The sequence below is a fragment of the Zingiber officinale genome, chromosome 7B (genome assembly GCF_018446385.1).
Source record: "Zingiber officinale cultivar Zhangliang chromosome 7B, Zo_v1.1, whole genome shotgun sequence".
Taxonomy (NCBI): Eukaryota; Viridiplantae; Streptophyta; class Magnoliopsida; order Zingiberales; family Zingiberaceae; genus Zingiber; species Zingiber officinale.
Window position 1 is genome coordinate 46,649,606 of NC_055999.1, and position 70,572 is coordinate 46,720,177.

The window sequence follows — 70,572 nt, forward strand, 5'->3', positions numbered from 1 at the left end:
TATTTAGTGCTTTCGAATTTATTTTCTTTTCTTTAAAATTTTTTTAAAGTTTGGGACGAATCTCTGGATTCGTCCCAAATTTTGGGACGAATCCAGAGATTCGTCCCAAAAATTTAATTATTAAAAAAAAATAAAACAAAATTGGACGCCTTAAATACGGACCTAGAGACATCAGAATTTGATGAAACAAGTTTCTATGCGCTCGTATCATTGTCCTGATCGTAAATCTATCAATAAAAATATTTTTTACCAAATATATATATTTTTGGAATTTTTTTAATCCCAATTTGACCTAATTTGGTGTTAAAAATTCAAATCACTGAAAATAATAATTAAAAATTATGGATGATGACGTATTTACGATCAGCTCAACGATACGGATGCATAGAAACTTGTTTCATCAAATTCTGATGTCTCTAGGTCCATATTTAAGCTTTCGGACAATAATTTACAACTGTTCACTACACAACACCTTTTTAGTTAGTATCAACCTATATATGTTTTAAAAAATATCTACCTAGAGATATTGGAATTTGATGAAACAAGTTTCTATGCGTTCGTATTATTGTCCTGATTGTAAATCTATCAATAAAAATATTTTTTACCAAATATATATATTTTTGGATTATTTTAATCCCAATTTGACCTAATTTGGTGTTAAAAATTTAAATCACTGAAAATATTAATTAAAAATTATGGATGATGACGTATTTATGATTAGCTCAATGATACGGACGCATAGAAACTTGTTTCATCAAATTCTGATGTCTCTAGGTCCATATTTAAGCCTTAGGTGTTTGATATTATTTATTTAAAAATATTTTCAGTTTTGGGATGAATCCTGGATTCGTCCCAAATTTTGGGACGAATCCAGATATTCGTCCCAAAAATTTAATTATTTAAAAAAAAATAAACCAAAATTGGATGCCTTAAATACGGACCTAAAGACATCGGAATTTGATCAAACAAGTTTCTATGTGCTCGTATCATTGTCCTAATCGTAAATCTATCAATAAAAATATTTTTTACCAAATATATATATATTTGGAATTTTTTAATCCCAATTTGACCTAATTTGGTGTTAAAAATTTAAATCACTGAAAATATTAATTAAAAATTATGGATGATGACGTATTTACGATCAGCTCAACGATACGGACGCATAGAAACTTGTTTCATCAAATTCCGATGTCTCTAGGTCCATATTTAAGCCTTAGGTGTTTGATTTTATTTATTTAAAAATATTTTCAGTTTTGGGACGAATCCTAGATTCGTCCCAAAATTTAATAATTTAAAAAAAAACAAAACAAAATTGGACGCCTTAAATACGGACTTAGAGACATTAGAATTTGATGAAACAAGTTTCTATGTGCTCGTATCGTTGTCCTGATCATAAATCTATCAATAAAAATATTTTTTTACCAAATATATGTTAGGACCAAAAGTAGCTAGAGGGGGGGGGGGGGGGGGTGAATAGCTCGTCGCGTGCTCGTCACTCGGCGTGGCTTGTTTCTTCAAGGATATGCAGCGGAAAATAACAGAAACAAACACACAACGCTAACAATGTTGGTTTACTTGGTATCCACCTCACAAGAGGTGACTAATCCAAGAATCCACACCACGCACGCACCCTCTACTATGAAAACACTCCTTTTCGGTAACTACCGAGGGCGGAGAAGCCCTACAAGACTCTCAGTACAAGAAGAAAGGAAAGGGAAACAAAATACAAGCGCAAAGCTTACAATGAGTACAGAAAACCCTAACCCTAGCTTCTCTTCTTGCCTTTGATCCGCCTCTTGACTTGGAAAGCTTCCAAGATCCTTCAAGAACTGGCGATCTGATCTTTGAGAGCGCTGTGGAGAAGTTGGCGAAAGATCTGGAGTGAATCGGAGAAGAGATGCCGAAGGAATCGTGCGCCTGCGGCCTTTATCGACGCCAACGGTCGGATCCCGATCGATTCGAATGTTCCCAATCGATCGGGAGGCTTTGGATCGATCCATGGATCGATCCAGCGCCTATTGCTCGAACCACGGATCGATCCACGGATCGATCCGGCGCTTATCGCGCGAAGAGGGCCCCAATCGATCCACCGATCGATTGGGACATCTGTCGCAGGATCATCCAATCGATCCGCCGATTGATTTGGCATGAGGCATCGATCCATCGATCGATCCAGATCTTGATTTTGCCCAAAACCAAGTCCCAAGCCTACTAAACCAACACCCGGTCAACCTTGACCCGTTGGTACATCATGCCCAGCATCCGGTCACCCTTGACCTGCTAGGACTCCACCAAGTGTCCGGTCAATCACTTTGACCCACTTGGACTTTTCTAGTCGTGCCAAGTATCCGGTCAACCCCTTTGACCTACTTGGACTTCCACCAGATGTCTGGTCAACCTTGACCCATCTGGATTTCCTCATGCCAAGTATCCAGTCAATCCTTTGACCTACTTGGACTTCCCAACACCAGATGTCCGATCATCCTTGATCCATCTGAATTTTCCCTTGCCTGGCTTCACTCACCAGGACTTTCACCTAGCTTCACTCACTAGGACTTTCCATCTGCCTAGCTTCACTCACTAGGACTTTCCATCTGCCTAGCTTCACTCACTAGGACTTTCCATCTGCCTAGCTTCACTCACTAGGACTTTCCATCTGCCTAGCTTCACTCACTAGGACTTTCCATCTGCCTAGCTTCACTCACTAGGACTTTCCATCTGCCTAGCTTCACTCACTAGGACTTCCCAGTCAAGTATCCGGTCACTCCCTTGACCTGCTTGATTCTTCTTCAATCAATATCTTATTGTCAAACATCTAAACTCAAACCAAGACTCAGCTTGGTCAACCAGGTCAACCTTGACCTGAGGGATGTTGCACCAACAATCTCCCCCTTTTTGATGTTTGACAATACCACAATAACACTTACAATACCACATGTAAGTTAAGCTAATCCCATAGCCTCATTCTTCATGCCACTAGGTAATGAACACATAAGTTAGACTCTTCATTCTCCCCCTAAGAGGGCAAACTCCCTCTAGGTAATGAAAGCCTAACTTACTCCTATTCACAAGTCCTTTCATTCTCCCCCTATTGGCACACATCAAACCCCCTATTGATAAAACACATCAACCCATCTTTGGGCACACATCAACCCATGCCCCAATTTTGGGTATACATCAACAAATCCATTTGTTGACAACTCTCCCCCTGAAGAGTTGCTCATCGTTGTTCACAACATCACTCGTTGTGATCAACACGACAATGAAGGTCCCATACCCTTCATTTTTCCTTAATTTCTCCCTCAATGTACACAAATACCCAACCTTGAGCATTTCTAACCACTTGAGTTTCCACTTGAAATAATGAGGATATCCACTCCCCATTTCAAGTTCAAAAGCTCGTCCATGAGCATTTTCTTTAAAGAAGGTTAACCACCTTCCAAGGTTCATGAAAAATAATTTTCATGCCTTTAAAGAGTCCCTCCCCCTAAAGACATGGTGGTAACTTCTGTCATTGCACCAACAATGACTTGGAATCCCTAAACCTTTAGGAAACCCAGATTTAGAAGTTTTGAGGTTCAAATGTTCAAAATTTGAAACAAACCTCAACCTAAACTTCAATAAAGTCTTCCTTAACCATTCCATCCTTGTTTTCAACACGAAAACACCCTTTTTATGTATACAAATGTATTTTAAGGGTTTGGAATGGTCACATAGACTCAACATGGTTCAAAGATACTGAAATCAGGCCTTCCCAGCCAAAATCAGCAACTTGGATCGATTGGAGTTGGGTTCCAATCGATTGAACCTGTCTGAATCGATCCACTGATCGATTCAGGCCTTGTGGATCGATCGGCTGATCGATCCAGCGAGCTACTGCTCACGAGAGTTGCCTTCTGAATCGATCCACGGATCGATTCAGGCACTCCAATCGATCCATGGATCGATCAGAGCTCTGATAGTTGCTGAAATTCCATTTCAGTCAACTTCAGAAACCCCTAGAAAATTCTACAAAAATCCAAAAATCATGAAATTTTGTGTAGACATTGTTTAGGGTATATACAATCAAGGAAAAATAATTTTCTATGAAAATACATCATATTTTTAAAGATTTACACAAACTTGAAAACTTACAAAAACTTTAGCGTTTTCTTCAAGTTTATGTCTAACTATTCAATGGTGATTACTATCAAAAGATAGCCTTCACCAAAGTTTTCCAAAAACATTTTAAAAATATTTTCAAAACCAATATCCCATCATGTTCCTTGGGCATAATGCACATGACTTGTACATTAGCTTTCCCAATGATGGGAAAACACATAACTATGTGTTTTGATGAACTTAAAAACTCAAATGAATGCACTAAATCAACATCTTGAGCTTTGTTCATCATCCTAATATCTCACTTGTATCTAATGTGCACTAAAGCACATACAAGTCACCTTATAGTCTTTGTGAGATGTAGATTTTGGTTTTGCCCTAATCTAGGGATCATGCATATCTATCTAGGCATTTCAAAGATATTAGACATCCACCTAGGATGTCACTTGTTAATAAGTGTTGTTAAATGCCATTTATCCTTAATTACAAGGAATTAAACTAATGCATGATAATGTTATGGCATACATCAAAATAAAATAACTTTCAAAAGAAAGATTCCTATAACTACATGATGTATGAATGTCATGACATGGTATTTTTTGGATTTTGCATAATAAAACATGAATGCAAAAATAGACATGATGTCATGGCATATGATAGGCAAACAATCATGGCAAGATTTAGCCTAACTAAAATATACCTAAATTAACTATCTAAGTATCCTTAAAATCTTAGTTAAACTTACAACTAAAACCTAGATTGCCCTAAAGTGCTTCATGAAAATGCCAAAGCCTAAATTGGCATTTCTACTTCCCTTGATTAATTTATGCCAATTGAAATTAAGCATATTCCTCAAATGTTGGCATATTTCATTTTTCCACAAGAGTAGCACAGTTAAATTTAGGGCCGGATTGCCTTAAATTTCCTAAGAGCATACCAAAATCCCAACTTGGTAGTTCTTATGAATTTCCCAATATGTGTCATTTAAGATTAAAATCAATTCTTCCACCATTAGGCACATTTTACTCTTTCAAGGAGTAAATAATAATTTCATTTCATTTTCAAGGGTTAACAAAAACCTTGAAAATGCTCCTTGAGTGTCAATTTCCTCAAAGTTGGGTTAACTACCCTTCTAATCGGAGTTGACACTCTATAACCCATCTATGGGGTAGAGAAGATGCTCCTAGGAACCCAACACCTATTGGTGCTCCTTGGATGCTCTAGGTATTTACTAGGGATAACTTCCCTAGATACCTTCCTAGTGACCTTGTTTGGCTTCTTGGAGGCCTTGGTCACACTTTCTAGGTCAACTCTAGGGATAGTCTCCCTTGTGACCTTGTTTGTGACTTTCTTAGACTTCTTAGAAGCCTTAGTCACATTTATTGCAAAAATACTCTTAGGGATGACTTCCCTAGTATTTTTGGCTTGACCACTAGACCTAGGGTTTGTTCCATAAGTATATGGAACTCTATGGTAAGAGGGCACATCCTTCTTAGCCTTCGGTTTGTATCCCAACCCTCTATGGCCATTGGATGGCTTTTGTACCCCTAAACCTAGGTTATGCTCTTTTTGCCCTAATAGGATATTTTCCATCCTTTTTAGGGTCTTTTCCATTTTATCAAGTCTTGACCTCAAGACTTGATTTTCCATCACTAAGTCCTTAGTTTTTGTTTTTCCATTAAGTTCATGAGCATTTTTGTTTCTAGGCTTGTAGCTACAATCCTTAGAGTTCTTGCCTAGACTTTTACCTACATTCCTAGCCTTAGGTGTAGTAGTTTTGGCATGTAGGGCCACATGTTTTTCCTTAAAGCCCTCATGCTTCCTATTCTTATGGTAAATTGCATTAAAATGATAAAAATTAGAACTATCATGCTTTTTACCATAATGTAAAGGAGTAGGCTCAATAAATGTTACATTCTTCTTTACCTTGGAGGCTCCCCCTTGACTAATGCCTCCTTGAGCCTTGACCATCTTCTTCCCCTTGAGGCATTGACTCCGGTAATTCCCCTTTTGATTGCAAGAGAAGCATATGATATGCTCCTTGCTCTTCCCGGAACATCCTTGCTCTTCTTTGTTCCGGGAATGGTCTCCTCGGGCTTCTCCTTGCCCTTTTGCGTCACTTGACCCTTCTTCTTGGCCAAGTTGGGACACTTGCTCTTGTAGTGCCCACTTTCCCTACACTCAAAACATATTATATGATTTTTATTTTTAATTGAAACATTTATACCTTCTTGTGTAGGGATGGCACTTGCTCCTCCATTTGCTATTTCTTGAATTTCAGAGGTGGCACCATCTTCTTCTTCTTCACTTGACCCGGATGTAGAAGCTTCTCCTTCTTCTTGATCCGGCGTCACCAAGGATTGCTCCCCCTCAATCCTAGAGGTGGAGGCTTCATCATCTTGAACATGAAACAAGGAGTATGCTCCCTCCTTGTTCCCTTCGTTGCATTCCCTTGAGGATGAAGCTTCTTGGATTTCTTCTGAGCATCTCTCAACCTCGGAGTCCTCCTCTTGGTCTTGCTCCAAAGAGTCACCCTCTCTGGATTCTTCATGATCTTGTACAGTGGAGGGGATCTCTTCATGAAGCTTGTCCAATTTGCTCCATAATTCCTTTGCATCTTCAAATTCTCCAATTTTGCAAAGGATGGTGCTTGGCAATAAATTGACCAAAAGCTTGGTCACTTTGTCATTAGCCTCGCACCTTTGGACTTGCTCTTGGCTCCACTTGCTCCTCTTGAGAACTTTACCCTTTGAATTTCTTGGAGCCTTGAAGCCTTCCATTAGAGCAAACCATTGCTCTATCTCCATCATAAGAAAATTTTCGATTCTTGATTTCCAAGAATCGAAACTCGTAGAAGTGTATGGTGGAGCCACCCTTGTGTCAAATCCAAGCCCATCTTGGAATTGCATCTTGAAGTTGAGCTTGATAAAGTCTTGAACTTGAATAATTTGCTCCAACTTCTTCACCCTCTAGCTTTTCTTGTTATGCTTGACCCTTCCAGCGATGATTCCGGTGAAGAGCGGCCTTGCTCTGATACCACTTGTTAGGACCAAAAGTAGCTAGAGGGGGGGTGAATAGCTCGTCGCGTGCTCGTCGCTCGGCGTGGCTTGTTTCTTCAAGGATATGCAGCGGAAAATAACAGAAACAAACACACAACGCTAACAATGTTGGTTTACTTGGTATCCACCTCACAAGAGGTGACTAATCCAAGAATCCACACCACGCACGCACCCTCCACTATGAAAACACTCCTTTTCGGTAACTACCGAGGGCGGAGAAGCCCTACAAGACTCTTAGTACAAGAAGAAAGGAAAGGGAAACAAAATACAAGCGCAAAGCTTACAATGAGTACAGAAAACCCTAACCCTAGCTTCTCTTCTTGCCTTTGATCCGCCTCTTGACTTGGAAAGCTTCCAAGATCCTTCAAGAACTGGCGATCTGATCTTTGAGAGCGCTGTGGAGAAGTTGGCGAAAGATCTGGAGTGAATCGGTGAAGCGATGCCGAAGGAATCGTGCGCCTGCGGCCTTTATCGACGCCAACGGTCGGATCCCGATCGATTCGAATGTTCCCAATCGATCGGGGAGGCTTTGGATCGATTCACGGATCCATCCAGAGCGCCTCTGTGCTATACGCCTGGATCGATCCACGGATCGATCCAGCGCTTATCGCGAGAAGCGGCAGCGTCCCAATCGATCCACCGATCGATTGAGATCCGGATCGATCCACGGATCGATCCGAGACTCTGTTCGCTAGGAAAGGCTTGGATCGATCCATCGATCGATCCACCTGGATCGATCCATCGATCGATCCGACTTGGTTTTGCCCAAAACCAAGTCCCAAGCCTACCAAACCAACACCGGTCAACCTTGACCCGTTGGTACATCATGCCTAGCATCCGGTCACCCTTGACCGCTAGGACTTCCCACCAAGTGTCCGGTCAATCCTTTGACCCACTTGGACTTTTCTAGTCGTGCCAAGTATCCGGTCACCCTTTGACCTACTTGGACTTCCACCGATGTCTGGTCAACCTTGACCCATCTGATTTCCTCATGCCAAGTATCCAGTCAATCCTTTGACCTACTTGGACTTCCCAACACCAGATGTCCGATCATCCTTGATCCATCTGAATTTTCCCTTGCCTGGCTTCACTCACCAGGACTTTCACCTAGCTTCACTCACTAGGACTTTCCATCTGCCTAGCTTCACTCACTAGGACTTTCCATCTGCCTAGCTTCACTCACTAGGACTTTCCATCTGCCTAGCTTCACTCACTAGGACTTCCCAGTCAAGTATCCGGTCACTCCCTTGACCTGCTTGACTCTTCTTCAATCAATATCTTATTGTCAAACATCTAAACTCAAACCAAGACTCAGCTTGGTCAACCAGGTCAACCTTGACCTGAGGGATGTTGCACCACAATATATATATTTTTGGAAATTTTTAATCCTAATTTGGTGTTAAAAATTTAAATCACTGAAAATATTAATTGAAAATTATGGATGATGACGTATTTACGATCAGCTCAATGATACGGCCGCATAGAAACTTGTTTCATCAAATTCCGATGTCTCTAGGTCGATATTTAAGCCTAGGTGTTTGATTTTATTTATTTAAAAATATTTTCAATTTTGGGACGAATCCTGGAATCGTCCCAAAATTTGGGCCGAATCCAGAGATTCGTCCCAAAAATATAATTATTTAAAAAAAAACAAAACAAAATTGGACGCCTTAAATACGGACCTAGAGACATTAGAATTTGATGAAACAAGTTTCTATGTGCTCATATCGTTGTCCTGATCGTAAATCTATCAATAAAAATATTTTTTACCAAATATATATATTTTTGGAATTTTATAATCCCAATTTGACGTAATTTGGTGTTAAAAATTTAAATCACTGAAAATATTAATTAAAAATTATGGATGATTACGTATTTACGATCAGCTCAATGATACGGATGCATAGAAACTTGTTTCATCAAATTCTGATGTCTCTAATTCCATATTTAAGCCTTAGGTGTTTGATTTTATTTATTTAAAAATATTTTCAGTTTTGGGACGAATCCTGGATTCGTCCCAAATTTTGGGTCGAATCCAGGAATTCATCCCAAAATTTGGGACGAATCCTTATTTTTGGAATTTTTTAATCCCAATTTGACCTAATTTGGTGTTAAAAATTTAAATCACTGAAAATATTAATTAAAAATTATGGATGATGACGTATTTATGATCAGCTCAACGATACGGACGCATAGAAACTTGTTACATCAAATTCTGATGTCTCTAGGTCCATATTTAAGCCTTAGGTGTTTGATTTTATTTATTTAAAAATAATTTCATTTTTGGGATGAATTCTGGATTCGTCCCAAATTTTGGGACGAATCCAGAGATTCGTCCCAAAAATTTAACTATTTAAAAAAAACACAACAAAATTGGTTGCCTTAAATACGGACGTAGAGACATCGGAATTTGATGAAACAAGTTTCTATACGCTCGAATCATTGTCCTGATAATAAATCTATCAATAAAAATATTTTTTTTACCAAATATATATATTTTTGGAATATTTTAATCCCAATTTGACCTAATTTGGTGTTAAAAATTCAAATCACTGAAAATAATAATTAAAAATTATGGATGATGATGTATTTATGATCAGCTCAACGATACGGATGCATAGAAACTTGTTTCATCAAATTCCGATGTCTCTAAGTCCATATTTAAGCTTTCGGACACTAATTTTCAACCATTCACTACACAACACATTTTTAGTTAGTATCAACCTATATATGTTTTAAAAAATATCTACCTAGAGACATCGGAATTTGATGAAACATGTTTCTATGCGTTCGTATCGTTGTCCTGATCGTAAATCTTTCAATAAAAATATTTTTTACCAAATATATATTTTTTGGAATATTTTAATCCCAATTTGACCTAATTTGGTGATAAAAATTTAAATCACTAAAAATATTAATTAAAAATTATGGATGATGATGTATTTACGATCAGCTCAACGATACAGACGCATAGAAACTTGTTTCATCGAATTTCGATGTCTCTAGGTCCATATTTAAGCCTTAGGTGTTTGATATTATTTATTTTAAAATATTTTCAGTTTTGGGACGAATCCTGGATTCGTTCCAAATTTTGGGACGAATCCAGAGATTCGTCCCAAAAATTTAATTATTTAAATAAAACAAAACAAAATTGGACGCCTTAAATACAGACCTAGAGACATCGAAATTTGATGAAACAAATTTTTATGTGCTCATATCGTTGTCCTGATCATAAATTTTACAATAAAAATAATTTTTACCAAATATATATATTTTTGGAATTTTTTAATCCTAATTTGACCTAATTTGGTGTTAAAAATTTAAATTACTGAAAATATTAATTAGAAATTATGAATGATGACGTATTTACGATCATCTCAACGATACGGACGCATAAAACTTGTTTCATCAAATTCCGATGTCTCTAGGTCCATATTTATGACTTAGGTGTTTGATTTTATTTATTTAAAAATATTTTCAGTTTTGGGACGAATCCTGGATTCGTCCCAAAATTTGGGACGAATCCAGGAATTCATCCCAAAGTTTGGGATGAATCCAGAGATTCGTCCCAAAAATTTAATTATTTAAAAAAAAATAAAACAAAATTGGACGCCTTAAATACGGACCTAGAGACATCGGAATTTGATGAAACAAGTTTCTATGTGCTCGTATCATTGTCTTGATCGTAAATTTATCAATAAAAATATTTTTTACCCAATATATATATTTTTGGAATTTTTTAATCCTAATTTGACCTAATTTGGTGTTAAAAATTTAAATAACTAAAAATATTAATTAAAAATTATGGATGATGATGTATTTACGATCAGCTCAACGATACGGATGCATAGAAACTTGTTTCATCAAATTCTGATGTCTCTAGGTCCATATTTAAGCCTTAGGTGTTTGATTTTATTTATTTAAAAATATTTTCAGTTTTTGGACGAATTCTGGATTCGTCCCAAATTTTGGGACGAATCCAGAGATTCGTCCCAAAAATTTAATTATTTAAAAAAAAAACAAAACAAAATTGGACGCCTTAAATACGGACCTAGAGACATCGAAATTTGATGAAACAAGTTTTTATGCGCTCGTTGTTAGGATCCTTCGTACGCGGCTAGAGAGGGGGGTGTGAATAGCCGACCCCAAATTACTCGTTTCTTCCTACGATTAGGTTAGTGCAGCGGAAATACAAATAGAAACGAAAACAGGAGAAGAAATCAAACCTCAACGCAAGGATGTAACGAGGTTCGGAGATTAGGGCTCCTACTCCTCGGCGTGTCCGTAAGGTGGACGAGTCCAGTCAATCCGTCGGTGGATGAGTCCCCGGAGAACCGGCTAATACAATATACTCCTTGTGGGTGGAGAAACCTCGCCACAAACGTTTGCAACAGCAAACAAAAAGTACAAGTACAAAGAATAAGCAAGAAATACAATAAGAATACTCAAGCACTCTACCAATCTTGCTTTCTCGTCGACTGGAGTCCGGATGAAGCAGCAGCTTCAAAAACTCTAACAGCAGCAGCTGTTCCAGTCGGGGAAGCTCACGCGAAGCTTTGGACGAGCTCAACAAAGCTCAAGCACAGCAGCACTTAGCAACAGGAAGGAGGAAGAAGAAGAAGAAGTGAGGCTCGCAGCAGCAGCCCTCCTTTTATAACCTGCGAAGAAAGCGAAGAAAACACAGAAGAAATCTAGCCGTTGCGTCGCAACGTCTATGGACCGATCAGGCTCCATGTGGATCGGTCCACGCACCGATCCATTCCCTAACTTTGCTTCTGTTCCCTGATCGGGCCTTCGACCGATCGGACCAAGCTCTCTGGATCTCATGGATCGGTCTGCAGACCGATCCAGACTTCACTGGATCGGTCCGTAGACCGATCAGCTTTCCACTGGATCGTCACTGATCGGTCACCAGACCGATCAGCTTCCGAACTGAAATTTCAGACAACCAGTCGAAATTCAGCAAATTCAGCAGCTTGATCGGTCACCGGACCGATCAGAACCCCTCTGGATCGGTCCGGTGACCGATCCAGAGCTTGGTTTTGCCCAAACCAAGTCCCAAGACTTCAAACCAATATCCGTCAACCTTGACCTATTGGTACTTCATCCCTAGCATCCGGTCACTCCCTTGACCGCTAGAACTCCCGCCAAGTGTCCGGTCAATCCTTTGACCTACTTGGACTTTCCAACACAAGTCCGATCATCCCCGATCCATCTGGATTTTCCTTGCCGGCTTCACTCACGGGACTTTCACCGGCTTCACTCACCAGGATTTCCACACCGCCTAACATCCCAGTTAGGACTTTCTCACCGGCTTCACTCACCGGACTTTCCCACTGCTTCACTCACCGGACTTTCCACCGCCTAACATCCCAGTTAGGACTTTCTCATTCACCTAGCTTCACTCACTAGGATTTTCACCGGCTTCACTCACCAGGATTTTCCCGAATGCCCGGCTTCACTCACCGGGACTTTCACCTTCACCTAGCTTCACTCACTAGGATTTTTCCCCCCGTGCCAAACTCCCTGTTTGGACTTTCCCCGTGCCAAGTCTCCATACTTGGACTTTTCACGTGCCAAGCTCCTGCTTGGACTTTTCCGTGCCAAGTCTCCATACTTGGACTTTTCCAGCCAAAGCTCCTGCTTGGACTTTTCCGTGCAAGTCTTTATACTTGGACTTTTCCCGAATCAGTCAACCAGGTCAACCTTGACCTACTTGCACCAATAATCTCCCAAACATCTATTCTTGTCCCACATCAAGAATAGAACTCTCTCACGAGTGTCAAACATCAACATGCAACACAACTAGGTCAACCTTGACCTAAGGTTGCACCGACAATCTTCCCAAGTCAAACATCAAAATACAACTCGAGTCACGTCAACTCGAGTCGGGTCAACCAGGTCAACCTTGACCTAAGGTTGCACCAACAATCTCCCCCTTTTTGATGTTTGACAAAACCATAATCAAGTTAGGTTAACCCGATAACCTAACTTAGGTTTTCAATCATCTTCCAATGTCCAATGTTCTTTCCTTGAACATTCTCTGGACATTCTCCCCTTAGGTTAACCCGATAACCTAACTTGGGTTCTCCAATAATTCTCCCCCTTTTTGACACACATCAAAAAGAATTCCAATGTTCTTCCTTGAACATTCCTTGACATTCTTTCCCTAGCTTAGGTTAACCCGATAACCTAACTTGGGTTCTCCAATAATTCTCCAATGAACACTCTCCCCTTTTTGACACACATCAAAAAGAAAAAGGAGGGTATCAAGGTCAAGAGTTTCTTCCTAACGAAAGTCCCATACCTTTCATTGAAACTCTTAATTTCCCCCTTGATACTAAACTCAACAATCAACTTAGTGATAATCCCATATCACTAATCCTTAAAAATCTTTTGGAGTAAAACTCCCCCTAAAAGTCAACTCCCCCTTGACCATTGCACCAATAATGTCTTGGAGAGTTTCAAACCTTTAGAAATCCACAAAACCCAACTTCCAGCTGAAATTTCAGACCAACAGTCGAAATTCAGCTTTTGGCACGCCCTGATCGGTCACCAGACCGATCAGGATCCCATTGGATCGGTCCCCAGACCGATCCACATTCACTGGGATCGGACTGGATCGTCACTGATCGGTCACCAGACCGATCAGAACTTCCCTGGATCGGTCCGGTGACCGATCCATACTCTGAAATCAGAGATTTCTGATTTCCCTTCCCGGAAATTCAGAAACTCCTAATAAATTCCAGAAAATTCCAAAAATCGTAAAATTTTGAGGATACACTCCTCATACCATATACTATCACGGAAAAATAATTTTCTATGAAAATAGTTTCCATTTTTCAATCTTGATACAAAGTTCAAAAACTTTGAAATAGTTCAAGTTTAACTCAACTTTGTATCACAATGTTCAATGATGAATGCTATCACTAGGAAAGCTTCATCAAGGTTTTTCAAATCAATTTTAAAATGCTTTTAAAATCATTTGAATTTAGGACCATAATCTTAGGGCTAGATGTACATGACTTGTACACAAGCTTTCCCTATGATCCTCCTTTTCTTGAATTAGGCTCATCTAGGTACAAAAAACTATGCACCTTGATCCTAACTCATGATCCTAATATCTCACACACATCTAAGGTGTATCAAACCACATTCAAGTCAATTTGATGTGAGATATGGGTTAAGGTCAACTTAGGCTAAGTTCTCATGCATTTTCTAAACATCAATTTGATCTCAATATCAAATTATATGTTTGTCCTTAAATCAATTTTATTGATTATAATGCAAGAGATGATGACATGGCATATAATGATATCATAAGTAAAAACATGTGCCAATGTCATGATGTCATGGCATAAAGTTTGAATTTTAACTAAAGCATGACATATAAATAACCTAAGCATTATCATGACATTTCAAATGATCATAAATTAAATATGATGTCATGACATGGCATATGGCAAACAATCATGGTAAGTTAGCACAAATGAAATACCTAGATTACCTATCTAAGTATCCTTAATCACTTAGCTAATTTAACATCTAATCCTAGATTGCCCTTATATCCCTAAGGGAAACCAAAATCCCAATTATGGTATTTCCCTAGGTTTTCCTCAAATTGTGCCACTTAAGATTAAAAATGATATTTCCACCATTAGGCACATTTAGCTCTTCAAGGAGTAACTAGTAATTCTATTTCATTTTCAAAGGTTAACAAAACCTTGAAAATGCTCCTTGAGTGTCAATTTCCTCAAAGTTGGGTTAACTACCCTTCTTATTGGAGTTGACACTCTCTAACCCATCTATGGGGTAGAGAAAATGCTCCTAGGAACCCAATACCTACTTGAGCTCATTGGGTTCACTAAATATTCACTAGGGATAACTTCCCTAGCAACCCTCCTAATGACCCTCTTAGGCTTTAAAGCCTTGGCCATTTGGGACTCATCAAGATCAACTCTAGGGGTGACTCCCCTTGTGACCTTGGCAATGGTCTTCCTAGCCCTAGGTTTTGTTCCATAATCGAATGGAACATTATGATAAGTGGGCTTGACCACTTGGGACTTAAGTTTGTGACCCAAACCCTTTTTGTCCTTGGACATTGGTTTTTGACCCTTAAACCCTAGAGATGACTTCTCCAAGTTCTTAAGAGCATTTTCCAAAGTATCAAGTCTTGACCTCAAGACTTGATTCTCCTTCTCTAGTACCTCAATTTTTGATTTGTCATTTTTCTTTGAGGCATTCCTAGGCATGTGTCTAGTTGATTTGGGATTCCTACCTAGGTTCTCCTTAACCTTAGATGAGGTAATTCTAGGGTTGGCTTTCCTAGTGTTATCCTTATCTAGGCTCACATGTTTGGCACCTAAGCATGTGTATCGATTTCTAATGTTATCATGCTTATCATTATTGACTAGTGCAATAAAATTTCTAGCATGCATCTTACTAGTATTGCACGAATGAGACTTAAATGATACCTTAGGGTTTGCCTTAGCTCCCCCTATAGAAGTGCTCGGTCTCTTGCTCTTGTGAGGTTGCCTCCCCCTCGGACAATGACTCCGATAATGTCCCCTTCGCTTGCATTGGAAGCACACCACGTGCTCCTTGCCCTTGCGTGTCGGGACTCTGGCTACCTTGACCTTTGGCGCCGGTGGAGTCTTTCTTACCCTCTTTGGACACTTACTCTTGTAATGTCCATGTTCCCTACACTCAAAGCACATAATGTGTAATTTAATTGAACTTAAATTGCTCGAGTTACCTAGGGTTGAGGGTGGATGCGAGCTCTCTTCTTCATCTCTTTCGGAGGTAGAAGCTTCTTCTTCTTGCTCCGAACTTGAAGAAGAACTTTCCTCCTCTTCGTCCTTAGATGTTGAGTAACCCTCAACTTCTAATTTGCTCCCTCCATGATGTGAGCTACTTGGCTCACTAGGCTCCTCTTCATGGCTTGAAGTGGAGCTCTCTTCATGGTACTTAGCCAAGTTATCCCATAATTCCTTGGCATTGTTGTAACCTATCTTACACAAGATGTTAGTAGGCAATGAAAATTCAATTATTTTCGTTACCTCTTCGTTGATTTCGGATTTGTGAATTTGTTCTCTTGTCCACTCCTTCTTCTCAAGTGGTTTTCCTTCCTTATCCACCGGAGGAGTAAATCCTTCTTGTACACAAAACCAATTCATTATGTTAGTCATAAGAAAATACTTCATCCTTACCTTCCAATACGCGAAGTCGCCGCATTCGTAGAAGGGTGGAATGGTGACGTCTTCTCCATAGAGATCCATTCTCTAGCTTTGCTCCCACGGGTGTTGATCCGATGAAGAGCGAACCTTCGCTCTGATACCACTTGTTAGGATCCTTCGTACGCGGCTAGAGAGGGGTGTGAATAGCCGCCCCAAATTACTCGTTTCTTCCTACGATTAGGTTAGTGCAGCGGAAATACAAATAGAAACGAAAACAGGAGAAGAAATCAAACCTCAACGCAAGGATGTAACGAGGTTCGGAGATTAGGGCTCCTACTCCTCGGCGTGTCCGTAAGGTGGACGAGTCCAGTCAATCCGTCGGTGGATGAGTCCCCGGAGAACCGGCTAATACAATATACTCCTTGTGGGTGGAGAAACCTCGCCACAAACGTTTGCAACAGCAAACAAAAAGTACAAGTACAAAGAATAAGCAAGAAATACAATAAGAATACTCAAGCACTCTACCAATCTTGCTTTCTCGTCGACTGGAGTCCGGATGAAGCAGCAGCTTCAAAAACTCTAACAGCAGCAGCTGTTCCAGTCGGGGAAGCTCACGCGAAGCTTTGGACGAGCTCAACAAAGCTCAAGCACAGCAGCACTTAGCAACAGGAAGGAGGAAGAAGAAGAAGAGAGAGGCTCGCAGCAGCAGCCCTCCTTTTATAACCTGCGAAGAAAGCGAAGAAAACACAGAAGAAATCTAGCCGTGGGATGATGCTGATCGGTCTATGGACCGATCACCATGTGGATCGGTCCACGGACCGATCCATTCCCTAACTTTGCTTCTGTTCCGTCTCGATCGGTCCATGGACCGATCAGAAGTCCGATCGGTCCGGTGACCGATCAGGAAGCTCTGATCGGTCCGACAGACCAGAACCTCTGATCGGTCCGTAGACCGATCAGCTTCTTCTCCCGAACTTCTGCGCCTCGATTGTTGTCGATCGGTCCGCATCGATCAGAACTAATCTGATCGGTCACCGCATCGATCAAGAATCGAAAGAGCTTTTGGGTATCGATCGGTCACCGGACCGATCGAGCAACAGATCACCGGATCGGTCGGTGACCGATCCGAGCTTGGTTTTTGCCCAAACCAAGTCCCAAGACTTCCAAACCAATATCCGGTCAACCTTGACCTATTGGTACTTCATCCCTAGCATCCGGTCACTCCCTTGACTGCTAGAACTCCCCGCCAAGTGTCCGGTCAATCCCTTTGACCTACTTGGACTTTCCAACACCGAAGTCCGATCATCCCGATCCATCTGGATTTTCCCTCCGGACTTTCACCGGCTTCACTCACCGGATTTCCACACTGCCTAACATCCCAGTTAGGACTTTCTCACTGCCTGGCTTCACTCACCAGGACTTTCCCACTGCCTGGCTTCACTCACCAGGACTTTCCACACTGCCTAACATCCCAGTTAGGACTTTCTCATTCACCTAGCTTCACTCACTAGGATTTTCACCTGGCTTCACTCACCAGGATTTTCCCGAATGCCCGGCTTCACTCACCGGACTTTCACCTTCACCTAGCTTCACTCACTAGGATTTTCCCGTACAAACTCCCTGTTTGGACTTTCCCGTCCCAAGTCTCCATACTTGGACTTTTCACGTGCCAAGCTCCCTGCTTGGACTTTTCCGTGCCAAGTCTCCATACTTGGACTTTTCCAGTGCCAAGCTCCCTGCTTGGACTTTTCCGTGCCAAGTCTTTATACTTGGACTTTTCCCGAATCAGGTCAACCAGGTCAACCTTGACCTACGGTTGCACCAATAATCTCCCAAACATCTATTCTTGTCCCACATCAAGAATAGAACTCTCTCACTAGTGTCAAACATCAACATGCAACACAACTAGGTCAACCTTGACCTAAGGTTGCACCGACAATCTTCCCAAGTCAAACATCAAAATACAACTCGAGTCACGTCAACTCGAGTCGGGTCAACCAGGTCAACCTTGACCTAAGGTTGCACCAACACTCGTATCATTGTCCTGATCATAAATCTATCAATAAAAATATTTTTTACCAAATATATATATTTTTGGAATATTTTAATCCCAATTTGACCTAATTTGGTGTTAAAAATTTAAATCACTGAAAATATTAATTAGAAATTTTGGATGATGACGTATTTATGATCAGCTCAACGATACGGATGCATAGAAACTTGTTTCATCAAATTCCGATGTCTCTAGGTCCATATTTAAGCCTTAGGTGTTTGATTTTATTTATTTAAAAATATTTTCAGTTTTGGGACGAATCCTGGATTCGTCCCAAAATTTGGGACAAATCCTGGATTCGTCCCAGAATTTGGGACGAATCCTCGATTCGTTCCCAAATCTGGGATGAATCCAGGATTTGTCCCTAAATTCGGGACAAATTCTTAATTCGTTCTAGATTTGGGGACGAATTTAGGAACGAATTTTCTTTATGTTGCAAACTTGAAACGAAATTTTTTTGTTGCAACTTTTGTTGGTTATTTGGGTCGAAATTTATTTTCGACCCTAAACTTGTCCCAATTTTGGGATGAATTTTTTTCGTTCCAAACTTTTATCCCCAAAGTTATGTTTTTTTGTAGTTTTAAAGATTTGTTCATGATAAGATGGATAGACTATTAGATTAGGTGAAAGTTTGTTTAGATTACCCAATTAAATTAAGAGTTGATTGGTTTCATCGTAAAATTATGATCTTATTGAATTTATATAACTAATAAATTGTTATAAATAAAAAATTGAAATTTTTTCGAGAGTATCCCATTTGATAATGTGTATATGATAATTAGGTAGATATAATTGTTGGAGAACATCCTATCTGATGGAATTCACCAGAAACTAAATTTATTCAATATGTTTCCTACTATTTGTAGGGTTTACAGTTATTTATTTTATCCAAAATAAAATTAAGAAAGATAAAATTTTAAAAATAATATAAGATGATCCAAATATATAAATGATTTCACGATTAATCACTCATTCACCAAGATAGTTTATTTTTATAAATTAATTTATACATCATAATAGTATTTTATTTTAAAAAAAATAACTCCTTTTAGAAACAAGCGTGTAGTTCTCTGACGCAAATGGAGGCCACACCGAAGTTACACATTCAATTCTTACGGAGAACCAATTAAGAAGCAATACGAAGTTCTCTAAAGAAACTTCGATGAAAAATATAAATACTGGAGCAGAGGAATCCACACAGAACTCCATTCTTCGTTCAAGCAAGGAATTGGGAAGCCTTCTTTCTCGGTGTCTCTCTTTGATTCACTCGCAAGTATTCCATCCTTCCCTGCTTTCCTTTTCCCCCTCCTCCTCGCTATAATACTACTCCATTAAAATAGTTCGCACTCTATGCAACAATTCGCACCTCTTCCTTTCCTTTCTTCCTCGTTGCAGCAACAGCAGCAGAAGAAATGGACCGAAGCCGTATAAAACTCATCCTCAATATCCTACTTCTCTTCATCTTCTCAGGTATTCTTGGTTTCTATAAGGGATTTGCGATTTGATTTCCTAAAAGATTATTTTTTTAGTATTTTGTTTGGGTCTTTTGAGTGAGAACATGGAGAATGTTGTGTGTTTGGGCCTGCGAAGGGACGAAGACGATAGAAGGGGCGCGAGTGTTCACCATCGTCAACTACTGCAAGACCACTATTTGGCCGGGGATCACGCCGGGGGAGTACTTTAATGGCGGTGGGTTCGCCCTCAAGCCTGGCGAATCGGTGGTGTTCAACGCCCCGGCCGGTTGGAGCGGCCGCATCTGGGGCCGGACCGGCTGTAACTTCGACCAGGATGGCCACGGCACGTGCCAGACCGGCGCCTGCGGCTCCAACCTCAAGTGCACCGCCTCCGGCGAGACGCCGGCCTCGCTCGCCGAGTTCACCCTCGCCTCCCTCGACTTCTTCGACGTCAGCCTCGTCGACGGCTTCAACCTGCCCATGACGGTGACGCCCGTGAATGCGCAGGGAGGCGGCAACTGCAGCGTCGCAGGTTGCGACGGGGACCTGCGCGACAACTGCCCGTCTGAGCTCGCCGTGAAGGCAAATGACCATACGGTGGCCTGCCGGAGCGCGTGCGACGTGTTCAAAACGGACCAGTACTGCTGCAAGGGCGTGTTCGGGAATGCAATGACATGCCAGCCCACCTACTACTCGAAGCTCTTCAAGAAGGCGTGCCCCGGCGCCTACAGCTACGCCTACGACGATCGCTCGAGCATCCTCACATGCACCGCCGCTGATTACATTGTCTCTTTCTGCTCCAAAAGGTATCCATGAGCGATCATAATTCGTAAATCTACAAGCTGTGAACTAATTCGCCTTTCATCCTCTTGCAATCTAATTAATTGGTTTGATACTTTAATAGCTCAAAACTTGCATTTTGGTATGTGACAAACAGTTGCTTTTTGCAAGTTCAAGACTTCATGCGATCTCTCAAAATAATATGGTAGTTTGCAGGCTCAATCCTTCCCCTCTTTGAGACTAAAAAAAGTTTTGGTATCTCAGTTCTTGCATTTGGGAATGTGATTGATAGAAGAAATCTTAATTATGTTTCTCGTATTTTACATTTTGGTGTTGTCATTTGGGTATCATGAACTTGAAAGTATAATTCAATTAGTCAGTATACGTTGATGAGGACAGTTTGATCTTCTTGTGGTAGTAATTCTTATATATGTCACCCTCATGGACTGCAAATTGGAACCCACTTTGGATTATCCTTTGGCATTTAATATAATCTCACACTTCATTTAATCTTATTCTGGTTTTGTTGATAATTCTGTGGCCTGGCATTGGGAGCCTTGCTAGTGTCACCCATTTTGACTCACTAAATCTATGCATGGTTCTGTTTATGGTTTTTGTGATTCGTTAAGCACTCATCTCTTGAATTGATTTACACAGCCGGGATCAGAGAGTATGCACCTACCACGTCAACAAATTGGTTTGCAGTGGATCATTCAGAAGAGCATCTACAGAGAAATGGCTGCTTTTGTTGTTGTTATGCTTTGTGTGCTTGTTGTGGCCATCTTTGTAGCTGTGACAACTAATTATTTTCCTTTCATTTCTTTGTTTTTTTTATTATTTATTTATTTCTGAAATGGCTCGACAGCAGGATGGCCTGCTCTAAAAGATGAGAATTATTCATTTGGTAGGGCACGAGAGAATGATGCACGTGCTCAAGAATCATGCTTCAGCTCCTTGTAAAATAGTATGTATGGAATTCAAGAGGTTCTTTAGTTTAAGTATCAAGTTATTTCTTCTCGATGATTAAATGGAAAAAGTACATTGTGTATACTAACTTTATTAAGGTGGATATGGTACCTCCATTTACTTTACTGATGATGAGAACATGAAACTTCTAAAAATTTAGATTTGTTTGGTTTGTCAAAATGGACTTGACCTACTTCAGGATTCGAGCCCGATCTCGGATCTTGCACATTCTGCTTAAGGAAGGAGCTTCCTTTTATAAACTCGGAACAGACCTCCTTTCCTCTACAATTTGATCAAGCAAGGAGTCTTAAAACTTGGACTAAACTTTAATTCATATCAATTTTCTTCCAATGTGGAATAAAATTTCCAATTACATTGAAATCAATTTCAACTAATTTTTCATTCACTTTTCAACAACGTCAGCCTTCTAAAAAACTTTGTCGATATCTGCCAAAACTCCATGAAAAATCTTCTAAAACACTTTTTAGCGAAAACCTAGCCGTCCTTAGCCAAAACTCGTCTTAGCGAAAACTCATCTCTATCCGTCGAAACTCCTCCGCTCGCACCTAGCCTTCTCTGCCACTTCTCCGCACGCGACCAAGTTTCCTCGCCACTCCTCCACGTCGCCCACGACCTAGCCTCTGCCACTCTTCCACGACAACCGACGCTGATGGAAATGCCTCTTCTCGTGCGAGTAGTGAGTCACATGCCTTTCCCATCGAGCAACAGCTACTACAAGTTGCAGTAAAGCTAAGCTATCCCTTCTCGTTTCTTAAGATGCACTGTGGCCATCCCTGTTAAGATCTCTTGTATGGTATTTTGTAAGATCAAACTATGCCCTTGTACTGCTATTTTGATTTCATGTTTGATTTCTCTCCATTACTTTAACTTTATGGTTTCAAAAATTATTTGGATATGTTAAAAAAAAAATGAATGACTATATGAAAATGGCGGATTCCTTTGGACACTGAGAAGTTGTTAGGGTAATGGCTTTGTTATAAGCAAAAGAAACCTTGACTTCCTAATTATCCTAAAGAACATTATTTTTTGTTTTCACATAATCAACTAACCATGACCAATGAAATCAATCAGAAAAGATACATGTTGGTTGCCTCACATAATCAACTAACTTCTTATTTAGCTTCACTTCCCTTCATCTTTCTATAAAATCATTGCTTGCCTTTGCCCCCACACTTTCATTCAACAAAGTAAGATAGTTTTTGTTGGCGCTACTCGGAATTCCGTTCTGTTTCTCCTGTACTAAAATTTATCCAAGCACAGAACTTTTCCTAGCAATCCATGTACTTTTCAGAAGTTAAACTTGGATTGCAAACAAAACTTAACATTATTAATCCAAGTTCAACCCATGTGTTCATCAGAAGTTAAACCATATTACAGAAGTTGATTAAATATCTATTTCAAGGATTGACTTCCAGGTTGTTGGCGAGACACTGACTTTCTTGGATATGGGATCATCCACCACTTCCTAATCAAAGTCTTTCAAAACATTGAATATTTAAACTCCTTACAGTAAACCTAGGTTAAACTACAGAGATCTCAATCAAAGCACAAGATCGCTAGCCTTTTGTGTTGGTATTGCAGGATCCATACAAAGGAAAAATAAATTAGTACACATCGAAAACAATTAACTAGTTATACCTTTCTTTGTAACTTAAAGACCTCTTGATCTTCTGCTGTATTCCTCTCCTCCTCTTGGACGTCGTGTGGGCGACGATCTACCAAGAAGCAAAAATCACCCAAGTCCTTCTTTCTTCCAAGACTTTCGGCCACCAAGAGATCAAAGCTAGGAACACCACCTCTTGTTCTTCTTTCTTCCTTGCAACCTGCCAGCCACAAGATGGTTGAAGCCTCTTGATGCCGCCGACCTTAGGTGAGAAAGCAAGGGGAGAATAAGAATATGAGGAGGCCGTCCACAAGGAAAATATAAGAGGAATAGAAATTGTGTAGATGATTATTACCTCTAAGGCACCATCTATCCTCTTTTATAATCCTTGGTAATGGCTAAAAAGGAAAGATTTTAACAACAATTAAAATATCTCTTTTAAATTTCCTATTGAGGATGGCTATAAAAAGAAAGTTTTAAAATTAAAAATCCCTCTTTTAAACATTATAGATGGCTACAAAAAGTAAAGATTTTTAAAATTAAAACCTCTCTTTTAAATCATGGTTACAAAAAAGGAAAGTTTTAACAAAAATAAAATCTCTCTTTTAAACCATTGTAGATGGCTACAAAAGGAAAGATTTTTTAAATTTAAAACTCTCTTTTAAAACCATGTGGATGACTTTAAAAAAGGAAAGTTTTTAAAATTTAAAATCTCTCTTTTAAAACATTGTAGATGGCTACAAAAAGAAAGATTTAAAAAATTAAAAACCCACTTTTAAGCCCATCTTGGCCAGTCCCTTTCTTAGGCACCAAGCAAGGGGGTGGTCGGCCCCTTGCTTGGGCACCAAGCATGGATGTGGTCGGCCATACGAATGACTTGGGTGGATGCGAGGCTTTATACATAGAGACTACAACAGGGACCTAGAGGAGGAATTGATTTTGGCCTCCTGATGAGCTTGAGCTTCCTGTGTTCGACCCAAACACCCAACTCAAGTTCATCAATAATAACTCATACCACTAAAGAGTTATTATTGAACTACCGCACCAATCCCATATTACATTATCGGCTCCTTCTTATCATGAGTGTATTAATCTCCTTGTGTTTAAGATATCGAATGTTCATTAATTAAATGAGTTACTGACAACTCACTTAATTAACATCTAGCTCCAAGAGTAGTATTACTCAACTTCATTGTCATGTCAGAACTAAATCCACCTACAGGATTTATATGACAATCCTTATGAGCTCCTCAAGGGGGCATCATCATCCTAATAAATAGGACATAGTTTCCTTCTATAATCAACAACACACCATATAAATAATATTATTTCTCAACTTATCGGGGCTATTGACTTAACGACTAAATCTCACCATTTGATAAATTAAAGAAATAAATACTAAGTACATGTGCTTGTTATTATATCGGGATTAAGAGTACGCACATCCATAATAACAGAGGTTCCGTTCTTTTGTGCAGTCAGTATAAAAGGAACAACCTCAAATGGTCCTGCTCTATACACACATAGTGTATTAGTGTAATTTTATAGTCAAGATAAATTAGTACCAAATTATACTACAACCATTCCAATGGTTTGTCCTAATCCATCTTGGTTGTAAGCTACTATTTATAATTTATAAGAACTGATAATATGATCTTCTGTGTGACATCATACACCATTTTATCTACAATATAAATTAAATGGACAACTGCATTTAACTAAATGTAGACAGACCAATGTGATTCTCATTTCAAAATAAATGTTTATACAAAAAGCTAAAATTTTAGTATACATTCTAATACTTTTTCAGTAAGAAGAATGATTAATCAATTTATTTTACATTAATAGTTATAGTTTTCAGATGAACGATAATATCAAAAGTAATGATAATTATTTTTTTTTACTTCTAATATAGTTCTTATGTAGCTATTATAAGTTATAAGTTTTCCATTCAATAGACTAGTCCTTGTATAATTTTGTTAAATATAAACTTCTTTTGTATTCATTGTAATTCTGTTACAAGAATTTTTCAATAGTTTTATTCTATACAAATCACATGGCTTCATCAATTAGGATGCTCATGGTAACTAATGATAAGATTATTTAAGTATTCATGCTTTATTTACTTATTCTACTTTATGTATTCATATTTCTTATATTAAGCATTTATTTTAATCAATAAAAAATTTATATATCAAATATTATTAACATATGAAGGACCTTAAGATTATTTAATTCAAACAAGGGAAGGAAAAAAGTTTAAATTACTAATATGTTGTGTTTACTAATTAACGTATGAAGGGCCTTAAGTTTAAAAAGTTTAAATTACTAATATTTTTCTAATTAACATATGAAGGGCCTTAAGATGGTTTAGATGTTTGGATAAGGCCCTAAGTGATTTAGATGTTGGGATAAAAGTTTAAATTACTAATATGTTGTGTTTACTAATAAGGCCCTAACCTTAATTAGTGGGTTGTTGACAGTGGTTGATGAGAGGACCAAGAAGAGGCCACAGATTTAAAAAAAGGTGCACAATTTATTTGTTTCTTGACTTTGTTTAAATTTACCACCTTGATAATATGTTGAGATACTACCCAAGGTATTTTGGGGAAAAGAGAAGTGATACTACTCGATTAGCTTGAGAAAGTTGGGATTTTTTTCAATCCTGCAAAATTGTAGCGTCTCGTTTCTAAATCAGTGTTTGGGGCTCGCTTTTTGAAATGTGAAATGCATATGGAAGAAGAAAAGTAACATTAGAGTTTCTTATTGATAGTAGTTTCCATCTTAATTGGAAGAAGATTAATGTTTAATTGAATATTTATATAGGCTTGATACAACTCTACTTGCTGTATTTTTCATTGATTTGTAGATATCTATTTAATAGAATTTATGGTTGCCAATCTGAAGAATAACTTCCTTGGGGATACTAATCAAGTATCCACAAGAATAACTTGAATTAGAACTTGTTTAGTAACTGAGGCCTCAAAAACTGCTTTTCGGTAACTTATGAATTTCAACTGTTGGACTTGTTTGACAATTTGTTATAATTTCACTATGATTTTCTGAGTTGTAAATCTTACCATTGTTTATTTATTTTATTCTCTACACTTTAGCTTGGATAATTATTTTCCTGGATATCAAAGGTTAACACAATAATTCATATGCATGATGCTTTCTTGCCTCTGTATGTTGCTTTCCTGGTGTGAAAGTTATATTAATGTATTGAAACAACATAAATTAATGGTTGCTTATTAAATGCGATGTTTCATTATTTTGTATTTGTAGTTTACTAGTGTTATAGTGTACTGAATCTCAATAAGTTCTATTTTTCTTTTTGTTTTGATCTAAAGAATAAGAAGGAAACATAGCACAGAATCTCTAATGCCAAACTTTTGTTTTGATGCAGTGTTAAAGCAGTGTTAAAGAGATTGAGAAGTTGGGCCCAAATAAAGTTGTCATAAGTCAATTAGTGAAAGATATTTTGCAAAACATAGTGGATGATTTTATTATTAGGCACTTTTGTGAGTTCATTTTCCTTCATACAATCCAAGAAGGGTTTTGCTTTGGTATAAACTTAATACAAAGTTAATTTATGGATTATGTGTACATATGTTTTGTTTAGATGGTATGGAATTGTATCTTTTGTTAAATAGTTGTATTTTAAAAAAGATTGCGGGTATCCATATTTTCTATTTGTGGATAATCATATTTGCTGTTTGTAAAGTTTGTGAATATTATTTTATATTTTTTACTAAAAAAATTATATTTTAAAAAAGACAATGTTTTCTATCTATTAAAAAAATTAGTGTTTGCTAAAAAAGGTGATATTTTTTAAACGTTGTAAAAGTATTGTCTTTGTAAAAAAGATAATGCATTTTAAGCGTTGCAAAAAAGCGTTATTTTAGCAAAAAATAACAATACTTTTTAAGCGTTGTAAAAGTATTGTTTTTACATAAAATGACAATACTTTTTAAGCGTTGTCTTTGAATAGACTTTTAACAATAATGTTTTTAATAATGTTTTTTTGGTCACATAGATAACGCATAAAAAGTGTTATGGTTTACCTTTTTACTTATAGTGAGAGTATGCTTTACTGGCTCCATAGAGGAATTGATTGAGCTTGTTGGGTGAATCAAGTAAGGAAAATCCACCTTCAAAGAGAGGGGAGCTCGCAAAGGTAGCTAAGTCACAAATGGGTTGGGGCTATGGTCCACTGGAGGTTATATAGCCTATGGGGCATTGGCATTAGGATCGATTTTAATATAAATATAATTTTATATAATAAAAATATGCATTATGTGTAATTTTGATATTCGTATGCAGTTATGATGGAGCATTGGCGTTAGGATGGTCAATAAGGTAAGGTATGGTTCAAATTGCAATCTTGATGGTTTTGTTATAGGATTATCTACAAGTATTTGTTAGATTTTTTGACTGCTTCAATGATGGTACTCTTAAAAACCTATTTCTTTCTTCATCTAGGATTGCTTAGGTTGAGTCTTTATCATCACATTGTACCACTAGTTGCTCATAGTTACCACTCCTAGTTGATAAGTTCATGACATCTTACATGGAAACCAAGGTAACATTGTTGGTTAAAAAAGCAATATACGATTGAACCTAAGTTTTGATATTGACAAAGGGTTAAAAGTCAAGTATATTGAGATTTGATAAACTTATCAAGTTTGTAGGAAAGTCCTAGTTGAGACTAGGCAAGGAAAGTTCTTGTTCAGGTTATGTAAGAAAAGTCCTAGTTGAGACTAGATAGAGAAGTTCTGGTCTAAGGACTTGGCCGGAAGTCTTGGTAGATCGAGGATATCGGGCAGGAAGTCCTGGGGGTTGAGACATTGGTCAAAATTTCGATCGAGAACACCATGCGGAAGTCTAGATGGGTCGAAGGCCAGAGGTCAAGTGGAAAGTCCATAAGGCCAAGATCTGTTGAGCAAAAGTCCAAATAGGTAGGATGTGGCATGCACCAAGTAAACTTTCTCGAGTGAAGTAGTGAGAACATGCTATCTAAAAGAGAGTAGTAGGCATTAGTTGAACCTAATATTTCACAGGAGACCTATAGTTGAGACCGGACAGCTGGAAAGTTGTTAATCATATTTTTATTTATGTTTGTGCTAATACTGTGTGCAGGAAGTTAGAAATGGCAGCTGGCTAGAAAAAGAAACTCTAGCGGCCCAGAGTGGATCCAGGCATTCAAAGGTCTTGGGGCTAGAATGGTTCTAAGCGCCCGGATGACTCAAACTCCTGCTTGCATTGAGATGAGGTGGCATGCTATGATTGTGCGGTACACATTCACTTTCAGACACCTAGAAGGGATCCAAGTGCTCAGGGAGGGATAAAGTTGACGCAAATAAAGCTTCATCCAATTATCACCATGCTAGCAAAATAAATACCTAGAAGGGATCTAGGTGCCCTATGTTGGTAACTCATGGACGAAGGTTGATTAGATAGCCCTTTCTGAGGGCACGCAGGGCAGGTCTCGGCACCCAGATCATTCTATAAATGTCCCTTCGACCAACAACTTCAAAATCAACTCTCTTCTCCTCAAGTGCTCCATTACACTTCTAAGAATTCAACACTCTGCTACGCTTAAGACTCAATGATGCAACAAAAACACGACACCACTATGTGCTCAAACGAGCCTAGCCTTGGGTAACATTTAATTTTTTGCTTTCTACCTTATTATGTATGCTTCCTTTTGTGCTAAAAAGGGTCGGTGGGCTTGTTACTAAACATCACACTTGTAAAAGAAGTGAGCCTTCTTCTCATTTGGGAAGAAGGTTGATAGTGATTACTCACTAAATCGATCAAACTAACTGCAGGCCTTAGAGTAGTGGCCACTGGGCTATGAACCAAGTAAAAACCAAAGTGTCTCTCCTCTCCTCTATTCTTATATCTCATTGCATGACTTTCATTTTTCAAATGTTTTCGAAACACATATGAAGAGCTCTATTCACCCCTCTGCACTTTCTCGATCCAACAATTAGTATCAAAGCTGGGCCTCTCTGAATTTATACAACCATCATTTGAGTAATTTTATTTTCTTACGCCTTTTCTTTTTTGTTTCTTTTTCTTCCCTACTAATCTAAGATCAAGTCTTGGTATATTTTTTATATTTTTTTTCATGCAAGATTTCTTCATGATGGTCCTCCAAGAATGCTACAGTACTATCAACCCTCTTCTATTCATTGTTGATGATTTCGTCTATTGGAAGTGGCAGATAGAATATTTTGTGAATATCCACATAGACTCGTGGATCATAATCAAGACCAAGTTCACCCCTTTGATCAACAAAGAAAGTTACGAGAGCTGGACTCCCAAAATTAAGAGGCAAATTGAAGCCGACACAAAAGTAACTCAAACACTATAATGTGGTCTAACCAAAAAGGAGCTCAACCATGTTACTCCTTTTATCAAGACCTCTAGGACATGCTAGTCAAACTTCATGAGAGAACCAAAGATCCAAAGGTAACGAAACAAGACCTAAATTTGAATAAATTTTCTAACATCAATATGCATTAATATTAAACATTGTCATCGGAAGAATTGGATATAGAAGAAGAAGCACACCACATGCACTTGACAATGATGGCTAGAACCAACACTGAGTCAGAGATTGAGTCTAAGAGAAGCCACAGATCCGTATCCATTTTCAAAGAATCAAACCCAACATAAGTAATAGTGTATAGTTACAATTGTATGAAGTTATTACTTATTTGAATAATAAAGTAGCAAAATCCAACATCTCGGTCAAATCACTCCAAAAGGAGGTCGAACTCCTCAAGGAGTAAACTAACCTAAGTTTGATAACTGATCAAGTATAAGTTAGAACCTCAAATAAAGTCCAAAAATTTAAGAAAGAAAATTCCAATCTAAAAAATTAGGTTACCAAACATAGAGTTTCATTGGAAAACTTTGTTATTGGATCTAAGGGCCTAGATATGCTTCTTGGGTTTCAACGAGCCACATACAACTTAACCAGACTTGGATTTAAAACAAAACACACCTAAAATAGATCTTTTATATCTTAAGTTAACCATAACAAACCTAGAGTCCAAGTTCATAAAATTGATTTGGTTAAACAAGTCAAAACAAACTAGTATTGGGTCCCTCAAAATCATGTACATGTTTTGGATAAACCTTATCTAAGCCATAATCGAGGAGGAGCCAATCAGAAAAACATTTTAATTGTTAGATAAATTGCTTGTTTATTTCTTTAAAAGCATGCTTAGTTTTTATTCTTGTTTAATGTTAGATAAGGGCATAGGCTTGTTTGACACTTACCACATAGTACAAGGGTGGGCAAGATAATAGCATGTTAGGGAAGTTTGGTTTAGATAATCAAGTTAGGTAAAGAGGACCCTACTTGATTTGCTTAGCTATTTGAAACTAACTGAAGCTATCTTGCCATATCCTAGACTAGTTAGATCAGGGTTTCTCAATTGATTAGTTAAGAGTTCAATTTCACAAATCAACTTTGTCTTAAAAAGTAGTCATTGATATAATACCCAAGAAGACCTCTATTTTTCGCCACGATTTGAAAGTTGAAACCTGAAATGTACACTTAGTTGGTCAACAATTAAATTTGAATATAATAAAAGGTCAAACAATCCTTAGAACTCAAACTAAAATTAATCAAAACAAAATCAACAATCATCTCAGAAAATTTAAAAGGTTCTCTGCTGAAAATTTAAAATTGGGTGAAAAGGATCTATATTTTAATTTGACATTAATCTGAGTTAATTTAACCTAATTAAATTAATTAAACGTAAAGCTAACCTATTTTAATTTTAACTTAATTAACCGAATAAATCTAATTAAAAGTTTATTTAATATCAAAGTTAAACTTAATTTTGAAATTCATAATTAATCAATTTAACCAAAGTTTTAGTAAACCTTAAACTTAAACTTAATAAATTAACTTAAACATAAATTTAATTAATTAAACCTTAACCAATTAATATTAATTATCTGAAACTAATTAATTTACTTAATTTAAAAATAAACTTGAAATCAAATTAAAATTAATTAATTTAAATTTTAACTTATTTTAATTAATCTAAACTAAACAATTTAATCTTAATTAAATTTAAAAAACTAATTATTTTACCTTAAATAAATTTAATAACTTAATCTGAACTCAAATTTAATAATTAATAACATTAAACTAATAATTCTAAATCAAAACTTAATTAAATTAATTATATTAATCTAATTAATCAATCATGGTCAATCTCAAACTCGTACAAAGGAGGAGGGTTGTGTTAGGTTGCCAAATAGTGTTAAAACTATGATAAATGTTCAATGAATGAATCATTAAACTATTATGCTAATTCTATATTTGTTATATTACCGTAAGTACACGGTTACGTCGTCAGTAATAAAAGATATTGAACTCACAGGGACTGTTGATTAAGCACTAGTTAAGTTCACACAGTGAATTATTTAGGCAATCAGAGGTTGGTCGAATGCTTGTGATCTAAGGTTGAGAGAGAGAGGAGGAAAGAGAGAGAACAGAGAGGAAAAGAGTGTAAGTGCAAGTGAACACAGAGAAGGACGAGTTGGATAGTAGATGATAGATTCTAGAATTTTGGTTTCATTTTGATGCTAGTTAATGCCCCTATGCATTGTTTATCTACCTAACTTCATTCTTATACTTATGTAGGGATTCTAATAAAGTTAATAGTACAACCTCACAACAGTCTCACCGGAGTGCTATCCCTATTGACATTCAGTGATACTAAGTAGAAAAGGTAATGTAGAAGGTCTGGTTATAGGGTTACCCTTTGTCACTAAGGGCCCCTTGATCATACGGTCTAGATTACATAAATCACTCCCTATGATGAAATTTATGAAATTCCATTAAGCTCTAATTAGCTAATCCCTTGTAGAGGATTAACCCCCAATTCAAGGTGGTACTCTGGAAAGTCCGGTTAAAGGGTTACCCTCTGTCACTGAACCCCCCGGTCATGCAATCCAAAGCACCCCTCTACATGTTAACTAATCTCTCACATCAACATGTTTACATCATTCATACATTTCATCAAACACACAAAACATAAGATCTATAGAACATGACATAAATATTTCATTGAATAATGAAATGACATATACATAGTTCATGCATCAATCAAAACATCAAAATTACTTTCTACATCATAGATCTAGATATCTACTCTATTGCAAAGGATTTACAAATAAGAGATAAGAAATTAAGCATCCTACAATCCAAAACACAAGATAGAGAAGAGATGAATGTTTATCTATGTGTCGCTTGTCTTCTTACCTGTAATCCTTGCTTAAGAGGTGGATGAATCATGTGGATCAGAGAAGATGAAAGCTTTAGGATTTCCCCCTAAGGGGATAACCCTTCCCCAAGAAAAGGGATGAAGTTCCAAATCCAAGATGAGTCAAAGAATGAGTTTCTTGACCCTTTTATGCCTCCTCCAAACTGTCCAAATCTGTCAAGTTTACAGGGCTCCACCAAAATGAGTTTTTCACCCCTTAAACTTGGTTTCTCATTTCTACCCTAACCAAAGTTGTATCCCTTAATATTATCTACATTTTGTTGGGGATCTTTGGACTACCTAGAAGGGGGTTGAATAGCTCATTACCCCAAATCGCTTTCCTACATGTTCGTTAACACAGCAAAATACAAACAATACAAATACGAATACGAAAGCTAAAGATAAGAGAAGAAATGAAAATCAATACTTGATTTACGTGGTTCAGAGATAACTTGCTCCTACTCCACGACTATCCTTAAGGTGGACAATCTCTATCCATTAGTGGATTAGCCCTCAACAAACTCCAGTTACCTCAAGTCACCTTGTGGGTGGAGAACCCTCACCACAACACCAACCAACACCTTTTGGATTACAAAGAGCACTTGAGAACTCAATGACTACTAATTAGGGTGTGTTTGGTTTAAGTTTTCATGTATAACCTTGGTTATATGATTATTTGATAATAACATAACCAAGGTTATGGGGAATAAAACATAATCAAATGTTGTTTGGTTAAATGTAAGTAATGCAACAAAAACTTGTTTGTTTGAAGGTTTTAATAAATAACCTAGTTTAATATTTTACTATATTACCCTTAGTAACAAAACCAATCATATACATTATTATTATTTAAACTCTACATTTTTTCACCTTTTTCTTTATTTTTATGCAATTTTTTTTTAATTTTTTTTAATTTTTTTAAAATTTTTTATTTTTTAAATTTTTAAATAGAGGTGAGCGTCGAGTGTTTTATATGACCATAAAGTACCTCTTAAACTTAAAGGTAAGTTCTATAAAACCACAGTTAGACCTGCTATGTTATATGAAGCTGAATGTTGGGCTATGACTCGAGCACATGAGCAGAAGATGAGAGTTGCAGAGATAAGGATGTTAAGGTGGATGTGCGGACATACGAAGATGGACAAAATAAGAAATGAGAGGATTAGAGAGAAAGTCGGAGTTTCATCTATTGAGGAAAAACTCTGAGAGACATGTTTAAGATGGTACGGACATATACTTAGATGATCAATAAATGCTCCAGTTAGGCGATGTGAAACTATGATAAACATGCATATCAAACGAGGAAGAGGAAGACAAAAAAAGACTTGGTTAGCAATAATAAAACAAGATAAAATTTATTTAAATATAGATGATATTATAATAGGAGATAGAGCTCAATGGCGTAAAAGGATTCATACAGCCGACCCCACATAGTGGGAAAATGCTTGGTTGTTGTTGTTGTATTTTTGTTTTTTATGTTTTTATATATTTTTTTTCTATTTTATATATTTTTAATTTTTTAGATTTTTTTATCATTTTTTACATTTTTTACGTTTTTTCTATTTTTTCTATTTTCCCCTATTTTTTTTAAATTATTTTAAATTTTTTAATGTTTTTCCTATTTTTTTATGTTTTTTGACATTTTTTTATTTTTTAAAAGTTTTTTATTTATTTTAAAAAGTTTTTTATTTTATTTTTTATATATTTTTTATTTTTTACTTTTCATTTTTATTTTTTTATCACATTTTTCTCTTATTCGAGGGTATTTTGGATAAAAAAATTTCGTTAATCCCGGAATCAAGAAAAACCTCAGTTTTTCGAGATTTTTCGGTTCCGGGTTGCATGCCCTTATTGCTGTAACGCCCCGCCCCTCCTGCTAAGGAGACGGGGGTTACTTACACATACATATACATACCTACTTACTACAGCGGAAGTCTTATTTATAAAAGTTAGAAACATTTTTTTTTTCCTATATGAATCAACATGACTAATCACCTGGACATATAGAAATCACATAGCATACTTAACATGATTTGTAAGTCATAATGCCCAAACACAAAATTAAATGTCATGGAATCATAAAGCAGTAACATAACTAGGCATGGTTCTTATTAAACAAAAAGCAGGTCTTTCTCCTTTAGCCAGGACACTACTGTAAGACCGTTGAATTCGATAGAGGGGGGGGGGGGGGGGGGAATATCGATTCGAAAATCTCGAGTTAAAACGCAGCGGAAAAGTAAAGAAGTAAAGAGATGAAAACTGTTGATTTTTACTTCGTTCGGAGCCTGTGACGACTCCTACTCGAAGGCACGTACTCCTTGAGTACTTTCGTTGGGCAATTCACTAGCAATTCGGATAATTACAATTTACGTACAAATATTGCTAATGAAAAAGAAAGAAAACAAAGCTAACCGACAAACAATGAATTAAAAAGAGAGCCGGAGTGAGTCGTCGGAGCTTTGTGAACGTTGTTGGAGCGCAGAGCACAGAGTGATTGGACTCGAGTTCTCGGAAGACGATGTATTGAAGCTCCCAGGGCTTCTTTTATATCCGCGCTGGATCCCTTCCGGCGCCTAGAATGTGACGTAACACTCCCAACCCATGCTCTAAGTGTCAACGTCGTCCGGGATAAAACTTGCCTCGCGCCGGATCCTTCCGGCGCCGGGAGCCCAGGGTCCTTTCTCCAGAAGTCCTTCTCCCGCAAGAAAAGGTTAGTCCGAGGCAAATGTACCCTGCAGCAAAGATTGTTAGCACAGTTTATAGATAAGAGTATGACTTAGATTCCGTCTTTCCGAGACCGGAATCTAGTCACGATCTCGACTTAGATATCGAAATGGATCTAAGCCGGATCGACGCCTAATGTTCCTTCCCGGGAACGCGTCCTCACTCCCCTCAGTGACTTACCTTACTTACCGCAGACGTCCGGTCAGCCCATCGACCGTCTGGACTTCTCGCCAAGCGTCCGGCACCGCTTGGACTTCTCGCCACTATCCGGCCCCGTCGACCTAGTGGACTCCTTGCCGGTCCGGCCACCGTCGACCGCTTGACTTCTCGCCACTATCCGGCCACCGTCGACCTAGTCGACTTCTCGCCACCATCCCACGACCTAGCTGGACTTTTCCTGCACACTTGATCAAAGTGTCAGACAACAACACAACTAACTTAACCTATTTGTCATTCATCAAAACCTGGGTTAGACCGTTAGTGCTACCCGCACCAACAATCTCCCCCTTTTTGATGGAATGACAACCTGGTTAAGTTAGTGAAAGCATATGTACGAATCACCATGTGTGAGATCTCGGAAAAATTAATTAATAGGGTTATTTGAGAAATAGCCTTATAGAATTTTTTCGGAATTTTTAGAAATTTTCTGAGAATTTTTCGGAGCTCGTACGACGAGTTTTGAGGGGGATTAATTACGGGTACGGATAAAGCCTGTTTGGGATACCCGTTTAAGTGAGGAATGGTTTATATTATAAATTTCATTTCATTTTCTTTTTATTTCCCAAATGCCCGAACCCGAGCCTTCCTCCTCTCTTCCCCGATCTCTCCTCTCTGCCTTCTCGGTTCTCTCTCGCGGACGGGCGACGACGACGGGAGCAAGGCTCCAGCTCCGGCGATCCTTCTCCGCCGGCATCGAGGCCTATTGATCTCAGATCCGGCCGACACTCTTCCTCTCTGGGTCGGAGACACGGCGTCGCGTCTCCTCTAGCCGATAGCCGACGCCATTAGATCGAGCCAGATCCGCTCGATCGCCGGCGTGGAGGAGGCAGTTAGGGCTCCGGTGGTAAGTAATCGATCCTATTTCTTTCGGTTCTCTCCGACTCACACTGTCGCCAATCCTTTCTTCTTTCCTCTCTTACCTTTGCCCTAGGTCACCGACGCACCTTCTCTTCTTGGCGGCTGAATTAGGTCACGGATCGGAGGGGATTAGTGAGTTGTGCTTGGGCTGTAGGGCAGAGACTACATGTGTTGATGCTTGATCAGTAGTCTTCCTGTTTGATTCCAATCTTGATCCGATCAATTGAGAGTACTGGAATTCAACATGCTGCTGTTCTGTGGAGGTGTTCTTGATTAAAGGAAGCATCGGACTACTGTGGATCAATGGATGAGGGTTGTGAGGTTATGTGGATCCGAAGTTCTATTGCTGTGGGATTGTTTTGGTTCCAGCAGCATCTCTTTGGCTTCAGATCAAGAGTAGAGCTTGGGAATTAAGGTACGTGTAGGGATAGTGATACTTGTTGTATTAGATATGATTTAGTTGTATGTGTAGGGATTTTTATCCATGTTAGTTGTAGATTTTGTGTTGATTGGAATATCGTGATTAGATTTATTTGCTTAGAGTTAATCTAATGGAACGGATTAGGGTTAGGGTAATTAACCCTAGTCAACCGTTGGATTTATAATCTAATTGGTGATTAGGGATTAGGTAACTAACCTAATCGACCATTAGATTTAAATTGGTAAGTTGTGGTTATGTTGATTAGGGTTTTGCCCTAATTTGATTTTAGGGATTTTATTTGGCTATTCTTGGGATTTAGCTAAATAAAATATATATATGTTGTTTGACGCAGGACTTTGATTCGAGACAGGCGTCTCGACGTTGACTTCGGATTTGGGATTGTACCTTCTATTTGAGGCGGGTACCCTTTGACTTATCTCTTGATAGTGTCTTTTGATATGTGCAGTTTATATATATACTTGCTAGTGATTGGTAGATTTAGCACTTCCCTGGTTATAGATTATTCGATACTTGTAGACGGTTACTAGTGATTGGTAGTTCAACACTTCCCCTGGATTTAGGTTTAGTTGATACCTATCACATGCTTCATCTGCTAGTTGCTTTACTTCAGGATTGGATAGTTTATCTCTTGCCATGTGTATATATGTTCATAGAGGTGGATATCTATAGTGCTCTACTCTACTGGATTAGTTGCTTTACAGGTGTGATACATGCTCTTGGATTCATGATACTTACATCATTGTATATGTGATGTCTTTGGATTTTTGCTGTTTATATCATGTTTATATATATGCGTTTACCTTTTGGGCACACACATATATGGAGGAGGCTATGTTCAGGTATGACATACTGTAGCCGCATGCACCATATCGCATGATTGCATGCTGGGCGATTGACGACTCCATTGTTGTTGAGCTCGTCGGCCGGCTACATGGACCTCTACACACGTGACCACTGCATGGGTAGTGGCACAGCACTTAGGGTGTGTATGGTAGGTTGCTCTGTAGTGCTCCGCTGGTCCGCTCATGGGTAGTGTGACTGCAGCGTGGTAGCAGACAGGGGTCCCTCCCCGTCATTGCGTACCGGGAGATGAGAGCATTGCGCTCCCTCACTATGTTTGAGGTAGGAGGATAGGTGTACTCCGACAGCATCCCGTCCACTCGGTCACTCTTCAGGGGCAGTGATGGCAGAGTGCACGGTGTCACAGCCCTACCCACTCGGTCTCACCATTGTGTGTGAGATGGCTGACTGGTTGACAGGGGTGACCATGTCATATTGCATCATATGCACGGATTGCATTCGTTATGATTGATGCATTTTGGTGATTGCATATGATTGACATGCATACAGGATACATGCTTTTGCTCTGACTATCTTTGTCTGTGTATGTCCACAGTTATTTGTCCAAGCCTCGCAGGTGAGTACAGTTTATTTCAGTATCGCATTTCTTATTATTTGTGCAGTAGACTGTGTTACATGCCTATTGTTGGTTACTGCATTTTATTCAGTTATGCATATGTGTTATACTGATAGGAGACTGTACTATAGGCTTTATGGTTTAGGAGGCTGTACCTTAGGATATTACTGGTAGTTATATATTGCTGTACATGTCTATTGGATTACCTGCTGAGTTCTTTGGACTCACCCCGTTGTTACTATTTTTCAGGTTGAGGCCGTCGGGAGATATTCCAGTCGCTAGCCCCATTCAGCGAGGATTTTCTTTGTCGGATTTTATCCTGCTTTTGCATCTTATATACTTGTATTGTGGGTTGTATTGTAGACATTGACATTCGGGTTTACTACTATTGTTTTCCGCTGCAGATATTTTCACACTACTTCGTGGATTTGGTTTTCTTCGATGTAGTGGAGTAGGATGTTTACATATATCTTCGAGATTCTATATCGTCTTTCCTTATTATACTGCGTGGATTGATTATATGTTGAGTTATGTGAATGTTGATATAAACTGTGTGGTTTGTTCTTATTGTATTGTATTGTTCTGGCCGTGTGTGGCCGAGGTATGGAGATATATGTATACTGAGCTTCATATTGTCCGCCGTACAGGGGAGATGCTGTCGAAATTTCTTCGGACAGGGACTACCTGGGGGCGTGACAATTTTTGGTATCAGAGCAGTTCTGATACTGGTTCTTACGAGTTTTGCGTGCGTATCTGGATATTTTCGGATTGTACGGATTTCCGTCGATTTTCTCGTTTCGGAATTCCGAGGCATTTTGACGAGGTTTTATTGGATCTATTTGGGGGCTATGCAGCGACAGGACATCTCCAGACGGTAATAGGTAAAACAGGTAATTTTATAGTTTTCATACCTGTAGTGATATCTGGATAACATTTTTTTACATATATGATACGTGTTCCGGTACCGAGACGTGGTTATCCACGTAAGAGGCCGATCGATTCTCTAGAGACAGAGTCTCCAGAGAGTTCTGTTAGGGTTGAGCCTATCCGTCAGGGATAGACTCCTCAGGGTATTATAGGCACATCGGATTATAAGATCCCGACGGTTCCGACTTCAGAGGTACCTACCTCAACTGTACCACTAGTGATATCATACTCGGTACCTGCACCAGCAGTACCGGTTACATCTTACCCGGTACCGCCCATCTTACCTTTAGTCGTCCCTACTTGTGCCTACTCTGTAGTTCCACTAGTGGTTCCTACCCTGTTTATGTGGCAGCACCAGTGGTACCTCTTCCAACCTATCCATCAGTACCACCCATAAGATCAACTCCAGTGATTCTGCCCAGTACCGCAGCGATATCTACGGATGTGGTTGTGGCACGAGCATGGATCCCAGCCTTGGCGGAGTTGGTGAAAAGCCAATTCACGCTATTTCGCGGGGAGACTGATCCGAGCGTGGCTCAATCTGGGGTGGAGTCTATGGAGCGGACATTCTTTTACATGGCCTGCTCCGGGTGGGAGAAGGCCGAGCTAGTCGCTACCACTGCGAGATGGGCGTAGATCCGTGGGACACATCATCATCAACATATTACAGGACGAGATTTAGGAGGCATTCGAGAGTCGATTTTTCCCAGCATATCGATGACTCTTGGCAGGATTTTCTTAGTCCGTGGCGTAATAACCGCCGATGATGGAGTATAATGAATTTAATCGGTTGGCCAAGTTGGTTGCCGATAGCGGATCTCGTATGCTTGATTGTCGAGGACGGACGACCATCTTCAGTGAAGATTGTCGATTTTAGAATTGGCATACGAGAGCCTTTGGATAGAGCTCTTATGATTGAGTCTACTCATCGAGAGTGAGCAGAGACAGAAGAGGAAGCGGTGATCGGACTTCGGGCAGACCGCGAATCGAGACATGGGCGGCAGAGCGATCGTACTCGAGGAGTGAGAGTACTTACGGGTCATCCGCCGACCCAGTCGGGGCGATCTTCATCGGGCGCCGGTCTTCTCGGCAAAGAAACCGAAACCGCCCACCGGTGACTCACTACACCGATGTGGATCCCGAGATCACATCACCTCTGCATGCACAGGGACAGTCGGTTTGCTATTATTGCAATGTTCTGGGAGGACAGTTTGGTCAGTCCGAGACTCAGCGAGGCGGGCCAAAAGCCCAATCTTCGCATCGCCAGCAGAGGACAGCTCCTCCTGCAGCAGCTGCATATGGCATGCACGGGCAGGAGCATTCCGGTGTCCTTTTAGAGAACCCCACGGTATTCCGCCTTAGTGTTCTCCTGTAATATTCGTCAAGAAGAAGGATGGTACTCTGAGGTTGTGCATCGATTATAGGCAGCTGAATGCAGTGACTATCAGAAATAAGTACCCCTTGCCAAGGATTGAGGATTTATTTGATCAGCTCAGAGATACATCAGTGTATTCTAAGATTGATCTGATTCTGATATTCAGAAGACAGCTTTCCGCACCAGATCTGGACATTACGAGTTTTTGGTAATGCCATTTGGGCTTACCAATGCTCCTGCAGATTTATGGATCCGATGAACCGTATCTTTCGGAGTATCTAGATCAGTTTGTTATTGTGTTTATCGATGATATATTGATCTATTCGCGTTCCAGCACGATATCTTCGCATAGTCTTGGAGACTCTTGACGACATCATCTGTAGTTCAGCAAGTGTGCGTTTTGGCTTCCCTCGGTTGGTTTTCTAGGACACGTGGTGTCTAGCCGAGGTATTTGTGGATCCTCGGAAGATCGAGGCTATCACTAGCTGAGAGCAGCCGAAGTCGATCCAGGATCAGTAGTTTCTTGAGCTTGGTGGATATTACCGACGATTTGTTGACGGTTTCTCGAGTATTGTGTTGACACGTCGACCAGGAAATGTGTGAAATTCACGTGGTCGAGGCTTGTGAGTCCGACTTCCGTGAGGCGGAGACTAGTATCGGCACCGATCTTGGTTTTACCTTCGGTGATGAAGGATTAGATTACACGCATCTCTTGAGGCTTGGGCGTTGTTACGACGACTACAGGTAGTCTCCTATGTTTCGTGTCGGTTGAAGGGCATGAGAAGAACTACCAAGACATGATTTAGAGCTAGCCGCTATTATCTTTGCTTTGAAGATTTGGCGACATCATCTTTATGGTATTACTTTTGAGATTCTTCGATCATAAGAGTCTCAAATATATTTTCACGCAGAAGGAACCAATCTCCGACGGAGGAGATGGATGGAGTTCTGAAGGATTATGATTGTACTATTAGCTACCATCCGTAAAGCTAATGTGGTTCTCGATGCACTGAAGTCCAGAGGGACTTTAGCTTGTCATCGAGTTTTAGTCACGGACTTGATCGGAAGAGCTGAGTCTTGAGACCAGGGACGAGCGGGTATTCGGTTACCATGGTTGCTCGATCGTCGATCGGGATGAGGATTCGAGAGCCCGGTAGGAGATCGGCATTCTCATTAGCGACCATAGCTTCCGGACACAGATGAGTTTACGAGATAGCGAGTATTGTTTATTTTCGAGGCGGATTGTGTGTGCCTCATCATGGAGGAGTTACTTGGAGGCTCATCGTTCTAGATTTGCTATCCACCTGGTGGGACTCGTATGTATCGCGATTTGAGGCGTTCCTATTGGTGGAGCGGAAGAAAGACATCGCAGAGTTTATAGCTAGATGTCTTGTCTCGCCAGTGAAGGCCGAGCACCGAGACCGTTGGTTTACTTGAGGATCCCTATTCACGAGTGGAAGTGAGAGCACATTACTATGGATTTCGTGGTTGGGTTGCCTAGGACTCTTGAGGCCATGATGCGATTTGGGTAATCGTTGACCGATTAACCAAATCAGACACTTTGTAGCGATCCTAAGACCGATTCTCCGGATCGATTAGCTGAGTTATCTTGTCGAGATTATCGATTGCATGGAGTTCCGTTGAGCATTATATCGATAGAGACCCACAGTTCACGTCCGATTCTGGCAGAGTCCGCGGCAGCCTTGGGCACATGCTTTCAGATGCGGCATTCCATCCGCAGACAGATGGGCAGTCAGAGCGGACTATTCAGACATTGGAGGACTTGCTGAGGTCTTGTGTCATGGACTTCAGAGGCAGTTGGGAGGACCACCTGCCATTAGTGGAGTTCGCCTACAACAACAGCTATGATTCGGCTATCCAGATGGCACCGTTCGAGGCGTTGTATGGTAGGCCTTGTCGGACACCCATCCTCTGGGAAGAGGTTGGGGAGGCCCAGCTGATAGGACCTCAGAGAGCTCAGCAGGATGTAGAGTTAGTTCGCACTATCAGACGGAGGATGTCAGAGGCTTAGGACCGTCAGAAGAGTTATGCTGATCAGAGACGGAGACCCCTGGAGTTCTCCATTGGTGATCATGTATTTCTTAGAGCTTCAACCACGAAAGGGGTGAAGAGATTTGGTCTCCGAGGTAAGTTAGCTCCACGATATATTGGGTCATTTCAGATCTTGGAGAGGATTGGAGCAGTAACTTATCGTCTAGCGCTACCACCATCTCTAGCTGGCATTCACGATGTATTCCATGTATCTATGCTGAGGAGATACGTATCCGATCCGGCACATGTTCTGTCAGATATATCTGTTCCTATTTAGCCTGATGTTACTTACGAGGAGGTTCCGGTGCAAATTCTGGACCATAGAGAGCGTCAGTTGCGGAACAAGACTGTCCGACTGGTTAAAGTCGGATGACAGCACCATTCTGACGAGGAGGCTACGTGGGAGCTGGAGGATACGATCCGAGCTCGATACCCTCATCTTTTTACTTGAGGTATGTGGGTTAGAGTTCCTTTCAGCATTTATACTGTATGGTTATATTTCAGTGTTTGCTGTTGGTTATAGCGAAATTTGGGGACCAAATTTTTATTAGTAGGGGAGGATGTGAGATCTCGGAAAAATTAATTAATAGGGTTATTTGAGAAATAGCCTTATAGAATTTTTAGAAATTTTCTGAGAATTTTTCGGAGCTCGTCTGACGAGTTTTGAGGATTAATTACAGTACGGATAAAGCCTGTTTGGGATACCCGTTTAAGTGAGGAATGGTTTATATTATAAATTTCATTTCATTTTCTTTTTATTTCCCAAATGCCCGAACCCGAGCCTTCCTCCTCTCTTCCCCGATCTCTCCTCTCTGCCTTCTCGGTTCTCTCTCGCGGACGGGCGACGACGACGGGAGCAAGGCTCCAGCTCCGGCGATCCTTCTCCGCCGGCATCGAGGCCTATTGATCTCAGATCCGGCCGACACTCTTCCTCTCTGGGTCGGAGACACGGCGTCGCGTCTCCTCTAGCCGATAGCCGACGCCATTAGATCGAGCCAGATCCACTCGATCGCCGGCGTGGAGGAGGCAGTTAGGGCTCCGGTGGTAAGTAATCGATCCTATTTCTTTCGGTTCTCTCCGACTCACACTGTCGCCAATCCTTTCTTCTTTCCTCTCTTACCTTTGCCCTAGGTCACCGACGCACCTTCTCTTCTTGGCGGCTGAATTAGGTCACGGATCGGAGGGGATTAGTGAGTTGTGCTTGGGCTGTAGGGCAGAGACTACATGTGTTGATGCTTGATCAGTAGTCTTCCTGTTTGATTCCAATCTTGATCCGATCAATTGAGAGTACTGGAATTCAACATGCTGCTGTTCTGTGGAGGTGTTCTTGATTAAAGGAAGCATCGGACTACTGTGGATCAATGGATGAGGGTTGTGAGGTTATGTGGATCCGAAGTTCTATTGCTGTGGGATTGTTTTGGTTCCAGCAGCATCTCTTTGGCTTCAGATCAAGAGTAGAGCTTGGGAATTAAGGTACGTGTAGGGATAGTGATACTTGTTGTATTAGATATGATTTAGTTGTATGTGTAGGGATTTTTATCCATGTTAGTTGTAGATTTTGTGTTGATTGGAATATCGTGATTAGATTTATTTGCTTAGAGTTAATCTAATGGAACGGATTAGGGTTAGGGTAATTAACCCTAGTCAACCGTTGGATTTATAATCTAATTGGTGATTAGGGATTAGGTAACTAACCTAATCGACCATTAGATTTAAATTGGTAAGTTGTGGTTATGTTGATTAGGGTTTTGCCCTAATTTGATTTTAGGGATTTTATTTGGCTATTCTTGGGATTTAGCTAAATAAAATATATATATGTTGTTTGACGCAGGACTTTGATTCGAGACAGACGTCTCGACGTTGACTTCGGTTTGGATTGTACCTTCTATTTGAGGCGGGTACCCTTTGACTTATCTCTTGATAGTGTCTTTTGATATGTGCAGTTTATATATATACTTGCTAGTGATTGGTAGATTTAGCACTTCCCTGGTTATAGATTATTCGATACTTGTAGACGGTTACTAGTGATTGGTAGTTCAACACTTCCCCTGGATTTAGGTTTAGTTGATACCTATCACATGCTTCATCTGCTAGTTGCTTTACTTCAGGATTGGATAGTTTATCTCTTGCCATGTGTATATATGTTCATAGAGGTGGATATCTATAGTGCTCTACTCTACTGGATTAGTTGCTTTACAGGTGTGATACATGCTCTTGGATTCATGATACTTACATCATTGTATATGTGATGTCTTTGGATTTTTGCTGTTTATATCATGTTTATATATATGCGTTTACCTTTTGGGCACACACATATATGGAGGAGGCTATGTTCAGGTATGACATACTGTAGCCGCATGCACCATATCGCATGATTGCATGCTGGGCGATTGACGACTCCATTGTTGTTGAGCTCGTCGGCCGGCTACATGGACCTCTACACACGTGACCACTGCATGGGTAGTGGCACAACACTTAGGGTGTGTATGGTAGGTTGCTCTGTGGTGCTCCGCCGGGGTGCTCATGGGTAGTGTGATGCAGTGGTGGTAGCAGAGGGTCCCTCCCGTCATTGCGTCCGGGAGATGAGAGCATTGCGCTCCCTCACTATGTTTGAGGTAGGAGGATAGGTGTACTCCGACAGCATCCCGTCCACTCGGTCACTCTTGAGGCGTAGTGATGGCAGAGTGCACGGTGTCACAGCCCTACCCACTCGGTCTCACCATTGTGTGTGAGATGGCTGACTGGTTGACAGGGGTGACCATGTCATATTGCATCATATGCACGGATTGCATTCGTTATGATTGATGCATTTTGGTGATTGCATATGATTGACATGCATACAGGATACATGCTTTTGCTCTGACTATCTTTGTCTGTGTATGTCCACAGTTATTTGTCCAAGCCTCGCAGGTGAGTACAGTTTATTTCAGTATCGCATTTCTTATTATTTGTGCAGTAGACTGTGTTACATGCCTATTGTTGGTTACTGCATTTTATTCAGTTATGCATATGTGTTATACTGATAGGAGACTGTACTATAGGCTTTATGGTTTAGGAGGCTGTACCTTAGGATATTACTGGTAGTTATATATTGCTGTACATGTCTATTGGATTACCTGCTGAGTTCTTTGGACTCACCCCGTTGTTACTATTTTTCAGGTTGAGGCCGTCGGGAGATATTCCAGTCGCTAGCCCCATTCAGCGAGGATTTTCTTTGTCGGATTTTATCCTGCTTTTGCATCTTATATACTTGTATTGTGGGTTGTATTGTAGACATTGACATTCGGGTTTACTACTATTGTTTTCCGCTGCAGATATTTTCACACTACTTCGTGGATTTGGTTTTCTTCGATGTAGTGGAGTAGGATGTTTACATATATCTTCGAGATTCTATATCGTCTTTCCTTATTATACTGCGTGGATTGATTATATGTTGAGTTATGTGAATGTTGATATAAACTGTGTGGTTTGTTCTTATTGTATTGTATTGTTCTGGCCGTGTGTGGCCGAGGTATGGAGATATATGTATACTGAGCTTCATATTGTCCGCCGTACAGGGGAGATGCTGTCGAAATTTCTTCGGACAGGGACTACCTGGGGGCGTGACAATTTTTGGTATCAGAGCAGTTCTGATACTGGTTCTTACGAGTTTTGCGTGCGTATCTGGATATTTTCGGATTGTACGGATTTCCGTCGATTTTCTCGTTTCGGAATTCCGAGGCATTTTGACGAGGTTTTATTGGATCTATTTGGGGGCTATGCAGCGACAGGACATCTCCAGACGACAATAGGTAAATCAGGTAATTTTATAGTTTTCATACCTGTAATGATATCTGGATAACATTTTTTTTACATATATGATACGTGTTCTAGTACTTAAACATGGTCGCACATGTATGAGGGCGATCGATTCTCTAGAGACAGAGTCTCCAGAGAGTTCTGTTAGGGTTGAGCCTATCCGTCAGGGATAGACTCCTCAGGGTATTGTGACCACGTTAGACTGTCAGATCCTGACGGTTCCGACTTCAGAGGTACCTACCTCGCCTGTACCGCCAGTAGTACCTACAGGGTACTCGACACCTTCTCTAGCCGTGCCTACTGCGTACTCAGTACCACCACAGACATCTGTGCTGGTTACTACATACTCGGTACCTGCACCAGCAGTACCGGTTACATCTTACCCGGTACCGCCCATCTTACCTTTAGTCGTCCCTACTTGTGCCTACTCTGTAGTTCCACTAGTGGTTCCTACCCTGTTTATGTGGCAGCACCAGTGGTACCTCTTCCAACCTATCCATCAGTACCACCCATAAGATCAACTCCAGTGATTCTGCCCAGTACCGCAGCGATATCTACGGATGTGGTTGTGGCACGAGCATGGATCCCAGTCTTGGCGGAGTTGGTGAAAAGCCAATTCACGCTATTTCGCGGGGAGACTGATCCGAGCGTGGCTCAATCTTGGATAGAGTCTATGGAGCGGACATTCTTTTACATGGCCTGCTCCGAGTGGGAGAAGGCCGAGCTAGCTGCTTACCACCTGCGAGATGGGGCAGAGATCTGGTGGGACACACAGCGCTCTATCATAGGCGATCAACATATTACCTGGACGAGATTTAGGGAGGCATTCGAGAGTCAGTATTTTCCCCGAGCATATCAGATGACTCTTCGGCAGGATTTTCTTAGTCTGTGGCAGAATAACCGCTCAGTGATGGAGTATAATGCTGAATTTAATCGGTTGGCCAGATTCTGTCCTAAGTTGGTTGCCGATGACAGATCTCGTATGCTTCAGTTTGTCCAGGGACCGGACGACCATCTTCAGGTGAAGATTGTCGATTTTAGGAATTCAGCATACACAGAGGCACTGGATAGAGCTCTTATGATTGAGTCTACTCATCAGAGAGTGAACGCAGACAAGAAGAGGAAGCAGACTGATCGGACTTCCGGACAGATCCAGCAGATACAGACTACTGGACAGCAGCAGAGCAGTCGTACTCAGACGAGTGAGAGTACTTCTGGGTCATCTGGCCGACCCCAGAAGTCAGGACGATCTTCATCAGGACGTTCCCGGTCTTCTCAGCAAAACCGGAAACTGTCCACCGGTGACTCACTACACCCGATGTGGATCCCGAGATCACATCACCTCTGCATGCACCTGGGACAGTCAGTTTGCTATTATTGTAAACTGCCTGGGCACGTGAGCCGAGACTATTAGCTGAAGGCTCAGCATGTTGCTTCCGGGATTTCTGTTCCAGGAGGACAGTTTGGTCAGTCCGGGACTCAGCAAGGCGGGCCGAAAGCTAAATCTTCGCATCGTCTGCAGAGGACAGCTCCTCCTGCAGAAGCTGCATATGACATGCCCGGGCAGGAGCATTCCAGTGTCCTTGTGGAGAACCCCACGGCATTCCGCCTTAGTGTTCTCCAGTACTATTCGTCAAGAAGAAGGATGGTACTCTGAGGTTGTGCATCGATTATAGGCAATTGAATGCAGTGACTATCAGAAATAAGTACCCCTTGCCACAGATTGAGGATTTATTTGATCAGCTTAGAGATACATCAGTGTATTCTAAGATTGATCTGCTGTCTGGATATCATCAGCTGAGAGTTAGTGATTCTGATATTCAGAAGACAGCTTTCCGCACCAGATACGGACATTACGAGTTTTTGGTAATGCCATTTGGGCTTACCAATGCTCCTGCAGTATTTATGGATCTGATGAACCGTATCTTTCTGGAGTATCTAGATCAGTTTGTTATTGTGTTTATCGATGATATATTGATCTATTCGCGTTCCGAGGAGGAGCACGCGCAGTATCTTCGCATAGTCTTGGAGACTCTTCGACGACATCATCTGTATGCGAAGTTCAGCAAGTGTGCGTTTTGGCTTCCCTCAGTTGGTTTTCTAGGACACGTGGTGTCTAGCCGAGGTATTTCTGTGGATCCTCAGAAGATCGAGGCTATCACTAGCTGGGAGCAGCCGAAGTCAGTCCAGGAGATTCGTAGTTTCTTGAGCTTGGCTGGATATTACCGACGATTCGTTGACGGTTTCTCCAGTATTGCTATGCCGTTGACACGTCTGACCAGGAAATGTGTGAAATTCACGTGGTCAGAGGCTTGTGAGTCCAGCTTCCAGGAGCTGAAGCGGAGACTAGTATCAGCACCAGTCTTGGTTTTACCTTCTGGTGATGAAGGATTCGTACTTTACACAGACGCATCTCTTCAGGGCTTGGGCGTTGTTCTGATGCAGCACGGCAGGGTAGTCTCCTATGTTTCGTGTCAGTTGAAGGAGCATGAGAAGAACTACCCAGTACATGATTTAGAGCTAGCCGCTATTATCTTTGCTTTGAAGATTTGGCGACATCATCTTTATGGTATTACTTTTGAGATTCTTACTGATCATAAGAGTCTCAAATATATTTTCACACAGAAGGAACTCAATCTGAGGAGATGGATGGAGTTCTGAAGGATTATGATTGTACTATTAGCTACCATCCGGTAAAGCTAATGTGGTTGCTGATGCACTTAGCGAAGTCGAGAGGGACTTTAGCTTGTCATCGAGTTTTAGTCACGGACTTGATTCGAGGATTCTCAGGTGGGCCTTGAGGAGGGCCAGACGAGCAGGTATTCGTTACCATGGTTGCTCGATCGTCGATCGGGATGAGGATTCGAGAGGCCCAGCCGAGATCGATTCTATTCATTAGCACCATATAGCTTAGGACTGAGTTTACAGATGACGAGGGTTTATTTTCGAGGTTGTGTGCCTCAGTCTCACCCGGTCATGGAGGAGTTACTTCAGGAGGCTCATCGTTCTAGATTTGCTATCCACCCAGGTGGGACTCGTATGTATCGCGATTTGAGACGTTCCTATTGGTGGAACGGCATGAAGAAAGACATCGCAGAGTTTATAGCTAGATGTCTTGTCTGTCAGCAGGTGAAGGCTGAGCACCAGAGACCTGCTGGTTTACTTCAGAGGATCCCTATTCCTGAGTGGAAGTGAGAGCACATTACTATGGATTTCGTGGTTGGGTTGCCTAGGACTCTTCGAGGCCATGATGCGATTTGGGTAATCGTTGACCGATTAACCAAATCTGCACACTTTGTAGCGATCCGGAAGACTGATTCTCTGGATCGATTAGCTGAGTTATACTGTCGAGAGATTATCAGATTGCATGGAGTTCCGTTGAGCATCATATCAGATAGAGACCCACGTTTCACGTCCCGATTCTGGCAGAGTCTGCAGCAGGCCTTGGGCACACAGCTTTGTTTCAGTACGGCATTCCATCCGCAGATAGATGGACAGTCAGAGCGGACCATTCAGACTTTGGAGGACTTGCTGAGGTCTTGCGTTATGGATTTCGGAGGCAGTTGGGAGGACTACCTGCCATTAGTGGAGTTCGCCTACAACAACAGCTATCATTCAGCTATCCAGATGACACCGTTTGAGGCGTTGTATGGTAGGCCTTGTCGGACACCCATCCTCTGGGAAGAGGTTGGGGAGGCTCAGTTGGTAGGACCTCAGAGAGCTCAGCAGGATGCAGAGCTGGTTCGCACTATCAGACGGAGGATGTCAGAGGCCCAGGACCGTCAGAAGAGTTATGCTGATCAGAGACGGAGACCCCTGGAGTTCTCCATTGGTGATCACGTATTTCTTAGAGTTTCACCCACGAAAGGGGTGAAGAGATTTGGTCTCCGAGGTAAGTTAGCTCCACGATATATTGGGTCATTTCAGATCTTGGATTGGAGCGGTAACTTATCGTCTAGCGCTACCACCATCTCTAGTTGGCATTCACGATGTATTCCATGTATCTATGCTGAGGAGATACGTATCCGATCCGGCACATGTTCTGTCAGATATATCTGTTCCTATTTAGCCTGATGTTACTTACGAGGAGGTTCCGGTGCAAATTCTGGACCATAGAGAGCGTCAGTTGCGGAACAAGACTGTCCGACTGGTTAAAGTCGGATGACAGCACCATTCTGACGAGGAGGCTACGTGGGAGCTGGAGGATACGATCCGAGCTCGATACCCTCATCTTTTTACTTGAGGTATGTGGGTTAGAGTTCCTTTCAGCATTTATACTGTATGGTTATATTTCAGTGTTTGCTGTTGGTTATAGCGAAATTTGGGGACCAAATTTTTATTAGTAGGGGAGGATGTGAGATCTCGGAAAAATTAATTAATAGGGTTATTTGAGAAATAGCCTTATAGAATTTTTTCGGAATTTTTAGAAATTTTCTGAGAATTTTTCGGAGCTCGTACGACGAGTTTTGAGGGGGATTAATTACGGGTACGGATAAAGCCTGTTTGGGATACCCGTTTAAGTGAGGAATGGTTTATATTATAAATTTCATTTCATTTTCTTTTTATTTCCCAAATGCCCGAACCCGAGCCTTCCTCCTCTCTTCCCCGATCTCTCCTCTCTGCCTTCTCGGTTCTCTCTCGCGGACGGGCGACGACGACGGGAGCAAGGCTCCAGCTCCGGCGATCCTTCTCCGCCGGCATCGAGGCCTATTGATCTCAGATCCGGCCGACACTCTTCCTCTCTGGGTCGGAGACACGGCGTCGCGTCTCCTCTAGCCGATAGCCGACGCCATTAGATCGAGCCAGATCCACTCGATCGCCGGCGTGGAGGAGGCAGTTAGGGCTCCGGTGGTAAGTAATCGATCCTATTTCTTTCGGTTCTCTCCGACTCACACTGTCGCCAATCCTTTCTTCTTTCCTCTCTTACCTTTGCCCTAGGTCACCGACGCACCTTCTCTTCTTGGCGGCTGAATTAGGTCACGGATCGGAGGGGATTAGTGAGTTGTGCTTGGGCTGTAGGGCAGAGACTACATGTGTTGATGCTTGATCAGTAGTCTTCCTGTTTGATTCCAATCTTGATCCGATCAATTGAGAGTACTGGAATTCAACATGCTGCTGTTCTGTGGAGGTGTTCTTGATTAAAGGAAGCATCGGACTACTGTGGATCAATGGATGAGGGTTGTGAGGTTATGTGGATCCGAAGTTCTATTGCTGTGGGATTGTTTTGGTTCCAGCAGCATCTCTTTGGCTTCAGATCAAGAGTAGAGCTTGGGAATTAAGGTACGTGTAGGGATAGTGATACTTGTTGTATTAGATATGATTTAGTTGTATGTGTAGGGATTTTTATCCATGTTAGTTGTAGATTTTGTGTTGATTGGAATATCGTGATTAGATTTATTTGCTTAGAGTTAATCTAATGGAACGGATTAGGGTTAGGGTAATTAACCCTAGTCAACCGTTGGATTTATAATCTAATTGGTGATTAGGGATTAGGTAACTAACCTAATCGACCATTAGATTTAAATTGGTAAGTTGTGGTTATGTTGATTAGGGTTTTGCCCTAATTTGATTTTAGGGATTTTATTTGGCTATTCTTGGGATTTAGCTAAATAAAATATATATATGTTGTTTGACGCAGGACTTTGATTCGAGACAGGCGTCTCGACGTTGACTTCGGATTTGGGATTGTACCTTCTATTTGAGGCGGGTACCCTTTGACTTATCTCTTGATAGTGTCTTTTGATATGTGCAGTTTATATATATACTTGCTAGTGATTGGTAGATTTAGCACTTCCCTGGTTATAGATTATTCGATACTTGTAGACGGTTACTAGTGATTGGTAGTTCAACACTTCCCCTGGATTTAGGTTTAGTTGATACCTATCACATGCTTCATCTGCTAGTTGCTTTACTTCAGGATTGGATAGTTTATCTCTTGCCATGTGTATATATGTTCATAGAGGTGGATATCTATAGTGCTCTACTCTACTGGATTAGTTGCTTTACAGGTGTGATACATGCTCTTGGATTCATGATACTTACATCATTGTATATGTGATGTCTTTGGATTTTTGCTGTTTATATCATGTTTATATATATGCGTTTACCTTTTGGGCACACACATATATGGAGGAGGCTATGTTCAGGTATGACATACTGTAGCCGCATGCACCATATCGCATGATTGCATGCTGGGCGATTGACGACTCCATTGTTGTTGAGCTCGTCGGCCGGCTACATGGACCTCTACACACGTGACCACTGCATGGGTAGTGGCACAGCACTTAGGGTGTGTATGGTAGGTTGCTCTGTAGTGCTCCGCTGGTCCGCTCATGGGTAGTGTGACTGCAGCGTGGTAGCAGACAGGGGTCCCTCCCCGTCATTGCGTACCGGGAGTTGAGGTAGGAGGATAGGTGTACTTCGACAGCATCCCGTCCACTCGGTCACTCTTCAGGGGCAGTGATGGCAGAGTGCACGGTGTCACAGCCCTACCCACTCGGTCTCACCATTGTGTGTGAGATGGCTGACTGGTTGACAGGGGTGACCATGTCATATTGCATCATATGCACGGATTGCATTCGTTATGATTGATGCATTTTGGTGATTGCATATGATTGACATGCATACAGGATACATGCTTTTGCTCTGACTAGCTTTGTCTGTGTATGTCCACAGTTATTTGTCCAAGCCTCGCAGGTGAGTACAGTTTATTTCAGTATCGCATTTCTTGTTATTTGTGCAGTAGACTGTGTTACATGCCTATTGTTGGTTACTGCATTTTATTCAGCTATGCATATGTGTTATACTGATAGGAGACTGTACTATAGGCTTTATGGTTTAGGAGGCTGTACCTTAGGATATTACTGGTAGTTATATATTGCTGTACATGTCTATTGGATTACCTGCTGAGTTCTTTGGACTCACCCCGTTGTTACTATTTTTCAGGTTGAGGCCGTCGGGAGATATTCCAGTCGCTAGCCCCATTATCGCGAGGATTTTCTTTGTCGGATTTTATCCTGCTTTTGCATCTTATATACTTGTATTGTGGGTTGTATTGTAGACATTGACATTCGGGTTTACTACTATTGTTTTCCGCTGCAGATATTTTCACACTACTTCGTGGATTTGGTTTTCTTCGATGTAGTGGAGTAGGATGTTTACATATATCTTCGAGATTCTATATCGTCTTTCCTTATTATACTGCGTGGATTGATTATATGTTGAGTTATGTGAATGTTGATATAAACTGCGTGGTTTGTTCTTATTGTATTGTATTGTTCCGGCCGTGTGTGGCCGAGGTATGGAGATATATGTATACTGAGCTTCATATTGTCCGCCGTACAGGGGAGATGCTGCCGAAATTTCTTCGGACAGGGACTACCTGGGGGCGTGACACCTTGCATTTGTGTGGTTTTAAAGTTAGTTTGTGTTTTTCAGATTGGTTTAGCTAACTTAACCACCTAACCCTTTGGCATTCATAAAAAAAAACAAGGGTAAACAGTCATAGTGTAGAGTTACTCAAAATTATGATTTTTAAATTCTCCTCCATTATCACTTCTGATTCTTTTGATTTTTATGCCTTTTTCATTTTCAATTTGTTTGCAGAAATTTGTAAAAATTTCAAAGGTTTCATCTTTATTTTTTAAGAATTTGACCCAAGTGAACCTAGAATAGTCGTCTATTATAACTAAACAGTATAGACTTCCATTTATTGATTTAACTCCATGGGAGTCAAATAGGTCTAAGTGTAAAAGTTCTAGGACTGAGTTGGTTTGGGATTCATTAATTGGTTTGTGGGTAGATTTTGTTTGTTTGCCTTGTTGACAAGCATTACATATCGTTAAATCTAAGTTAGGTAATTTTGGTAAGCCTCTAACTAGACCATTTAATTTAGTTATGTTTCTGAAATGTGTGTGTGACATTCTTCTATGCCATAACCAGGTTTCTTCTTTTTGTGTTAAATAACACTTGACTGAAGAAGTGGTTAAGTTAATGGCATAAATATTGTCTTTTCTAAAGCCTTTTAGGCTTATAGTTGGATTATCTAGATGTTTGATCAAACATTCTGTAGATAGAAATTTTACCTTATACCTAGTGTCACATAATTGACTTATGCTCAGAAGATTGTATTTAAAATTTTCAACAAGTAGAACATTTGTAATTATGAAATCTATTTTTAATTCAATATTACCTATACCAATTACCTTGAGTTTACCGTTGTTTCCAAAGGCAACTGTTCCTAGGCTTTTGTAGGTTAATTGAGTGAACTTGGTGTGATCTCCAGTCATATGTTTGGAGCAACCACTGTCCAAAATCCACTTGGTTTCCTACAACAAGTAGGATTTTTATGTTAGTCTTAGTTTATCAATTTTTAATCAATCATTAAAAAAAATCTTAATTTTGAAATTAATTTAAGTTTGAAGTTAATTTTTAAGTTAAAATTGAAATTAATTTTTAAGTTAAAATTAAAATTTTGAAATTAATTTTTAAGTTAAAATTAAAATTTTGAAATTAATTTTTAAGTTAAAATTAAAATTTTGAAAATAATTTTTAAGTTTAAAATTTTGAAAATAATTTTTAAGTTAAAATTTTGAAAATAATTTTTAAGTTAAAATTTTGAAAATAATTTTTAAGTTTAAAATTTTGAAAATAATTCTTAAGTTTAAAATTTTGAAAATAATTTCTAAGTTAAAATTTTGAAAATAATTTTTAAGTTTAAAATTTTGAAAATAATTTTTAAGTTTAAAATTAAAATTTTGAAAATAATTTTTAAGTTAAAATTTTGAAAATAATTTTTAAGTTTAAAATTTTAAAAATAATTTTTAAGTTTAAAATTTTGAAAATAATTTTTAAGTTAAAATTTTGAAAATAATTTTTAAGTTGAAATTTTGAAAATAATTTTTAAGTTTTGAAAATAATTTTTAAGTTAAAATATTGAAAATAATTTTTAAGTTAAAATTTTGAAAATAATTTTTAAGTTAAAATTTTGAAAATAATTTTTAAGTTTAAAATTTTGAAAATAATTCTTAAGTTTAAAATTTTGAAAATAATTTTTAAGTTTAAAATTTTGAAAATAATTTTTTAAGTTTAAAATTAAAATTTTGAAAATGATTTTTTAAGTTAAAATTTTGAAAATAATTTTTAAGTTTAAAATTTTGAAAATAATATTTTAAGTTTAAAATTAAATTTTTGAAAATGATTTTTTAAGTTAAAATTTTGAAAATAATTTTTAAGTTTAAAATTTTGAAATTTTGAAATTAATTTTTAAGTTAAAATTTTGAAAATAATTCTTAAGTTTAAAATTTTGAAATTAATTTTTAAGTTAAAATTTTGAAGTTTAAAATTAAAATTTTGAAAATAATTTTTAAGTTAAAATTTTGAAAATAATTTTTAAGTTAAAATTTTGAAAATAATTTTTAAGTTAAAATTTTGAAAATAATTTTTAAGTTAAAATTTTGAAAATTTGAAATTAATTTTTAAGTTAAAATTTTGAAGTTTAAAATTAAAATTTTGAAAATAATTTTTAAGTTAAAATTTTGAAAATAATTTTTAAGTTAAAATTTTAAAAATAATTTTTAAGTTTAAAATTTTGAAATTTTGAAATTTTGAAATTTTGAAATTAATTTTTAAGTTAAAATTTTGAAGTTTAAAATTAAAATTTTGAAAATAATTTTTATGTTAAAATTTTGAAAATAATTTTTAAGTTAAAATTTTGAAAATGATTTTTAAGTTTAAAATTTTGAAATTTTGAAATTAATTTTTAAATTAAAATTTTGAAGTTTAAAATTAAAATTTTGAAAATAATTTTTAAGTTAAAATTTTGAAAATAATTTTTAAGTTTAAAATTTTGAAATTTTGAAATTAATTTTTAAGCCTTATTCATCTCACCCGATCTATATTATCAATCAGGGAATCCTATGATTTTGTGAGATGAAATTAGATTTTTAATTATGATGTTTTGGTTTAACGTGTGTTAGATTCAGATTTAGTTTTGGTTTCCACAAATAGGCATTTTTCGGATAAATTTCTAAGCTTGGTGAGTCACATGGACATCATTAGAAGTAACCAACCTTTCGAAGTTTTCCGAATAGTCCTATCCACGGAACTTAGTACTAAATCTTGGTCTAACTGGTTAGGATTCGTTTAAGGGTAGCTTCGGTCAGTTCCACTTGGCCAAATGCACCAGATCGAAGCCATATCTTTCTAGACATGCGATGCCCAAGCTTCCCTAACGTACTATCATCCAAAAATTTCACCAGTACCATGAGTCAAGTTAAACTTGGTCTCTCTTTAACTAATCCTAATTACCCTGCCGGGTTAGTTTGTTTTGGGTTACCCTGTCGGGTAGGTTAGTTTTGGAGGTGCCAGCTATTCTGGAGCCTCCCCCTGAATTATTGGCCATTAATTTAGATTTTGGGTTTGTGTCGATTCTTTTTATAGTTATAATCAACTTGGTGATAATCTAAATTTTGTTGAATTTTGAATTTTGATTTTAATTTAGATTTATATTTTAGTTTTTGATCTAATTTATTCAAGTTTATATAATGTATTTTATCTTTAGGTATATAGAATTGATTAAGTCCTACTTGCGTGGTTAAGCACGCTTTCGGGACCCAAGCTTGTTTGGTTGCTTTGTGTTGGGTTAATAATGATTTAAAGGTTTTGTTTGAGTTTGACTTATATCCAAGTCCGGTTTTATTATAGCATGCCTTTTGGTTATTTAGAATTAAATCTAAATTTTTAGATCTTGTTGTGAATTTTTCCAACAATTCTTTTAACTTATTAATTTCATTTTTTAATGATAAATTCTCCTCCTCAAGTGTTCGATCTTGAGTTGGATTCGAATTTTTTAATTGTTCCTTGAGGTTTTGATTTTCCTCAAGAAGCGATTTATTTTTATTTTCCAACTTAACTAATTTTTTATTTAAACACGAGATAATTCTAAAGAATTTACGATTTAAGTTTAGGTATACCTCTTTGGAACCTTCGGAAACGAGTGCGGACTCGTGGCTCGATTCGGGTTCGGATCCGTCTTCCGATTCCTCTGATTCGTCTTCTGTTTCAGCTTCGCGAGCCATCAGCGCGAGGTGACTTTGGTGCTTTTTCCTTTCTCCTTCCGATTCGTCTGAGGAGGAATCGTCCCATGTTGCTTTGAGGGCTTTCTTCTTTGTTGACTTTGGTTTGTCAAGTTTCAATCTTGGGCATTCGTTCTTGTAGTGCCCCTTTTTGTTACATCCGAAACATGTGACATTTCTTGAGTCGGCTGGCGAACTGATCTTCTGAAGATCCTGTTTGCTGAAGCTTCTCTTTTTCCTGGTGAACATTTTCCTTACCAGGTTCACCAGGTGTTCTTCATCTTCCGAGTCTTGATCGGAATCTTCTTCGGATTCGAGCTTGTTCTTCTTTTCTTTAGAGGAACCTGCAAATAGAGCTACACCTTTCTCGACCCCGGCGTTAGTTTGCTCATGAAGTTCTAATTCACAAAAGAGTTCGTCCAATTTTAATTTAGATAAATTTTTTGAAATTTTGTAGGCATCTACGATTGATGCCCACAAATTGTTTCGCGGAAAAGCATTTAACGCGTACCTGATTAAGTCTCGGTTCTCCATTTGGTGGCCTATCGCGTGGAGACCGTTGAGGATATCTTTGACCCTCGCGTGGAGCTGACTTGCCGTTTCTCCTTCCTGCATTTTATATTAAAATTTTATTTAACAGCAAATCTCTTGTCGCTTGTTCCTTCGTGCAGCTCGATCAGTTTATCCCAAAGCTCCTTAGCGTTTTGATGCGGTCCGACCCGGTTCAGTTCTTCTCGTGTTAGTCCGCAGTGTAGAGTATTGATGACTTTGTTTTCAATTGATGCCTTTTTCTTTATATCATTTGTCCAGTCTTCAGGGTCTACTATGTTCCCGGAGTTGTCTACTGGAATTTTGTAAGCCCTTGTGACGCTCATCCATTGGTCGTAGTCTGTCTTCATGTAGACCTCCATTCTCCTCTTCCAGTACGAAAAGTCATCCCCGTTGAATAGGGCTGAAGCCTTCTTGTTGAGACATCTTATCCTGCACACACTAAATTAACTGGAAAAAATTCCAAGACTTGGATTAGCAGTGCGGGAGAAATAGAAACTCTAAGTTGGTGTTGTACCAATTTAGATTTTAAATGCAACGAGAAAAAAATCTTCCAAAAAGATAATAATATCAGTTTGGAATTGTTAAAAAAAATGATTTCACCCCCTGTCTGATTGGTGGTTGCACCAAATCAGAGCGGTACCTGCTCTGATACCACTTGTAAGACCGTTAGATTCGATAGAGGGGGGGGGTGAATATCGATTCGAAAATCTCGAGTTAAAACGCAGCGGAAAAGTAAAGAAGTAAAGAGATGAACACTGTTGATTTTTACTTCGTTCGGAGCCTGTGACGACTCCTACTCGAAGGCCCGTACTCCTTGAGTACTTTCGTTGGGCAATTCACTAGCAATTCGGATAATTACAATTTACGTACAAATATTGCTAATGAAAAAGAAAGAAAACAAAGCTAACCGACAAACAATGAATTAAAAAGAGAGCCGGAGTGAGTCGTCGGAGCTTTGTGAACGTTGTTGGAGCGCAGAGCAGCAGAGTGATTGGACTCAGAGTTCTCAGAAGACTGATGTATTGAAGCTCCTGCCTGGGGCTTCTTTTATATGCTGCTCCGGGCGCCTGGATCCCTTCCGGGCGCCCGGATCCCCTCCGGGCGCCCGGACCCCTCTTCTCCAGAAAGTCCTTCTCCTGCAAGAAAAGGTTAGTCCGAGGCAAATGTACCCTGCAGCAAAGATTGTTAGCACAGTTTTATAGATAAGCAAAGTATGACTTAGATTCCGTCTTTCCGAGACCGGAATCTAGTCACGATCTCGACTTAGATATCCGAAATGGATCTAAGCCGGATCGACGCCTAATGTTCCTTCCCGAACGCGTCCTCGATCACTCCCTCCTGACTTACTTGCGACGTCCGGTCCAGCCGACCATTCGGACTTCGCCAAGCGTCCGGCCAGTCGACCCGCTTGGACTTCTCGCCACTATCCGGTCAGCCCGTCGACCTAGTGGACTCCGGTCAGCCCGTCGACCGCTTGGACTTCTCGCCAGCTATCCGGTCCCCGCTGGGACTTCTCGCCAGCTATCCGGTCAGCCCGTCGACCTAGCTGGACTTTTCCTGCACACTTGATCAAAGTGTCAGACAACAACACAACTAACTTAACCTATTTGTCATTCATCAAAACCTGGGTTAGACCGTTAGTGCTACCCGCACCAACAACTACCACACACATCCTTCCAGCCCCTCCTGCTGCTCCCCTAGTTCATCCATTCCTTGCCTTTATCTGTGGTACAAGAAAGTAAGCTGTGAGCACTCATGGCTCAGTAAGTTCCTTTCCTACTCACAAAAACCGTATGACATATATCAAAATCACAAGACATAACACATGAAGGCAATTCATTATATCATGCAGCATATCATAGCATATCATAACATAAGCGTAAGGTATCATGGCATAACATAACATAATCATCAATTTCACCCTGACATATCATAACATCATCATAAATATCATGGCATAATCATAAGGTATATGCAAGGTAAATTCCTAACCATGTATCATGAAAACATATGCAATATGTCCTTTGAAAACTTATACTATACATACTTAAACATAATCTTAACATGATATGGGCCCTGGCTTGTATCACATACATAAATGCGCGTGTCCTATGTAGGTCCAAGGTAGCAAGTCTTGAACCCTACAAGGCATACATACTAGGCCCGTTTCTTAGTCCATCGACCTAGGGGCACTTAGGAGCCCATCCCTAACGAGGCCCGTTTCTTAGTCCATCGACCCCGGGGCGCTTATGGAGCCCACCCTTGGTACAAGCCATACATAAAGTAAAATAGCATGTTCTTACATATCATGGTTCTTATCTCTTCTTGTACATCTTGTCACTTATCATATCATACCATATAGACTTTTGGGCACACAGTTAATCTTAATGGTATGTAAAGATTTGGGCACACAGCACATCATATATTTTATGCATAAATTGGGCACACAGCACATCATATATTTCATGCATAAATTTTACACATAGCTTCATCATAAATAATACACACCATAGCATAAGGGTTTCCATCATGTATAGATCATAAGTGTGCATAATTAAACATAGAAGCATGGAAAAACTTAAAATCATGGCATATAAGATACATGGAAAACATAAGTCGATCTCTAACCCTAATGTCTCTTTGTGGCCGAACCATATAAGTTGGGTTTATGGTGAAAATTTCATCCCAACATGTGAACCCTAAGCAAGCATCACTTCTTATACCATAAGAACTATCATGAGCAAGTTTAGGTAGAGTTCTAGGTTACTTAGACTTACAACTTATCATGGCCGAACCTTATCAAGCATGCATTGGGTTAAAGACTATCATTCAAGCTTGTGAACCCTAAACAACTTCCATAGCAAACATTTCAAGGAATAATATGAGCATGGTTGAGTTAGGTTCTAAGTTTCCTAAGTCCTTCATCATGTATTGGCCGAAACTTGTAGGGTTTGAAATTAGGGTTCAAGTGCCCTAAAAACATGAGAACCTTAAACAACCTTCATAGCAAATATATCAAGGAATAACGTGAACATAGTTGAGCTAGGTTCTAAGTTCCCTAAGCCCTAGATCTTGATGTGGCCGAAACATGTAGGGTTTAGAATTAGGGTTCAAGTGCCCTAAAAACATGAGAATCTTAAATAACTTTCATAGCAAAAATATCAAGAAATAACATGAGCATAGTTGAATTAGGTTCTAGGTTCCCTAAGTCCTTCATCATGACATGGCCGAATACTATAGGATTAAAAATTTAGGTTCAAGTGTCCTAAAAGCATGGAAAACCTTAAACAACTTTCATAGCATATATATCAAGGAATAACATGAGCATAGTTAGGTTAGGTTCTAAGTTCCCTAAGCCCTAAATCTTGATGTGGCCGAAACATGTAGGGTTTAAAATTAGGGTTCAAGTGCCCTAAAAACATGAGAACCCTAAAAAACTTTCATAGCAAAAATATTAAGGAATAACATGATCATAATTGAGTTAGGTTCTAGGTTTCCTAAGTTATACATCATGTAATGGCCGAATACTATAGGACTAAAAATTTGGGTTCAAGTGTCCTAAAAGCATGGAAATCTTAAACAACTTTCATAGCATATATATCAAGGAGTAACATGAGCATAGTTGAGTTAGGTTCTAAGTTCCCTAAGTCCTAAATCATGAAGTGGCCGAATGATATAGAGCATGAATTTAATTTCCATACAACAATAAACATGAGCCCACTAGATTAGCTACATAATATTTCATCAAGGAGATCATGAGCATCTTAGATTTTGCTTTAAATTCTCCTAGGCTTTTAAAAAAAAAATCCAAACATAATTGAACCTTCATGGACATAAATAGAGTTTAACTAAACATATAATCATGGCATATCATAATAGTTTCATGACTTATCTTAAGGAGCTCTTGGCATACTTAGTTTTAACTTAAAGTTCTCCTAGGCCCTTAGTTTTTACCATGGCCGAATAATCATGGATCTAGGTTTTATCAAACATTTTTAACATAGATAAGTCCTTACCATAAAATACATGCTACAAGAGAATTATTCAAACATATTAATCTAGATCCTTTCATTCTCTATATCCTTCCTTTGATCTTATCTTGGTTAGAATTCCTTCATGATGTTTCCTTAGCTTTCTCTTTCTTTTTATATGCAACCGAATCTTCATAGCAAAATAAGAGCTATTGTACCACAGGTGAGGGGAACTTACATCCTTTCGCTTGTGGTTTTCCTTAGAGAAAAAGGTGTTCTAGTGATAAGGAAGGTGGAAGCTTCTTCTTCTTGTATCTTCTCTTGTTTCCTTTGCTTGTAAGGGCTAGAACTTGAAGTTTCCTTCTCGGTAGTTAGCTTTCTTGGAGAAGAACTTAACTTAGAAATTGGTATGAGGAGAGGAAAGGAGTTTCTTGGTTCGGTGAGAATGGAGAAGGAAGAAGGAGGAAGAAGAAAATGAATTAAATCCCTTTGTTTTCTTCTCTAATCCTATTTATCCCTTGCCAATGAGACATGTCCCCATTCTTCCCCCCAACTCCTCTTTTCCCTCACTCCATTAATTCCCACGAAAATAGAGAGGGGAAGGGAAGTAGTCAATCCTTCTTTTGCTTGCTCTCTTTTCTTAACCAAGAGGGAAAAAGGAGGTAAGCAACTTGATTTTCTCTTGCTCTTTTGCTTAGTTTTCTTTTCTCCTTTAACTAAATTTTTCATTCCTTTCATTCCAATTATTTCTTCTTATCCTAATGGTTATCATTCATAAATCTATCTCCATCATTTGTGGGAGGTTCAAGGTTCAATCCTTGACCTCACCTCTTCTTATTCTATATTTCTTCTTTTTATTTTTATTTTCCTTTTTCTCTTATTCTTTTCATTTCTATGCTTTAAGGAAAAAAAATAATATTCATACACCTATCTTATAATTTCATGGGTGTTACAATTACTGACATGTCGGGCATGAAACATTACTCCGGAATCATCGATTACCTAAACTAAACAAGGTTTTCATTGATAAACTTGGATGGATAACCAAGGTTATCAAGGATAACCCCGAACCAAATGCACCCTTAGAGTTAACCACTACTAATTTTGTCAACTATAACCAAGCTCCAAAGCCTTGGTTATATATGCATCTGGTTGGAAAACTCCTCCTACTAGTCGATTGGTAAGTATACTAGTCAACTGCCCTTTGTGTGAATACGACCGTTACATCCTAATGACTCGATATCAGTCGGTTGATGACTTTACCAGTTAACTACTCCACATTGGCTAAGCAAATAAAAGCATTCTATTCTCTTCCAATTGATTATACAGTCGACTAAACCAGTCGACTAGTAAATCCCAAACCTAGGGTTTTACCCTAAGTATAATATCTCAGCACTCGGACCCTCATGACTCACTTGATTCTTCCTCACAACTTTGATCTCTTTCCTTCAAGCCTACTCCTTTGGCTCTTATCCCCCAGATGCATTCAAGTCCGCAGCTTATCCTAATACCATCCTTCGCGTATGCCTCGAAGTGTTCTTCCCTCAGCTTGTCCTTAATGACTTGTCCACAGTACCGCGGATGCTTCATCCTTCACCAGACCCGAAGTCATCAAACTAAGTCATATGTGTATCCTGCAAACCTGCACAAATCAAATATAGATATTAAATACAAAGGTAAACCTAACTTTAAATTCTTTGCCCAAATATCAAAACTCATGGTCACACCAGACCTCAAGATTGCTCCAATAATCTCTCCCTTTTTTATGTTTAACAATATGTTTAAGTTAGAAAAAACATAATAGTAATCAACAATGCTAATATAACATGCAACATGCATTAGAACCTATCAGAATGCTCCCCCTATACCTAAGCTCCCCATTGAGTTAGGAATTTCTCACATAAGGATATTTAAAAACCTATCACAAGGCTCCCCTACACTTAAGCTTCCCATGAGCTTGGAATTTCTTCACCTCAAATGTATTTAAGATTTTCCACTTAAACCTTCTCCCCCTTTGCCTAATACTAAAAACCTTCCAACAATGTCCCAATTGTCAGAACTTATCATCCAAACTGACCCTAAACTCATATATTTATCCTCCAAGGATCTCATACATCTCTACAAGTTGTCCTGGTCAGATTCAATGCTGAAAAAAATTTCAGACTTGTACTAGTTGACTTCCCTAGACCCCAGTCGACTACCCTTATCGAAAAAAACCCACAGAACCATTTCATGTTCGATAAAATTCTGTTACTAGTCAATTGATAATTGCATCAGTCGAGTGGCACCTTGTTTTCAACCCAAACAACATTCTGAACCTAATTACAGAAATGCACTAAAAATTTCACAAACATTCAAAAATTCTTAAATTTTGTGGAGAAGTTTGTTTTATCTGTGTCTACATAGGAAAAATATATTTAAAAAATATATATATCTCGAATCCTAAGATTGACACAAAATCCAAAATAATCTAAATGGTTGAATTGGACCTTGACCTAAAATCCTAGTTTTGGCTTCCTCTTGATGTATTTGCCCATACTAAACCATAATGCATCGTAGCATTGGTTTATATAGCATTTATACATCAAAATAAATTTTCATGTAATATTAACCCAATTCATATTTTCATGCATGAAATTCAAGAAAATTATTCCAATTCTGTAGGTTTGAGACTTAAGTCTATCTCCAAACCTCTTTGACACATTCCATGACCCCCCCTAGATTCCCAAGTAATATCCACTTGAGATACATTGATCATGGATCCCAAATTGACTTTTTGAGCTCTCCTAGAGCTCTTTGTTGGTGCACTATTCCCCAGGTCAAGGTTGACCGTATTGACTGAGCTTGAATTGAGTCAAGCTCGAGTCTTGATGTTGTGGTTTCGATGTTTGACAATACATGTAGTCAATACATGAAGATTGCAGGTGCAATTGTTCATGTGTGAAGAAGAATCAAGTAGGTCAAGTTTGACTTGATACTTGACTGGAAAGTCCTAGTGAGTGAAGCCAGGTGAAAGTCCTAACTGGGAAGTTAGGCAGAAGGAAATCCTAGTGAGTGAAGCTAGGTGAAAGTCCTTGTGAGTGAAGCCAGGCAGATGGAAAGACCTAGTGAGTGAAGCTAGGTGAAAGTCTTGGTGAATGAAGCCAGACAGATGGAAAGACCTAGTGAGTGAAGCTATGAAGAAGGAAATCCTGGTAAGTGAAGCCAGGTGAAAGACCTAGTGAGTGAAACTAGGCAGAAGGGAAGTCCTGGTGAGTGAAGCCAGGTAGACATGATGTCCTAGTGAGTGAAGCAAACTAGTGTTAGAGTGTATACTAAAAGCCTAGCTTTTGGTATAAACATTTATCTAGAAATAAGAATCACATTGGTCAAATGTCTACATTTATGATAAATGAAGTTGTTCAATTAATTTATATTGTAGATAATATGGCGTGTGGTGTCACACACAGAGGATCATGTTATCAGTACCTTATAAATTATAAACAGTAGCTCACGACCATAATGGAAAGGAACAAACCATTGGAAGGTCGTAGTGTAATTAGGTATTAGTTTATCTTAACTATATAATTACACTAGTACACTTAGAGTGTATTGAGTAGGACCATTAGAGGTCGTTTCTTTTATACTGACTTTATAAAGAAACAAAGACCTCAGTTATTATGGAAGTGTGTGCTCTTAATCTTAATATAATAACAAGAACATATATTTGATATTTATTTCTTTAATTTATCAATGGGTGAGATTTAGTTCGATGAATCAATAAACCCGATAAGTTGGGAAATGGTATCACTTATAGTGTGTGTTGTTGATTATAGAAGGAAACTGTGTCCTAGAGATACTAGGTTGATAATGTCCTCAAGAGGAGCTCATAAGGATTGTCATGTTAAACCCTGCAGGTGGACTTAGTCCGACATGATAATAAAGTTGAGTGGTACTACTCTTGGACTAAGATATTAATTAAATGAGTTGTCAGTAACTCACTTAATTAGTGGACATTCGATATCTTAAACACAGGGAGACTAACACACTCATAATAAGAAGGAGCCCAAAAATGTAATTTGGGATTGGTGCGGTGGTTCAATAATAGTTCTCTAGTGGAATGAATTATTATTGATAAAATTAAGTTGTGTGTTCGGGGCGAACACGGGATGCTTAATTTTATCGGGAGACCAAAACCAATTCCTCCTCTCGGTCCCTATCGTAGCCTCTTATTTATAGAGTACTATACCCACCTATACCCACCTTCTATACCCACCAATAGGGGGCCGGCCAAGCTAGCTTGGGAACCAAGCTAGGGCCGGCCTAGGTATAAGATTGGGTGGCCGGCCCTAGCTTGAACCCAAGCTAGTGGGGGCCGGTCAAATTAAATTATAAAGGAATTTTAATTTTAATTTTTATTATGTGGAAGAAATAATTTATTAAAGAGAATTAAAATTAAAATATCTCTCTTGTAAAAGATCTACAAAAGATTAAAGAAAGAGATTAGATCTCTTTCCTTATTTGTAGATTGGTGAGATATTTTATTTTCTCTTTAAAATTATTCACATGTTGATAAAATTAAAATTATAGAAATTTCCTTTTATCAACCATGAAGAGATTTTTGAAAAGAAATTTTATTTTTTAAAATTTCCGGAAACAAATTAGGAAGTTTTAATTGTTGATTGAAATTTGTCCAATTTGTTCTTCATGATATGGCCGGCCACTTGAATTTAATTGGGAAATTTTATTTTATTTTTCTCAATTAAATCATGTCAAGGAAATTAAGGAATTTTTTTTGTAATTAAATTTCCTAATTTGCCTAGGCCAAGGAATATAAAAGAAGGGGTGAGGGTGCCTTCATGAGACACAACCTCTATTATTTTCTCTCCCTCTTTTGTTCCTTGGTGTGGCCGGCCATCCTTTCCTTCTCTTCCTCTTGTGGTGGCCGAACCCCTCTCTTCCCTTGGAGCTCTTGTGGTGGCCGGATACTACTTGGAGAAGAAGAAGAAGAAGGAGAAGAAGCTAGCATCTCTTGGAGCTTGGTTGGTGTTTTGATTTTCTTCCTTGGTGATGCTTCTTTCTTTGTGGCCGAAGCTAGCTAGGAGGAGAAGAAGGTGGTTGGTAGTTTCTCATCTCGGAAGATCGTTGCCCACACAACGCCCGAGGTTAGAAGAGGAATACGGTAGAAGATCAAGAGGTTTTTCTACAAGGTATAACTAGTAATTTTTCTTTCCGCATCATGCTAGTTATTTATGGAAATAATACCAAATACAAGAGGCTTACGTTCTAGAATTTCGAATATATTTTTCGATGTTGTGTTCTTTTATTTTTTTCTTTTCCATGTGATTTGATTGTTCTCTTCGGTTAACCTAAAGTTATTTTAGGAAATTAAATATTAGATTTCTATAAAAGGTTTTGTCTAGTCGGTGGTGGTTGCTCCCATATCCAAGAAGGCCATGTGCCTCGCCACGTCAGTACTGGGAACCAATTATGGAAATTAATATTTAATGGAATTAATAACTTAAGGAGACTTGGGTCGAACGTGTTAAGTTTCGTAGGAGATCCAAGTCAAAATCTAAAAGAACAAATAGATTAAGTTTTGGATCAAACGTGTTAAGTTCCGCAGGCGATCCAAAATTTAATTTAAAAGAACACATGGTAGCTAGGAAAAGGTTCAGACCTTTGTACAAAATTTTTGTACAGTGGAACCTATAGGTTTTCCGAGTAGCAACCAACAATTGGTATCAGAGCTAGGGTTTTGCCTCTGTGTATTTGGTATTAGGTTAATTATGCACATGTCATACATAATTTAGGCAGGTTAATAGTAGGATGTGCTAACTTTGTGGATGCAGGATCCAACTATTATGGCTTTTAATTATTATGTGTGTGATTGGACCCTTGGACATGTCAAGGGTATTTATATGTGTGTGCATGATTGTATTAAAATACAGCAAGAGCTGTATTTAGTTTTATTAGGATTTTATTTTTCATCTAGATACATGTACATTCCTTTTATGGAATATAGGATCAAAATGTAAAATTCTATTTATGTCGCGGATCGAATCTTGCAAAGCGTGGAACCTTCTAAGGACCAGAGGTGCAGCGGAACTAGGAGCAAGATGGATCCGACAGCTAGACCCGGTGGCGGTGGCCAAATATGGCAGCAGCTTGGGATGACAACACACGGAGGACAACTAGAGATAAAAGCCATAATAGTTGAAAATTAGATTTTCTATTTATTACTTTTATATTGTGCTGTGTGTGCATGTTAGTATACATGACTAGTAGGCTAGCATAGTTAAAATTCCTCGTTTATAAATAACTAAGTGGGAGAGGGATTTTTAAATAAATCCCATGGTCTCCATTACTGGTTTGTAAGTGATGCAAACAAGCTTGCGCGTTGGCTCTGAGTGCCTTCCTCCATAACGGATGAGCTTGTTTGTGGATCACTAGAATAGACTTCCATTTTTGGATGACTATAGGAAGTTAATTAAGAGCGTGTGATCTTCCCCAACGGAAGGGGCATAATCTTATTAATGGACTTAGTGTCAAGTAATGGTATACACTTAGACACATCTAATAGTATCCTCCCCATCGGAGTCACTGCTATTATTTGTGTGACCAAATGAAACCAACTATTAATTTGTCATAAAACTAGGTTGACAAGATAATAAAATTAAAGGGTTAAAACCCCTCTTACAAATGATTGATTTTGTATACGTCCACACTAACGTGGCATACAAAATTAACGGTGTTTTAGAAAATTTTATTTGTCATAAAGATACGTTGTGTAACGACCCAATTTTCCCTATTTCAAGTTCTAAAAGTCCATAAAAATATTTGGAAATACTTTAAAATATTCTAGAGATTTTTAGAGTATTTTTATGTAATTTTTGGAGTTCGTTTGGTATTTTTACCAAGAGAAAGAAGTTTAAAAAAAAAAAAGAGAAGAAATATGTTGAAGCCAGGTTTTGAACCCACAACCTCGACCCGAGCCGAACCTCAGCTGAAACCAGCCCAACCAGCTGAGTTAACCTTATATGGAGTGAAATATATATATGCAGTAGCTGGAACGTTTGAAATAAGTTGGAGAAAAAGGGGCGCGACTGAGAATCGAAGCACAGACCTCCTGGCTTCGAGCAAAGCCCAACGGACCAACTGGACTAGCGATCGTTGCTAATTAAATAGGCAGCGACAAATATATAAGCTATAGTTGGAACCAAAAATAACTCTAGTTATAAGGAGAGGATTTAGGTTTCCCGAAACCTAATTTCTTTCTCACCTCTTCTCACGCGGCGTCGGCAATTCCTCTCGGGCAGAAACGAAGCCGCGGCTAGGGCTTCGTCTCCGGCGGCCGGTGAGCACTTTTCTCCAAGAGCTCTTCACACCGTTGAGATCCTCTCGTCGAGGAGAGGTTGTGGGCACGAGGAGGAGCCGAAAGTCGAGCTACCGAAACCCTAGAACCTCTCTTTCTCGGTTGTAAGTCCAAGAAAATGAAGGTGAGTTGCTACTCACCTGCAGTAGGATAGCTCCGAGGTTTATTTCTTGTTAATTTCTTTGTTTCCGAAGTTTTGCTTCCGGTTGAAGTTGCTGCCGAGAATCTCAAAGAAAGGAGATTGATTTGTTTGTTTAGCATGTTGTTTGGTTTCTTCAGGCTTTGTAGTTAGGAATTCGGATTCCTTTTTGATGTAAATCTTCCTGTTGGGATCATAATGGGCATGTTTAGTTCATGTGGAGTTTTACAGATTTCTTGAGATTTTTACTACTAGGAAAGGAACATGAGATAGTATAGATTTATCTTTTCTTTAGCATCTAGTTTGGTTATGGTTTGTAGCCATGCTCTATAAAGGTTTTGGGAGTAGTTAACATAAGTAGGTAATAATGAATTAGTTTGTTTCATGCTCTGCTTGGGTTAATAATACCATGTGCTATAGATGCCATGCTTAAACTTTTCTTTAGTTTAGTTTGGAACAGATTTAATAGAATCATTAACCTCACTTTTAGTTCTCCTAGTAGCAGATATAAAGTCATGTAGTTCTTCCTTCTAAAGTTAATTCTAATTCAGTAGGAAAGGAATAAGAACAGCCGGTATCTTAGCAATCCAGTTTTGACCAAGTTGTAACAGGCTTAAAGGTTATGATTTTCTTATAAAAGTGTAGCTGTGAATAAGTTTTATATTAGTATTGTTTTAGTTTTACAGTCAGTTTAAATTGGTTGTGTAGCCTTGCAAATCTTGGGTTGTAGTTTTAAGTCATTGTTTGAGTAATGTAGTTCAAATTCCAGAATTTACTTATGTCAAATTGGAGCATGAAGTTTAGATATGCAGATTCATGTTTTTTTTCTTTGGTTAAGCTTTTCAAGTTTAGAGTTGTTTAAGCATATCAGATTTAGAATCTGTTTAAACATTTTCGTTTTGTAGAAGCATTCCTTTATTGGAAATATTAATAAGCATTGTAGTGCAGAATTTTGTAACATTCACAGCGCAGATTTGTGTTAGTCTTATATGCAGATTTTCTAGTTTTCATTTGCTATTATTGAGCATGTGCAGTTTTTAATTGCTATGAGTTGAGCATGATCAGTTTTCTTTATTACTAGATACACATGAGCAGTTTCTTTAGTTTTTATTTGCTATTTTAATAAGCATGAACAACCATGTATTCTAGTGGGAAAATAA

At 39.1% G+C, this 70,572-nt stretch overlaps 1 protein-coding gene and 4 long non-coding RNA genes across 5 annotated transcripts; all 5 read left to right on the forward strand.

Moving 5' to 3' along the window:
* Nucleotides 1-19,740: 19,740 nt before the first annotated feature.
* Nucleotides 19,741-21,653, forward strand: LOC122005724 (pathogenesis-related thaumatin-like protein 3.5). The gene is made up of 3 exons (XM_042560872.1): nucleotides 19,741-19,859; nucleotides 19,980-20,649; nucleotides 21,281-21,653. Exons 1-3 carry the CDS (start codon nucleotides 19,802-19,804, stop codon nucleotides 21,411-21,413), a joined length of 861 nt encoding a protein of 286 aa, XP_042416806.1. The 5' UTR covers nucleotides 19,741-19,801; the 3' UTR covers nucleotides 21,414-21,653.
* A 3,247-nt stretch (nucleotides 21,654-24,900) lies between these two features.
* LOC122005725 lies at nucleotides 24,901-26,805 on the forward strand. The gene is made up of 2 exons (XR_006118471.1): nucleotides 24,901-25,740; nucleotides 26,620-26,805. It is a non-coding gene; the product is annotated as an uncharacterized LOC122005725 (long non-coding RNA).
* A 9,223-nt stretch (nucleotides 26,806-36,028) lies between these two features.
* LOC122003730 lies at nucleotides 36,029-37,144 on the forward strand. Its single transcript, XR_006118058.1, has 3 exons — nucleotides 36,029-36,296; nucleotides 36,384-36,725; nucleotides 37,084-37,144. It is a non-coding gene; the product is annotated as an uncharacterized LOC122003730 (long non-coding RNA).
* A 6,155-nt stretch (nucleotides 37,145-43,299) lies between these two features.
* On the forward strand, nucleotides 43,300-44,373 carry LOC122003731. The gene is made up of 3 exons (XR_006118059.1): nucleotides 43,300-43,567; nucleotides 43,655-43,996; nucleotides 44,355-44,373. It is a non-coding gene; the product is annotated as an uncharacterized LOC122003731 (long non-coding RNA).
* A 6,531-nt stretch (nucleotides 44,374-50,904) lies between these two features.
* Nucleotides 50,905-52,020, forward strand: LOC122003733. The gene is made up of 3 exons (XR_006118060.1): nucleotides 50,905-51,172; nucleotides 51,260-51,601; nucleotides 51,960-52,020. It is a non-coding gene; the product is annotated as an uncharacterized LOC122003733 (long non-coding RNA).
* Nucleotides 52,021-70,572: the final 18,552 nt, after the last annotated feature.

What these genes read in the sequence shown, in the direction of transcription:
- LOC122005724 (XM_042560872.1), top strand. Translation starts at nt 19,802, where the DNA reads ATGGACCGAAGCCGTATAAAACTCATCCTCAATATCCTACTTCTCTTC. An exon ending in ACTTCTCTTCATCTTCTCAG is followed by an intron (nt 19,860 to 19,979) that starts GTATTCTTGGTT and finishes GGGCCTGCGAAG; the next exon opens with GGACGAAGACGATAGAAGGG. An exon ending in GTCTCTTTCTGCTCCAAAAG is followed by an intron (nt 20,650 to 21,280) that starts GTATCCATGAGC and finishes TGATTTACACAG; the next exon opens with CCGGGATCAGAGAGTATGCA.